The sequence below is a fragment of the Mercenaria mercenaria genome, chromosome 15 (genome assembly GCF_021730395.1).
Source record: "Mercenaria mercenaria strain notata chromosome 15, MADL_Memer_1, whole genome shotgun sequence".
Lineage (NCBI taxonomy): Eukaryota > Metazoa > Mollusca > Bivalvia > Venerida > Veneridae > Mercenaria > Mercenaria mercenaria.
Genome location: NC_069375.1, coordinates 59,378,260 through 59,450,348, shown reverse-complemented (window position 1 = coordinate 59,450,348; position 72,089 = coordinate 59,378,260). Strand labels below are relative to the sequence as shown.

Below are 72,089 nucleotides of genomic sequence, written 5' to 3'. Positions count from 1 at the left end.
TTCTGAAATACGTGGTTAAGTTTGCACACTCGGAGTTTCTTGCGGAGAACAGGTTTGTACTCCTTACATACTGAAATACTGTTGAAAAACGGCAATCAAATTGAATCAAATAACGTAGCGGGATTTTTTTAATAGTTTTTGTATGATTTATTTCCCTTGAACTTATGAAAAAAAAACTACATAAAAAGACTGATGCCATTAGCACCAATGTGTCCGTTATAACAAGATGACACAAGTCTGGATAAAAGAGACATGGCTTTTACTTTTCCTTATTTATGACAATGGCCTCTGCTATATTTACATATGAACTTAAACTGTGGAGTGGGGGGATCCCGATATTTCATATGGGACGCGACGTAAATAACGCAAAAATGATGACGTGTGTCATCACGTCGTTTATAAGACGTCGTTACCATATCATCAACAACGTCAGTTTCAACGAAATCAGCTGACAGCAAGTACGAATTTTCACAGAGCTCAAATTACGCAGTATTTCTCGAGGAGATTACTCAATGTAAGAAATCCTACATAGTTGGTAAGTTATGATGTTGATAAGACGTATATAAGATAAATTAACATTTTACATTAACATCTAGAATCGAACATATTTGACGAAAGTTATCTCCCTTGCCGCTTCGCTCATTGAGCGGTAAGGGAGATCACTACGTTGGAGTTTGAGACAAAACACGTTTTTCCATATTGTATATTTAACCTGTAGGCAGCTTCATCCTCTCTACAACGACCAAGTGTCAGACATTCCAGAGGTGTTGCTCTATAAAGGTCTTAATACATCTCTTTAATATTTTCTTGAAATCTAAATACGGTGCAACCTCTGTAGAGCGACATCCTTTGGGAGATACTAATACTGACTGTTATGTAGTGTTTGTTGTTTTGGAGAGAGAGGTAAATTTGATAGTATATTTCAGCTTTGGGAAATTTTGATGACGTTGTTACAGAGAGGTTTTTGCTTAAGAGAGGGCTGTACCGTAAATTACGAGCGAGGGCTTTTATCTGGGTGTTAAACCTGATTTCACTGACCATTAAAATGTTTTTTTTTGTCTGACCCTTGTGTGTAAGAAACATATATATCAGAGGTCGCAGCTCATTTTGACTGTCTCCAGTCTTACAAATTATCTCATGAAGCAAGGTAGATATATTTGCTATGTTTAAACACAAACTTTTTTAGCAAATATTATTTTCATATCATTTTATTTTCAGTAAATGTCCTTTGTAACAGTGATAGTAAAAAAATTACCCCAAACTTTTACTCACTGTAACAAGGACATATATCATAAAAAGCAATCTATGGTTCCCGAGATTTAGTTTTTTCTGATAATACCCCATTTAAAGGGCAGCTTTTATTTGAACAAGAGCACGCGGGGAGTATCTGTGTTTCGTTTTAAAGATTGCTATGTTTCTGTGTACTTTCGTTTTAATTGGTCCCGACTGTAACAGTGATAGAAATTAGGCAGCAATTTGTACACATTTTTTTTAGAAATCTACTTGCACTTTAAGTGCGAGTTTATTTTTGTTCATTTTTTTGTTAGAAAATGATGTACATGGTCTATGGCAGCACCTTCTAAGCTATATCTATGGGGTAAACAAATAACACTGCTGCGTTACAGAAAAGAATTCGGACATCGGGCAACAGTTTTTACTATTTAACTGGCAACCCGAGAAAAGGTATGTTCCACTTGTCATATGAAGTTGTACTTGTCATATCATTATATCATGTTGTAGAGTGTGTTTTTGGTTAACCGTTATGTACCTTAATAAAAAGCAATAAAAATACCATTGTGTCGCAAGTTATAAAACTGTGTGCCTGTAACTATGATAAATTCCTTCATGAATTACGCATTTTCAGTTTAAGTTAAATGAGCCGGGCCATGAGAAAACCAACATAGTGCGTTTGCGACCAGCATGGATCCAGACCAGCCTGCGCATCCGCGCAGTCTGGTCAGGATCCTTGCTGCTCGCTTTCAACACCCTTGTTATCCGGATAATACGAAATGATGTGATAATTCCAAAATGCTACAAAATGACAGATGAACGCTTCTGAAAATTTCAGGTTTTTCGGTAAGTTGCTGTGGCTTGATAAAAGATTTTAACCAACAGATGTTGCAGAAAGAACGAATGGTGATTTGTTTCCATGGAATTCAAAGTATTTTACTTTATTTTTGTGAATACAATACACAATATGTTAAATAGTTTACAAAATCCATGTAAGTTTAGTTTGAAAATTCATAAAAAATATTTAGAATTGTTTTTAAGCTTGTAAGTCACTGTATATACAGCTCTACCATTTCACTATCTAATATAGTTTAGAGTAAGTTGTTTACGTTTGCAGATTTTATGTCAAAACCATTTATATTAATCCTTGTGTGAAAAATGGATAATAGCCGAAAATGACCATGGATAATGCCCTAGATGTGTTGTCTTTGAAAGTCGATAATAGCCGTCATTGACTTCTTTCATTTACATACCATTACACATTGACCAGTTTTGTGTGTGTGGACATGTTTTGGTGAATGAGTTTGTAACAACATGATGATATGAACTTGTTACCGATTTTTAGCTCGACTATTCAAAGAATAGTAGAGCTACTGGACTCACCCATGCGCTGGCATCGGCGTCGAAGTCTGCGTGCCGGTTTGGTTAAGGTTTTGTATGTAAGCTGGTATCTCAGTAACCACTTGTGGGAATGGATTAAAACTTCACACACTTAATCAATGTGATAAACTGACCTACATTGCGTAGGTTCCACCATAACTCTATTTTGCTTTTTTTTACAAAATTATATTTCTTTTTCGACTTAGAAATTCTTGGTTAAGGTTTTTGTATGTAAGCTGGTATCTCAGTTCTCACTAATGGGAATGGATTGAAACTTCACACACTTGTTCACTGTCATGTTTTGACATGCACTTTGCAGGTCCCATAACTCTATTTTGCATTTTTTCAAAATTATGCCCCTTTTTCAACTTAGCAGTTTTTGGTTTAAGTTTTTGTATGTAAGCTGGTAATTCAGAATCCACTAATGGGAAAGGATTGAAACTTCACACACTCAGTCATGAGTATCAGTCATGAGCTGATAAGGACTGTGAAGGTTCCATAACCTTTTTCCTATTTTTGCAAAATTATGCCCCTTTTTCGACTTTTGTATTCATTCAGTTGGCAAGGCTGTTGAATAGTCGAGCGTTGCTGTCCTCCAACAGCAACTTAATAAGCAGAGCATATGAAACCCATCGAGGATTAAGAGTTTTTGCCTCATATGATATCGGAAAGAAATTTTAACACTCTTCTTTCCATGAATGTTATTCTTACAATTACAGAGATAGTCCGAATGATGACTTTGGATAAAGACCTGATAAAGAATGCCGAAAAGATATGGCCATATATTGGCGCTTGTTTCAGTGCTGGTGGTGGTGGTGGGGGGGGGGGGGGGGGGGGGGGGGGGGGGGGGGGATACCCGGCAGTCAACCTATACAGATCTTTGGCTCCTTAAGAAGTGGCTTTTGGAGTTTGGCTGGAGGTTATTTTCAACCTACCAAGATCTACGAGACGTATAATACTGTCTTCGAAAATGCCAAGGATTTTCAATACCCCAAAACATACCACAGATTTTGAACAGCAGTCAAAATACCATGGTTATTATAGCCAAAGGAACAAAGCAAAAACAAAAATGATCTCAATTACAATTCATAACACCAACTTAATGTATTGAACTTACAGAAGAAGAGGGAAGGGCATATTGAACAAATATTAAGTTAATGAACGTAGATCTTATCCTATACACTGGGACCAACTCTTTATATTTTAGTATAGAAATGCATGCAAGTCTTGTATTGCGGATGAAATTTTGGTAGACATTCTAAGGGGGACAACTTCTTATGGAAAAGTTAACAAGTGTACTAAATTATCAAGTACAATATCAAACTTTTATCAGTTAATGGATTAAGGGGATGTACTTTCATGAATTCACAGCAGTATTGAACAGATTCCAGCAAAACTAACCTGTTAAAAGTGCCATTATTTGCAAACTCTTAAAATGCTAACAGACCCCTAGCATACTCAGTTTCTAAATATGGGTGTACCCCCTCCCCCTGTGGAATCTCAGCACATTTAGGTTCAGGTGTTAAATTTACCTGTTCTGGCTTGTTTAATTTTTTACCAAAATCTAGCAGAAAAGATACAGGCGTGTAAGCTTTAGAACCTTCTGACAGCGGACTTGAGTTCTAAAACAGAATTTTACAAAGATAAAGACATTTACCCTTTTGATAAAATGTTTCAGGAACATCTGGTACTTACCATGTGTATAAAACATTACCTTGGCCATGCTACAGCCATTAGTTACCACATTTTATGAGTATACTTCTTCGATATACAGCAATCGGTACCGTTAGAACAGCATATGCAAAACTCAAACTACAATATTGGCTATTATCCTCCTAGCATTTTGGGCTTTATCTTCGAAATTTCTATGAACACTTGGGTCAGTATACATCGACTACTACATATGCTTATATATTTGTAAATTTCGGTTATTTGATCTAAAATAAAAACTTTTGAACATGTTCATATCATTGTTTATATAATAACTGAATAAAACAAAATAATATTCATTACCGAAAGTCCATTAAATGAGGTTGACAACGCGTTGAATCGCCAAACTCATTCTCAAAAGCAAAATGTACACATTGTTTGGAATTCTCCATACTGAACAATCTGTTCCATATTCAAATTGTTTAGTGCAAATGGTACAGCTTCTAAACCATGTTGAATCAGTTATAATACTTTAAACAATCAGAATGAGTAATAAGAAAATATTGACCAAAACAATGTCCATACCAAGTTTGATATTTACTCCAGTTTGTAGCATTTTGGAATTATCACATCATTTCTTATTATCCGGATAACAAGGGTGTTCAAAGCCTATTGCAATTAGAGAAACCATTAGCGAACAGCATGGATCCTAACCAGACTGCGCAGGCTGGTCTGGATCCATGCTGGTCGCAAATGCATTATGTTGGTTTTCTCATGGCGCGGTTCAAATATTATTTTGCTCCTACACGCGCCCCCTTTGAGGACAAAAAGTATATTGTTTCGTCCATGTTATTTCAGATGCCAAATCAAAGAAACGAACTGGTTAGGATAGATCTTAGAGTACATAAATCCCTGTCAGAATACTCTAGCAGGGCAGCTGATTATTTTGTTGCCGTGACCGGGCCAGGACTTCAGCTAGGATACGACGACTTCAGCAAAGCACCACGATGTAAACGTGTTAAGCACGACCTTTGGGTGAAAAAAATCTGGTAAGTGGGCTGTTTTCAAGTAAAATTATTTTACTTTCTTTTTCATAAAATGTAAACACTGGGACGATGATGAATTTCTGGGATCTTAACAGTAATTTTTCGTTATTATAAAAGATTTAAAGAAGAACTATGATCACCTTTCAAAGAAACAGTTTATTAAGACAGTGATTGAAATTTAAAAGATTCTTATGGATTTACTGTATATATAGACCTGCAAGCACATTTAAATGTCATATACTTACAGTAACATTGTTAAAATACCTCAAGTCTTTTTAATGACATCGCATACATTTATACTGCGTTTTCTTATAGATTCATTAATGTACTGTATTTCTAATCTAACATACGGTACTGTTTATAAACCCAAGCATGTTTATTTTGTGTCAGTATGGATACCGTGTATAGTAATTACTCAAATTCCATTACAATAAATTTAAGCATTCTATATCTTTAAAAAGATCGGTTTACTGATTTCTGATTATCCCGGGGTAAATTTTCAAGGAAAGTATGTTTTGTTACATTACATAATTGCTGAGAGATATCTATATCTTAAAGTGTACAAGCGATATTTAAAGAATAGTCCGAATATGAAATCCATATTGCATAATTATCTAGTTTCATACTGGAGCCGTAAATGTCATAGTTTTTGGGGTTTTTTTTAATATATTAATTATTACTTTTTCTCTTAAACATTCAGGCTGCCTAAAAACAGCAGCATCCAGTTCAAGTTCCTAGTAGTGAAGGCATCGAATAATAATACAGTTGACGTAGAGAATGTAGAGCCCCGTCGCCTCTTTGTTGGCCAGCGAGCAATCCAGGCCGATACGACATATAACCAACAGGGACTTATAATTAAAGAAGGTATGCTCATTTTACATCTTCATGTTATTAAGGCGTGTTAAAACTATTGCGTATAATGCTTGAAATGATGAAATTGAAACTCGACTTGGTCGGATTTAGCCTGTTCACGAGAGGTTATATTGAGGTAGACAAAAATGCAACTATACCAAGTCACTTTTATCTGTTACAAAATAAACCTAATAAAGAATATGACGTCAGCGTCAAACAACGTTAGTGACGAAGACGTCAAATATGTAATGCCCTGTGTACGCCCTTCTAGTATAAACTAAAGCGAAACTCTGTTTCAAAGTGACATTAGATAGACGCTGTAACCTCAAAGAGAGAAAAATAATAACACCAAGTCTGAACTCCACTCTCTTTTTCTTTAAGATGGACCAAAACTTCGCAAACCAGCAGAGCGGGGTATAAACAAAGGGTCAAAGATGCTGAAGTTAAAAGACGAAAATAGTAAAATAAAGAAGATGAAGAAGATGAAAGACGAATGTCCTAATACACAGGCGGAAGGCGAAACCCTCGGGATTAATAATCTAGGTGACGAAAGCCTCTCCAAGTTGACAAAGCTGGTAAAGGAAGACATTAACACGGAAAAGTTAAAAGAAAAAATTATTAAGACTGAAAAAATAGGTATTGATTTTTTCTGAAATAAAAACATAATATAATAAAATCCAAAAAAGTCAAAGTCTTATCTGCAGATACTTGACACATGTTGATTGTGGACGACTTATGTGCACGACATTTGTTATTTTGCCAATATTTTAATAAAACTTACTGAAAGTACGTTTTCAGGAAATTTGCGGCAAAAGTGTGTTGTTTATAATATTCCAAAATTTCTACAAGTCAAACTATGCCATCAAATGAAATTTAATTACTCAGTTTCCGACTTTATTCCATTTTTTTAAGTCAAATTAAATACTCAGGCCGAGGGCTCAACGCGAAACTAGTCTATCTGCTTCTATTTCTGTATATACTTAGACTAGTTTCGCGTTGAGCCCTCGACTGGCATTTTCTTAACAATATATTGATCTAAATATTTGCTTGATTAAAAATAAACGTTCAGCAATTTTAATATATTGGCAAAAAAAATGGAGGGTCAGCTGTTTTGTTCAACAGGTATTCTGAGTACCTAATTTATTCCTGTAACATAGAATATAGTCATGATTTATACATAAAAAATGAATATATAAACTATTGTTACAAGTAAATGTCAAGCAACGGCATTGCGTTCAACGTTTATCAAACGAAAGCAGCATCAGTTATCATTCTTATGTTTCAGGAAGTCCATGGAAGTTTACTATAAATTCTTGGCTCATATCACGTATATTTTTGTTTACTTTCAGAATCTGTGACGGATCATCAGAACACTAATATCACAGGAGGCGTTGATAACAAAGCTACAACTAGCACGGGTTTTCCTTCAAATGGAAAGCGATTCCTTCTTGCCACAGCTGGCATTGTTGTGGTGTCTTGTGTCGGATACTTTGCCTTCTGTAGGCGATAAGTACCCTTACACAACCCTTGCCATCACGGTTATTCTTGTGCATGATTATTCTATATTTCTCAATAGATTTTTAATAAATAAAGAAAATTTCACGACGAGTTACATCTGGTGTTTGTTTGTTTTTTACCCCTTTAAACGGGAATATATACGAGTCAGAAAATTGAGAAAATGAAGTAAAAACGTCGAGGAAATACGCAAAACGTACGCCATTATATTAAGCTAAATGCATTCAATTAATATTGTTTGATCTGAAATCGTTTTTTTTTCTAATGTGCTATATATGGCCACGCGAATTTCTTCTTTAGAAGGCATTATAGATACATCTAACCCTGATATAACTGTTTTCAAGAAACAGATCAACAATTTAAATGTTTTCAAGATTTTGATTTTGAAAAGTTTCAAACGGCTCTTGAAAGTCCACTGATTTCTAAATATATTCATAGCTCTGTTTGTAAATACCGTGTTATTGTTGTGGCTGGATTCAAGTAAAACCGTTTGCCTTTTGGCAGACTAAATAATACACCCCGTAAAACTTCCTTCCTAAAACGAAACTAAGACCTAATGAAAAGGGGCCATAACTCCCCCAAAATATTGCTGGATTGTTACCGATACCGAAATCAGTCTGATAAATGAATCAGAGATTTATTATAATTTAATCCTTTCATCCTTTGAAAAAATTATCGACTTGCAAAATTTTTAGTCTGCAAAAGGCCATAATTTTGCCCAGAAAAATCGGTGGATTGAAACTAAAAGTGGACTTGAGAATTGGGCCGACATGGAAAGCTTTTATGGAACTTCTGGAATAACAAGAGGGCCATGATGGCCCTATATATCGCTCACCAGAGTTAATCTGGCCTACTGACCTTCTTTTTTACCCCACATGAGCCAGTTTCGAATTTAACCTAGAGATCATCAAGACAAACATTCTGGCCAATTTTCATAAAGATTGAGTCACAACTGTAGCCGTTAGTGTGTTCACAAACTTTTCCTTTGATTTGACCATGTGACCTAGTCTTTGACCCTAAATGACCCAGATTAAAACTTGACCTAGAGATCATCAAGACAAACATTCTGACCAAGTTTCATAAAGATTGAGTCAAAACTGTGGCCTATAGTGCGTTCACAAACTTTTCCTTTGATCTGGCCAACTGACCTACTTTGTGACCCAGCATAATCCAGTTTCAAAACTGACCTAGAGATCATCAAGGCAAACATTCTGACAAAGTTTCATAAATATTGGGTCACAACTGTGACCTCAATTACTAGCTTTTCCTTTGACCTGGTCTACTGACCTAGTTTTTGACCCCACATGACCCAAATTCAACCTTGACCTAGAGATCAACAAGACAAATATTCTGATCAAATTTCATAAACACTGAGTCAAAACATTGGCCTCTAGAGTGTTCACAAGCTCTTCCTTTGATCTGGTCTACTGACCTACTTTTTGATTCAAAAAGACACAGATTCGAATCTGGCCTAGAGATCATCAAGACAAACATTCTGACCAAGTTTCATAAAGATTGGGTCACAAATTTGGCATCTAGAATGTTCACAAGCTTTTCCTTTGATCTTGCCTACTGACCTAGTTTTTGACCCCACATGACCAAGTTTCAAACCTGACCTAGTTTCATAAAGATTGGGTCACAAATGTGGTCTCTAGAGCGTTCAGAAGGTTTTCCTTTGATTTGCCCGGGTGACCTAGTTTTTTACCCCACATGACCCGGATTCAAACTTGATTTATAGATAATCATGACAAACATTCTGACTAATTCTAATGCGTTTCAAACTTGAACTGTGGTCTCTAGAGTGTTGACAAGATTTTCCTTTTATCTGGCCTAGTGACCTAGTTTCTGACCTCACATGACCCAGATTCAAATTTGACCTAGAAATCATTAATGCAAACATTCTGACCCAGTTTCAAAAAGATTGAGTCACAACTGTGGCCTCTAAAGTATTCACAAGCTTTTCCTTTGATTTGACCGGGTGACCTAGTTTTTGACCCCACATGACCCAGATTCAAACTTGACCTAGAGATCATTGAGAAAAACATTCTAACCAAGTTCCATAAAGATTGGGTCACAAATGTGGCCTATAGTGTGTTTACAAGCTTTTCCTTTGATCTGGCCTACTGACCTAGTTTTTGACCCAACATGACCCAGTTTCAAACTTGACCTAGAGATCATCAAGACAAACATTCTGCCCAAGTTTCATAAAGATTGGGTCACAAATGTGGCCTCTACAGTGTTCACAATCTTTTCTTTTGATCTGGCCAACTGACCTAGTTTTTGACCCAACATGACCCAGTTTCGAACTTGACCTAGAGATCATCAAGACAAACATTCTGACAAAGTTTCATAAAGATTAGGTCACAAATGTGGCCTCTAGAGTGTTCACAAACTTTTCCTTTGATCTGGCCTACTGACCTAGTTTTTGACCCCACTTGACCCAAATTCAACCTTGACCTAGAGATCATCAAGACAAATATTCTGATCAAATTTCATAAACACTGAGTCAAAACATTGGCCTCTAGAGTGTTCACAAGCTCTTCCTTTGATCTGGTCTACTGACCTACTTTTTTATTCAACAAGACACAGATTCGAATCTGGCCTAGAGATCATCAAGACAAACATTCTGACCAAGTTTCATAAAGATTGGGTCACAAATTTGGCATCTAGAATGTTCACAAGCTTTTCTTTTGATCTTGCCTACTGACCTAGTTCTTGACCCCACATGACAAAGTTTCAAACTTGACCTTGTTTCATAAAGATTGGGTCACAAATGTGGTCTCTAGAGCGTTCAGAAGGTTTTCCTTTGATTTGCCTGGTAGACCTAGTTTTTTACCCCACATGACCCAGATTAAAACTTGATTTATAGATAATCAAGTCAAACATTCTGACTAATTCTAATGCGTTTCAAACTTGAACTGTGGTCTCTAGAGTGTTGACAAGATTTTCCTTTTATCTGGCCTAGTGTCCTAGTTTTTGACCCCACATAACCAAGATTCAAATTTGACCTAAAAATCATTAATGCAAACATTCTGAGCTAGTTTCAGATTGAGTCACAACTGTGGCCTCTAAAGTATTCACAAGCTTTTCCTTTGATTTGACCGGGTGACCTAGTTTTTGACCCCACATGACCCAGATTCCAACTTGACCTAGAAATCATTGAGAAAAACATTCTAACCAAGTTCCACTAAGATTGGGTCACAATGTGGCCTATAGTGTTCACAAGCTTTTCCTTTGATCTGGCCTACTGACCTAGTTTTTGACCCAACATGACCCAGTTTCAAACTTGACCTAGAGATCATCAAGACTAACATTCTGACCAAGTTTCATAAAGATTAGGTCACAAATGTGGCCTCTATTGTTCATAATCTTTTCTTTTGATCTGGCCTACTGACCTAGTTTTTGACCCAACATGACCCAGTTTCGAACTTGACATTGAGATCATCAAGACAAACATTCTGACAAAGTTTCATAAAGATTGGGTCACAAATGTGGCCTCTAGAGTGTTCACAAGCTTTTCCATTGATCTGGCCTACTGATCTAGTTTTTGACCCAACATGACCCAGTTTCGAACTTGACCTAGAGATCATCAAGACTAATATTCTGACCAAGTTGCGTAAAGATTGGGTCACAAATGTGGCCTCTAGAGTGTTCACAAGGCAAATGTTGACGGATGACGCACAACGCACCAGACGCACGCCGAACAATGACTGGTCACAATAGCTCACCTTGAGCACTTTGTGCTCTGGTGAGCTAAACAAGAGGACCATGATGGTCCTGAATCGCTCACCTCTTCCCACATGACCCAGTTTTGAGTATGACATCGTTTTTGACCAACTTTCATGAAGATCCCATGAAAAATGTGACCTCTAGAGTGGTCACAAGGTTTTTCTATTTTTAGACCTACTGACCTAGTTTTTGAAGGCACGTGACCCAGTTTCGAACTTGACCTAGATATCATCAAGATGAACATTCTGACCAACTTTCATAAAGATCCCATGAAAAAAGTGACCTCTAGAGTGGTCACAAGGTTTTTCTATTTTTAGACCTACTGACCTAGTTTTTGACCGCACGTGACCCAGTTTCGAACTTGACCTAGAAATCATCAAGATGAACATTCTGACCAACTTTCATGAAGATCCCAAGAAAAATGTGACCTCTAGAGTGGTCACAAGGTTTTTCTATTTTAGACCTACTGACCTAGTTTTTGACCGCACGTGACCCAGTTTCGAACTTGACCTAGATATCATCAAGATGAACATTCTGACCAACTTTCATGAAGATCCCATGAAAAATGTGACCTCTAGAGTGGTCACAAGGTTTTTGTATTTTTAGACCTACTGACCTAGTTTCTGAAGCACGTGACCCAGTTTCGAATTTGACCTAGATATCATCAAGATGAACATTCTGACCAACTTTCATAAAGATCCCATGAAAAATGTGACCTCTAGAGTGGTCACAAGGTTTTTCTATTTTTAGACCTACTGACCTAGTTTTTGAACTCCACGTGACCCAGTTTCGAACTTGACCTAGATATCATCAAGATGAACATTCTGACCAACTTTCATGAAGATCCCATGAAAAATGTGACCTCTAGAGTGGTCACAAGGTTTTTCTATTTTAGACCTACTGACCTAGTTTTTGACCACACGTGACCCAGTTTCGAACCTGACCTAGATATCATCAAGATGAACAATCTGACCAACTTTCATGAAGATCCCATGAAAAATGTGACCTCTAGAGTGGTCACAAGGTTTTTCTATTTTAGACCTACTGACCTAGTTTTTGAACGCACGTGACCCAGTTCGAACTTGACCTAGATATCATCAAGATGAACATTCTGACCAACTTTCATGAAGATCCCATGAAAAATGTGACCTCTAGAGTGGTCACAAGGTTTTTCTATTTTTAGACCTACTGACCTAGTTTTTGACTGCACGTGACCCAGTTTCGAACTTGACCTAGATATCATCAAGATGAACATTCTGACCAACTTTCATGAAGATCCCATGAAAAATGTGACCTCTAGAGTGGTCACAAGGTTTTTCTATTTTTAGACCTACTGACCTAGTTTTTGACTTCACGTGACCCAGTTTCGAACTTGACCTAGATATCATCAAGATGAACATTCTGACCAATTTTCATGAAGATCACATGAAAAATGTGACCTCTAGAGTGGTCACAAGGTTTTTCTATTTTTAGACCTACTGACCTAGTTTTTGACCGCACGTGACCCAGTTTCGAACTTGACCTAGATATCATCAAGATGAACATTCTGACCAATTTTCATAAAGATCCCATGAAAAATGTGACCTCTAGAGTGGTCACAAGCAAAAAGTTTACGGACGCACGGACGCACGGACGCACGGACGCACGACGGACGACGGACACTGCGCGATCACAAAAGCTCACCTTGTCACTTTGTGACAGGTGAGCTAAAAAGCAACATAATTTTGACAAAATATAAGCCAGAGTTATAAGGCCTGCTCTAGGAGATCTTTTCATGAAGACAAAAAGCTGTGGTGTTTAAAAGCATTCAGTCATGTTTCCGAGAGAAAAGCCTACATGCAATACTTCCATGAAGGATCAAAAGTGGGCCTAACTGTCAAAATATATCCACCAATCACAGCAAACTGCTGACTTCAAAATTCTCTTACTTACTGTGGAGAGTTTTCTTTGGCACGATCTTACTTTGACCTCAGATGATGCAGTATCAAACATGTCCAAGATTTCACTGAAGGCAAAATTCTGAGCATGTCTAATTTCATTGTGGGTAACATTCTAAGCAAGTTTCATAACAACTGGCCAAATATTGGCACCTGTAGCGTTAACAGTAAAACTGTTGATGACAGAGAACAACAGACACAGGGTGGACTCAATAACTCTCACCTTATGCAAAGGTGGGCTAAACACAATATTTTGATAGGTTTGCTAAATGACACTACGAAGCATCCTACAAAATTTCATGGACAAATATAACAAGTACGTTCAAGTTTTGAAACATTTTATTCCATAATCTGACCTTATACTTTATCTTGAAAAGTTAAAGAGCAAGTTCAGTTTATCTCCAACACTGATGATATACATGTACATTAATCAGCAATTACCAGCAGTAGACAATGAACACTAAACAGTGCGATATAAAATAACAATTTCTGAAACATTGGTGCAGGAATACTTTTCAAAGTCGAGGATGCAGGCTGGGCCTAACTGCAAATACACTTTATTATTTCAAGAGCGCCCTTCCAGAGTTCAAATTTAGCCAGACTTTCTACTTATTGCAAGTAGGATGTTCCTCTATGTGTGTAACAGAATTTTTTTTTAAAAAAAAAACATGCATTCTCGATCTGCAATGCACAACTTACTGAGCCTTGAGAATCTAAAAATCCAGTTCAAAAACTTTAGCAACTTGTATTTGCCTGATCAAAGTTTGTGATTAAAGATTACCAAAAAAGTCGGTACATGCCATAAAAGTTGTCGGGTAGAAGGTATTTGTCGAATGTTTAATGTCAAATGTGCACGAGACATGTATCAAACTATAAAGTCATACTCATAACCCAAAGCATTTCGAAAAAGTCAAAATACATTGAAATGACCAAAATTTGTCACAGAAAGAACAATGATACAGATGGCAAATTAAAAATGTGGATCATTTGATCAAAAAATTTTACTAGCAAAAAAGTGCAAGTTCATATAATCTGGACTGTAATTTGAAATTTTCACTGGTATTTCGTGAGTATGTAAGCTTAAATTAGAACCCCACATTTTGTCCTTGGGCTGTCCCAGCTCAGACGCCTATGAAACATGATTCACAGTGAAAAATGTCATGAATAAAGAGAAACAATTATAAAAAAAAATGTTGTTGAATAACAAAACCTCTATCTTAAAATATCACTTGATGTTAGATAAAATATTTATTACAATTTATGAAAACTTCCCAAATTGCTTTTATATTCCACAGTCAATACCGTTACAACTAGAAAAATATTTGATTTCATAATTATAGCAAAAAAATTAAATGATTGAAACTGTAACACAAATTATTTTCCAAAAATATAATATCAATTCTCAAGTGCATTTTGATAAAACTCAAAACATGATCCTATATCAGCTTAATAAAACAATAAAAATTCAACAAATCATTAAAACGTTGATTTAGATGCAACTTCCTCTTTCCTATCTCAAGGCAGTGACTTACATCCAGCAATGTCTTACCTATATTCAATTTTCCTTAAAATTTGCTGAAATTTTGCAGTTTCCTTCAAACCAAGTTTCATTAAAATCTGATCTAAATGGGAGAAGACAGAGAAAAATTTATAAAATATTTAGCATTTTAAGGTATCTGAACCAGAAATAGGTTAAATTTCGATGCCTGGTGACCCCATGTTTATGGTATCATTTGAAAGAGTTGTGTCTGCTAAAAAGAATTAGCAAGTATTTATTTATTTTGTTGGGTTTAACATCGCACCAACACAATTATAGGTCAAATGGCAACTTTCCAGCTTTGATGGGGGAGGAAGACCCCAGGTGCCACTCTGTACATTATTTCACCACAAGCAGGCACCCGAGTAGAACCACCGACCTTCTGTAAGCCAGCTGGATGGCTTCCTCTCGTGAAGAATTCAATGCCTAGTTATAATTAGTAAGTAAGAGGACAATAAATAATATGCAAGAGTCATTACAGTGACTGTCATGTTTTTTGACTACAAAATGATAAATCTTACACTGTTATACCCTGATTTCTGTTGAAGTATCATTGAAGACTATAAAGTAAAAAATAAAAGTTCTGTAACATATTTTTGCCATGTAATTTTTTTTCAGTAGCCATTACATTTTCAAATGATACCAAAATTATATGAGCTTACCAGGCATCAATATTTAATATATATTATAATAGCACTGTTATACAGAACTTCCTTATTTGTGGACCAGATACCTTAAGTAAATGTTTAAATTATGCAGCACAGATGGTTCTGATTTCCAACTTATATTTTCATTTGCACCAAAATATCTTATTAACACACATAATATCTGACCTGCTTATAACAAGCACTCAACACAGTGAAAGAAACTGTTTTTATTAAACAGCTGACACATTGTATACATGCATACAAATTTTATTTTCCAATACATCATGTGCAAAATTCAACCAAAATACACAGTTTTTTTTCCTTTGAAAATGAAGTTATTTAAGAGATAAACAAGTCAGCATGTTAAAACTTTTAAAAGAGCTTGGAATCATAAAACTGATCTAGAGTTAACATTTACAATATTCCTCTATTATAAAATTAAAGGAACTGAAAATTACCATTTCCAGTATGGGTCATGAAATCTTGGTTTGGGCAGAGCCATTATTTCGTTGGGATAAAAACTGGTGGATTTCAACTTTTGGAAATTAAAATGATTAAATGAATACATGTACATGATAATTAGTCCCCTAAATTTAAATGATTTCACAGTATTGCCTATAACTCATGCTCTGCAGTATTAACACCATAATAAAAACAGAGCACGACACACTTCCCAACAAATCTGCCTTTTGTCAAACACTTAAACTCCCATAAACTTTGATATGCATAAACTTAATCAAGTACATGCGCATTTATACTGTGATGACAAGGCAGTCTGAAAGACAGCTAAATCCCCCGCCACTGCTATGGATAGTGATAGGGTAAAACCTTTGATTTTAGTTGTGACCTTGACCTTGAACTGACATGGCTGACTCATGAATTCTGCACAACGTCTTGATGAGGTGATCATTTGACCAAAGTTTCATGAAAATCCTTCAAGGGGTTTAGGAGATACAGAGCTGAAACCTTTGATCTTCAGTTGTGACCTTGACCTTGAGCTAGCATGGTTGACTCATAATTTCTGCACATCGTTCTGATGAGGTAATCATTTGACCCAAGTTTTATAAAATTCCTTCAAGGGGTTTAGGAGATATAGAGCGGACACGAAATGGAAGGCTCAAACCTTTGACCTTCAGTTGTGACCTTGACCTTGAGCCGACATGGCTGACTTATAAGTTCTGCACATCGCCTTGATGAGGTGATCGTTTGACCCAAGTTTGATGAAAATCCTTCAAGGGGTTTAGGAGATATAGAGTGGACACAAAATGGAAGGTTCAACCTTTGACCCTAAGTTGTGACCTTGACCTTGAGCTGGAATGACTGACTCATGGGTTCTGCACATCGTCTTGATGAGGTGATCATTTGACCCAAGTTTTATAAAATTCCTTCAAGGGGTTTAAGAGATATAGAGCGGACACAAAATGGAAGGCTCAAACCTTTGACCTTGAGTTGTGACCTTGATCTTGAGCTGGCATGGCTGACTCATGGGTTCTGCACATCGTCTTGATGAGGTGACCATTTGACCCAAGTTTTATAAAATTCCTTCAAGGGGTTTAGGAGATATAGAGCGGACACAAAATGGCAGGCTCAAACCTTTGACCTTGAGTTGTGACCTTGACCTTGAATCGACAAGGCTGTCTCATGGGTTCTGCACATCGTCTTGATGAGGTGATCATTTGACCCAAGTTTCAGGAAAATCCTTCAAGGGGTTTAGAAGATATGGACCGGACACGATTTTGTTACAGACGGAAGGACGGACGGAAAGACGGACGGACAGACAGACGGAAGGACGGACGCAGACCATTCCTATAATCCCTCTGCCACGGCGGGGGATTAAAAACGTCATGAAATGTATCACCTAGACTGACAGGTGTCACTGTTCTGTTGGGAAATAATTATGGAGACATCTATTTGCACAATTATAGCTAAACCTCATCCACACTCAATATTTGAGCCAAAACATGAGAAAACCAACATAGTGGCTTTGCGACCAGCATGGATCCAGACCAGCCTGCGCATCCGCGCAGGCTGGTCAGGATCCATGCTGTTTGCTTTCAAAGCCTATAGCAATTAGAGAAACTGTTAGTGAGCAGCATGGATTCTGACCAGACTACGCGGATGCGCAGGTTGGTCTGGATCCATGCTGGTCGCAAAGCCGCTATGTTGGTTTTCTCATGGCACGGCTCATTTAGTTAATAAAATTCTTCTTTTTTTTCCCCTTACATTCTGTTTCCAAAATTCTTTTACTAAGCAACAATTAACAGATCTATGGTATAGATACAAGTACCATTAAATGTTAAATTTAAGCTCACATAACAATTTTTCCCTTATTCTTCTACAGACATGTACTTCAAGAAATTTCGTACACACTATAGAAATTTTACCAGCATATATAATTCTATCCATACAGTTATTATTTTCTGTTATAAAGTATTCTTGCAGAATAATATTTATTTGTTATTATCTGTGAAGAGAATAAGTAAGAAATTTCAGCTGATACGCTTTCAGACATAAGTTATAAACCGACTGAAAAAATAATGAAATTCTTCAACTAGTTTATAATGCTAACTAGTCACTATTTAGTATGATCCCCTTTGTGATCCAGCTATACACATACTGCTTCTTCCAAATTATGCAAAACATGTTGGTACAACTCATTGTCTGCCAGTTATCAAAAACAACAGTTTACTATGCATCATGTACAAATATACAACAGATTCCAATTTAAGTGTTCTCCACTTATTCCCAACAGAAACTAAATCTAACACGAGCTATACACACTGTTTCTCAGGTTACCAGCTAAAAACCCAACATTCAACACCATATTCAAATGTCACCAAAAATTTTGTCAATACCAAGTCACACCTGACTTCTTAACACAATGTAAAATTTTCCAAAGTGATCTCTTGTTTGTCACCTAATTGTTTTAAAAAGTTATACTATTTGCCCGAAATGTACTAAATTTAATTTCTTCCACGTCGTGCACATGAAGATCCCCGTGCAGCTCCACCCCCGCGTCTAGCTCTCTGCTCCTTTACTACAACTCCTGAGCCATTTTTGTCATCTTCTTCTTCATCCTCATTGATAGTGCTTTCCTCTTCATCATCTTCAATAGTTATACTTTCATCCTTGTCCTTTGAGAGATCAATGACGTCTTTTGAAACCTCTCCAGCATCAACTGAAATCATTAACATATTGTTGCAAATATAATCCAAGATATAGGAAATTATTCAATTCAACTGGACAAATGACCTTAAACATATTGCCTTCAGACAATTGCCATGATAAGAACATACAGTGCCTGCCCACTTAGCTCAACCGGAAGAGCGCAGATCTACGGATCGCAGGGTCATTAGTTCTATCATCAGGCGAGCCACATGTTCTCTGTGACAATCTGATAACAAGAGGACCATGATGGTCCTGAATCGCTCACCTGTCCCCACATGACCCAGTTTTGAACTAAGTATACCGTTGTTTTTTCTATTATTTGACATAGTGAGCTAGTTTTTGAGCTCATGTGACCCAGTTTTGAACTTGACCTAGATAACATCAAGATAAAAATTCTGACCAATTTTCATGAAGATCCATTGAAAAATATGGCCTCTAAAGAGGTCACAAGGTTTTTATATTATTTGACCTAGTTTTTGAAGGCATGTGACCCAGTTTTAAACTTGACCTAGATATCATCAAGGTGAACATTCTCACCAATTTTCATGAAGATCTCATGAAAAATATGGCCTCTAGAGAGGTCACAAGGTTTTTCTATTTTTAGACCTACTGACCTAGTTTTTGACCACACGTGACCCGGTTTCAAATTTTATCTAGATATCATCAAGGTGAACATTCTGACCAATTTTCATGAAGATCCATTGAAAAATATGGCCTCTAGAGAGGTCAAAAGGTTTTTCTATTTTTAGACCTACTGACCTAGATTTGGACCGCAGTTGACCCAGTTTCGAACTTGACCTGGACATCATCAAGATGAACATTCAGACCAAACTTTATACAGATCCCATGAAAAATATGGCCTCTAGAGAGGTCACAAGGTTTTTTTATTATTTGACTTACTGTCCTAGTTTTTGAGGGCACATGACCCAGTTTTGAACCTGACCTAGGTATCATCAAGGTGAACATTCTGACCAATTGTCATGAAGATCCATTGAAAAGTATGGCCCCTAGAGAGGTCACAAGGTTTTTCTACTTTTAAACCTACTGACCTAGTTTTTGACCGCAGTTGACCCAGTTTTGAACTTGACCTAGATATCATCAAGGTGAACATTCAGACCAACTTTCATACAGATCCCATGAAAAATATGGCCTCTAGAGAGGTCACAAGGTTTTTTTTATTATTTGACCTACTGACCTAGTTTTTGAAAACACATGACCAAGTTTCGAACTTGGCCTAGATATCATCAAGGTGAACATTCTAACTAATTTTCATGAAGATCCATTGAAAAGTATGGCCTTTAGAGAGGTTACAAGGTTTTTCTATTTTTAGACCTACTGACCTAGTTTTGGATCGCACGTGACCCAGTTTCGAACTTGACCTAGTTATCATCAAGATGAACATTCTGACCAATTTTTATAAAGATCCCATGAAAAATGTGACCTCTAGAGTGGTCACAAGCAAAAGTTTAAGGATGCACGGACGACGGACGCCACACGATCACAAAAGCTCACCTTGTCACTTTGAGACATGTGACCTAAAAACATTGTTTCTGAAATCAATCCTCAAACTCTGTTTCCTGTCGGGAAGTTCGCAGTTGCTTGTGGAGAACAGAACTGAAATACTGTTGACCTTGACACTGACCTACTGACCTAAAAATCAACAGGGGTCATCTGCTGGTCATGATCAACCTTCCTATTAAGCTTCATGATCCTAGGCCCAAGCCTTCTAAAGTTATCATGCGGAAACTGTTTAACTGTTCCGGGTCATTGTGACCTTCGACCCTTAAGTTGAACTTGACCTGTATTTTATGACGTTACACCTATGTACCAAATATCATTATAATTTGTCAAGCCTTTCAGGAGTTTTTGTCCGGAAACCAAAGGACCGACTGACAGACCGACCAACAAGCTCACTCCTATATAACCCCCAACTTCTGTTGTAGAAAAGCATTAAATCTATCAAACAAAAACCTGGAATAACACTTGTTACTCTGAAGATAAATTGTTGACAAATGCCATAAAGCTATCAAATATACTGCTGACAAATGACAAAAAATCTATAGATTAAATGAACTTAACATTGTAAAACAGCATTTAACCTACAACAAAGGCCACAGTTCTTACCAGTGCTATCCTGATGTTCATCTGCAGTTTCATACGCCGACTGCTCCTCCATGTTTGCTCCATCATCACTAGACTGGCTACCATTCTCAACTGGACTCTTCTGACTGGTATCCATATTTTTCTCCTCAGACTGTGTCCCAGCCTCAAACTGAGGCTGACTTATTTCCATCTTCTTTGCTTTCTCTTCTGCTTTTGCACGTTTTGCAACTATTGCTTTCTGAAACAGGTGTGTAAAGATTTTTAATTTGCTGTATTAGGTTTAACACTACTATCTTTCTTCAGTTTATTCAACAGAATATTTATTTTGTTGGTAACAATATCACATCAATACAATTATAGGTCATAAGGCCACTTTCAGGTTTTCCATGACGGAAGAAGACTCTAGGTGCCCTTCTTGGCATTATTTGCATAGGTGGTTATCAGGGCAGAACTAATCAGCTATTGTCAGCCAAACTAATGGCTTTCTCACATGAAAGAATTCTACAACCGAAAGGTCTGACCAATACCATTTGTTAGAGTCAAAAGGTAAGTCTAAACTGTCTAAAAAACTTAAAAGAACCGAGAATAATTGTTGGAAAATTTACACATTATAGGCAGGGCAACACTTTACACATACAGTATCTCTAAAACGGCACCTTCTGTAATACAGGATGAAACTTCAGTAGCCTTTGGAAAGCAAATACTCCACAACAACAGCAGGTATTTTTACTCTGATAAGACTGTTTTTACAGCATCTTTATACATCAACTGCACTGTATGATTCATTTATACAGCAACTACACTATATATATAATTATATATATACACACTGTCAGACTGTATGTTCACAGGATCACAATGTACAATAAATTCACATACTAGTAAATGCACAGTATGATATACATGAATTTACACAGTAAAAAGTAAACACTAACCTTCAGTTTATCAAAGTGAGTTTCGGACTGACAGTGGGTAACTTTGGCTGCTACCTCGTTATTGTAGAATTTATGGCAAAGTTTACAGAAGAAGCCGGACACTGGAACAACATATTTCTGACCTGAAAATGAACAAGTAGTAGTATCAGAAAATATTTATCTCTTGCCAAAGAACACTTTTATTATCATGCAGAGAACTCTGTTCTCTCCTTTTAAAACTGCACGCTTTTTACTCCTTTTATCTAACAGAGAAAAAAATTTAGTAAGATGCTAGTGTAAGACTTCTCCGTCATTATTTGAAAATAAAACTTAACAAATATTGAAAAGTTTTTACTTGCTTTTGTGAGTCATACCCTACAAATATGTTTTGCTTTTTCCATTTTAAGAAATATTCTCATCCGGACTGAAAATGCCATCCTAGTTCCCTACGTAAGAATATTGGTTTTTTTTTTTACAATTTACACAAATTTTCCTTAATAAACCTGTACACTGCAAGTCAGATCATCACAGTGAACAAGTGAGTGAACAGAAATAGTTACTTAGATACTAACTTACATTACAACAAAAACTTGATCGAAATATGCCAAGGCCAAAAATGGGCCTAACTTTGTACAAATGCAAGAAAGAGTAATGGAACCTGTGCAATGCATACCAGATTATCACAGTAAGCAAATGTGTACTGTTTCAATCTATTCCAACAAGCGGTTTCTGAGATACCACCTTATATACAATACCTAAACCAAAATGGGAACTGTGTGAATGGGTGAGTGCTATACTTATTTCTGAACAGTCCAGTTAAATATGGCATTATTGTGAAGAAATGAACAGACAGGTTTTGTATATACAACAGGAAATTTATCTGGCATTTTGTCTCACTATCTGACTCAACAAGACAGCAAGACAGTTTGTTTGTTCTGGGTTTAATGCCATTTTCAACAGTATTTCAGTTATGTAACGGTGGGCAGTGAACCTTACCAGTGTTCCTGGATTCTGTACCAGTACAAACCTGTTCACTGCAAGTAACTGCCAACTTCCCAAAATGTATTACAGGTGGAAGATGAATAATTCCAGACACAATGTCTTTTATCAAATCGTCACGGAGAACATACGCCTTGCCCAGGGCTCAAACTCACGACCCCAGAATCAGTAGATCTGCGCTCTCCCTACTGAGTTAAGCAGGCAGGCTGACAGCAAGAAAGAGAAATGAAGATAAAATCATTACTAAACTGAAAAACACATTCTGTCAACATAACTCACCAACAGTCAAACTAGGATCATACGTTTCTGGTACAAATGTGTCTTCTTCTTCACTTTTCACTGGCGTAATCACATCAGCCTTCGCAGAAGGTTTTGGAGTTGAGGTACTCACAGGCAATGGCTTCACAAAGAGGGAAGACTGAAAGATGAATTTAGTATACTTTTCCTAAAATTCTCAGGATGAAATTTCTAATTTTCTTTCACTTCAGTTATTTTTAACTGTAATTTTTTTATTCAAAGAGGTTCATTTCACCAGTCCTGTATTAACATGTTTTGTTTTTAAAAGACAGCAAACAAAAGCTACACAGTTTACTTATGTCTTTTTTTTAGTTTGGTCTCATTGTACACAGCATGTTTTTACATCTGCATTTTGTTCTAACTCACCTCTGCATCTGTATCTTTCTCTTTTCTCTCAGCATTCTGAAATAAGTATTTAATCAAATTAAGACTTTCACTAACTACAACATAATTATTAGAGGTAGTGTAAATCATTAATCTATCTATTTGTCTTTCTAAACTGAAATCAGCAACAAGGCCACGTTTGTTTGCTCCCCCACCCATCAAGTTAAAATAAGTGTTGTCGCCAATATATCACCTGTTAATATGAACATGTTTAACTGGATTTTATGAAGTGTTTACACAACCTTATTTATGGGTAGTGACTGTAGCAGTAGCAGAGATGGTAAACTGTTCAGATTTGTCATTACTAAGGGCTGTTGCCATGTGTATATAGGTTTGAATCCTCGTTCTGTCCCGTTTAGTTGAAATGGAGAACAAGCCTTCAACACATAACACAGCCCTTGCAAAACATCACGTGAATGCACTTCACTTCAAACCAGAAACATATGCCAGTGCCTATGGCACATTCTTGCTTTTTTTCAAAATGGGTCAATTGCAACAGTTAAGTAAACAACATTCTTAATAACATATTAAAGTACTAGTAACTGCACACCATTCAATAGTGTCAATATCAGTTACTGTACTGCTTTTCAGGTGATTCACCTTAATAGCACCTAAAAGTTGGGTAAATATGGTTACACAGCAATATGGTAATAGCATCTTATACTTGGGTAAATATGGTAAAAATGCCTAATAGTTGGGTAAATATGGTAGTACTGCCCTATAGTTGGGTAAATTTGGTAATACCATCTGATAGTTGAGTAAATATGGTAATAACACCTTTTAGTTGGGTAAATATGGTAATACTGCCCTATAGTTGGGTAAATACTGTACTATCGCATCACAGTTGGGTAAATACGGTATTACTGCCTTACAGTTGGGTAAACCTTATAGTTTAGGTTGGGTAAATATGGTAATACCACCTTATAGATGGGTAAATATGGTAATACTGCCTTACAGTTGGGTAAATACCATAAGACTTACCGCATCGTCCTCAAATCCTACAGCATCCAAGGTAACCAGTTCTGTCAGATCTTCCTCGTCATCCTCGGAGTTTAGTTTCTTCCTGTTCTGTATTTATAAATCACATTATATCCCATTTGTATAAAAGAAATCAGTGTAAATAACTGGGATATTAGGAAAGACTTACAGATCTTTGACAAAATGTTTGCACGATTATATTTCTGAAAACTGGCGAAACATAGAAAATGATAGATTCCATCTTTCATTACTTTAATAAACAAGAAATAGTAAATTATTTTCAACTAAGACAGATGCTAAAGAATGAAAAGAACTTAGAATTTTAAAGTATCACAGTGTATCTGAACAAGTGCATGATGATGTATTGAAGGCAAAATTGGTAGGATTTAAAAACATAAAGTCGGTAAGTTAAGTGCTAATGCACTCCCTGCAAGAAGACATTTTTTAATAGGCATGCAATAGTACAAGCTTCTAAGATGAGCCTAAAGCTCAGGGGAAACAGACCAGTGAATAAGGTTTTGCTTGCTAAACACAGAGGTTGCTGGTTCAAACCTAACGTAAGTCATCACTACTGACTTTTCTACAAAGAAGTCAGAAGTGTAATTTCTTCACCATTGACTGAAAGTAAATTAGTACAAAATAAAAGCCAAACCTTAAAGGAATAACGATACTCAGTTTTTCTTCATCAAGTGGTTCTGGTAAAAGAACCTATTCCAAGTTACATACAGTATGTATTTTTTCCAATCTAATTCCAAAAAGTTCTGCCAGAAAAAAATTCTGAGCAAAATAGTAGCTGCCTTTGGGTGTTCAAGCAGAACAATCAAAAGATAGTGCAAGTACCATTTAACTGACAAGATGACAAACTTCAGAATATAGAGTTTTTCCCAGTACTTATTTTTGTTTGACCGATATCGTCATATTTTTCCCGCATTACCCTGACGCAGACCCATTCCCAATTTTGGAGGAAAAAGTGGTATGGACAGTCTTTTGTTTTAATGTAAGTTTACAATATACATGTATTTGCAAGTGCCCACCTGAATATGATGGTCAGTTTTACAATGCTGTACAAACTTCCTTGGAGATTTAAACTTCTGATCACATAATTTACACTCAGGCCATGAGTCTTGCTTCATTTTCTGGCAACCATATGAAATGAAACAAAGAAATTAAATTTTAAAATTGAAAAAAAAACAAGAGCTGTCCGTAAGACAGCCAAGCTCGACTATTCGAAATATTGTCACAGAAGCTGGAAATTATTACCCAAAATGTTTAATATCAAAAGAGTTTTAAGTTCAAAAGGGGACATATCAGAGTTATGGGACTTGATGCTATCAACTAGTTTTATAACCCCGAAGAAACATGTTAAGTTTCAATTCAATATCTCCATTAGTTTTGGGGATAGTAACTTGCATGTAAAACTTTAACCAGAATTTTCTAAGTCCAAAAGGGGGCATAATTTGCTCAAAATACATGTTAAGAGTTATGGAACTTGACCCAGTGAGGTTGGTCATTGACCTAGAAAAAGAATAAATAAGTTTCAAAGCTATATGCCTTTTGGTAATAGCTGTATGTACTTGCACGCAAAACTTTAACCAGGATTTTCTAAGTCCAAAAGGGGGCATAATTTGCCCAAAATACAAGTCAGAGTTATGGGACTTGGTGCTATCAACTAGTTTTATAACCCCGAAGACACATGTGAAGTTTTAATTTAATATCTGTAGTAGTTTTGGAGATAGTTAATTGCATGTAAAACTTTAACCAGGATTTTCTAAGTCCAAAAGGGGGCATAATTTGGCCAAAATACATGTCAGAGTTATGGGACTTGACCCAGTGAGGTAGGTAATTGATCTAGAAAAAGAAAAAATAAGTTTCAAATCTATATGCCTTTTAGTAATAGCTGTATGTACTTGCACGCAAAACTTTAACCAGAATTTTCTAAGTCCAAAAGGGGGCATAATTTGGCCAAAATACATGCCAGAGTTATGGGACTTGACCCAGTGAGGTAGGTAATTGATATAGAAAAAGAAAAAATAAGTTTCAAATCTATATGCCTTTTAGTAATAGCTGTATGTACTTGCACTCAAAACTTTAACCAGAATTTTCTAAGTCCAAAAGGGGGCATAATTTGGCCAAAATGAAGGTCAGAGTTATGGGACTTGGTGCTATCAACTAGTTTTATAACCCCGAAGACACATGTGAAGTTTCAATTCAATATCTGCATTAGTTTTGGAGATAGTAACTTGCATGTAAAACTTTAACCAGAATTTTCTAAGTCCAAAAGGGGGCATAATTTGCTCAAAATACATGTTAGAGTTATGGAACTTGACCCAGTGAGGTTGGTTATTGACCTAGAAAAAGAATAAATAAGTTTCAAAGCTATATGCCTTTAAATGATAGCTGTATGTACTTGCATGCAAAAACTTAACCAAGGTGTGACGCCGACGCCGACGCCAGGGTGAGTAGAATAGCTAGACTATTCTTCGAATAGTCGAGCTAAAAAACATTAAAAATTTTCCCATGTTATGTTTGCAGACTAAGAACAACAATTTAGATTCTCATTATGAATTGGGAAACTTTTGCTAATAGATCTGAATTATCATGTCTTAATGATTAATGATGTCAGCAAAAATATTCTCAATATCACAGAATGTGTTTAAATTCTCCCAAAGAAGTTTGAACAAACTACTGGACATTAAAAGGAGGAGCAATAAAGTTAAGACTGTAGAAGAGGTTAATTCATAATTATTCAAGATGTTGCTCATCCCTACTTCGTTTTCTTTTTGTTTGATCTAGTGTTACATTGAAATAATTTAGGTCAAAATTGTGGCAACTTCTGATGATAGAGGAAGACTCCAGGTGTCCCTTCAGGCTGGGTAAAACCACAGATCTTCAGTAAGCTGGCCAGGTGGCTCCCTCACAGAAAAGAAATGTACATGCTAAGCCAGATTTCGAACCAACAATGGTGAAGGGATAGTGGGCTTAAGTCCCTTTCTTCATCTTGAACATCCTGCTCTATGTGAAGTAAGCTTCTACAAATTGTTGGAATACAAATTTCAAAAGCAATTATCTTTCACTGATCAAGTTTACAAGAGTAGAAGAGATTTATAAGTGCTTTAAGACATTATACGAGCAGTTTCTGCTCAAAGCATGAGAATGAAAGAAGTTGGTTACTAGACAGTATATGATACTGGTATAACAAAACAGGGAATAAAATGGAACCTTGAAGCACAGATGGACCTGTTGTGAATGTTTTACAGGTTTTTCAAAGATAAAGATTAAACAGAATGCGACTATTTACTGATTTTTTTATACAAAATGAAAGCATACTTGACAACAAAGGAGACAGAAATGTTGTATTGGTATACAAAGTAATACATGTATTTGCTTTATATGTATATTTTCTGAGTGATTTCTTAGGGAAAAAGCAAAACATACATGTACTCTCCTTTTTAAGAGTTAGTTGTAAAGTTTTGAGGAAGAAAGTTGCTTAAAAGAACTTTCTAAATGCATGGAAGAAATAAGAAATAATCTGGACTGAAACACATCCCTGTTTAACATGCCAATCAGGGTACATTGTGTAATTCTTGAGGATGAAATAAAAAACCTATAGGGTGAAAATCCCAAGGGACCAAAATACACAGAGACAAAGACATAATTATACCTTGAGGTGCCATGCACTCCGGAGATGTTTCACATAGTCCTGATAGGTATTGAAAGTGGACACCTTACAGGTTTTACAGCCAGCCTTGCTGCGATCCTCTCGAGCCTGGTGCGCCAAAGAAAATAGAACATCCGGCAAAGATTAGTTGTAGAACAGTTTGATAATCATGATACATAGAAATTATGATTATAGTGAATTGAAGATTTCGGTTTGATAAAACTTTTCTTCAAGATATTAAAAGGTCCAATCGGTAAGTATGCAAGTGGTTGATACTGTATCAATTTTGTCACTTACACAAAAGCATATCCATAAAGAAGGTAAAGATGTAAAAGTAAAAAGACACAAGGAATGCTGACAATATGACACAATGTGAACATTATAATACTACATTTAGCAGTAGTACAGGGTGTAACACAAGGAAATCCTGTTAAATACATCTTATTGCACTACAAGAGTGAAAATAATAAAAGTATCATCAATTGCATATTTATGGAAGAGCATATCTGAATAGAATGATTGCCAACCATAAGACAAAATATCTACAAAGAGTGAGACAACAGTATCTTGAACAACATATCTCATTTTACTGACAGGGTAAATTGCTATACTTTTCAGATTTGTCTATCAAAGTGTTCATCTGAATAGAAGCACCGTCTATTGAGTAAAAATAACCATTATCTTCTTAATACTGTGTAAGACAAAGAAATTCTGTTAAACATATCTTTTCCACTAGAAGTGTATTTACAGAAGAGTATATCTGAACAGAAACAGCATCAAATGCTTTTCAGATGCTTACAGTGTAAGACAAAGAAATCTTCTAAGGCATATTTTATTCTACTACAAAGATGGACTGACAGAGCTTTCAGATGAAAATATGACAACGTGTTTGCAAAAGTGTTTATCTAGACAGAAACTTCAACTGCTGTAAAAGTAAATAAAATTATATCTATTTACAGCAGGTAATTCAAGCCAGTGTAAAAGGGTTTACCATTCCCACATAATCTATACATTGGATACAGGTATGTATATACTGAATACTGTTACCATTAAATGTGATTTCAAAAGACTTATCGCTTATTAAATAATGTACATAGAAAAGAAGTGAATGCTGAAATTGTCAGACACAAGTCCACTTGATGTTGCTGAGGTAAAGTCTAAAACAAACTTTCTCACTAATTGGACGAAAATCTGGTAGGAGTAGAGTACTTAAGAAAATGAAGAATGGACAAAGAGTTCAAACACTTCTTGCCTCCAAGGTCATCAACACCCTGGTCCTAAAACACCAACCACAGGAAGGATCAAAGAAACTATACCATCAGTATGTTTCCTTTACAGAAAGTACACAACACTGTACAGGCTTTTTTCTGACATAAAATTAAGAACTACCTATAACAAGATATATCTCAGCTGTGGACAATAAATACTTCTGAATGAGTGTCATTTACACTATCTTGTTTCTTTCACACTAACCTGAAATAAACATACATGTCAGAATGCTTAAGACTAACACATAGATTGACACATTAAAAGCATAATTTTCAGACAACCCTGACGTATACCTTATGATCTGGTGACTCCTTGTGATCCTTGTATGCTCCAGTGAAAGTCTTCTCACACACCTTACACTGGCTCTCCCTGCAGTATACATGTACATAAATGTAAATTTAGTTCTGGCAATCATTTCAAATATGTCTACCAAACAGTTAAGACTCCACTTCTAATACTCTTCATAGCAGTTCTATCTGATTTCTTTCCAAACCTACATTCCACATTATCATTGCAAACCACGTCTTTGTACACTGTTAAAACTACTGCAATTTCCACTACAATGTATTAAAACAAGATCACCGCCTTGCAGATGCTCATAGATCTAATTTTTTTTGCCTCTGTATAATATTTTGTAAGGCCAAAAGGGGCCATAATTCTTGCAAAAAGCAAAATGGAGTTATGTTTCTTGCTGTACTGAGTCAGCTTTTGATGGTGAACAAGTTTTACAAGTTTTAAAGCAACAGCTTACTTGTTTAGGAGAGAAGCTGACATAAACACAAAACTCAACCAAGAAATCTGATATATTCCAAGTCCAAAAGGGGCCATAATTCTTGCAAAAAGCAATGTAGTGTTATGGTACTTGCTGTGCGGAGTCAGCTTTTAATGGTGAATTAGTGCTCCATGTTTTAAAGCAATAGCTTTGACCGTTAAGGTGAAAAAAGTTGACCTAAACACAAAACTTAACCAAGAAATCTTATATTTTCTAAGTCCAAAAGAGGACATAATTCTTGCAAAAAGAGCAGGATGGAGCTATGTTTCTTGCTGTACAGAGTCAGCTATTGATTGTGAACATGAGTTGCATGTAAGTTTTAAAGCAATAGCTTTGATAGTTCAGTAGACAAGAGGGCCATGATGGCCCTATATCGCTCACCTGTTATCATTGCACTTAAGGACAAGTCTTCAAGGTCAAAAGATCATCATAAAAATCAATCAAAAGAATTATGAGAAAATATAGTTGAAATTTTCTTAAAGTAACTTTAAAAACAAGATTTGAAAACTTTTTGTAGAGGTCCACTAGGCAATGCTACATGTCAAATATCTAAGCTCTAGGCCTTCTGGTTTATTTTTAGAAAATTTTGAAGATTTTTCTATGTACAATCAAGTAGCCCCATGGGCAGAGTTCTGCCGAGGATTTCAGCATGATGGGCCCATGGCCCATCTACCCTGAAAACATGGGGCCATTCTGAAACTTTTGGGGCCATTCAAAAAGAACCAATTTTATATTAAAAAGACTTTACATTTCTTATGCATTTAAGAAGTGTATTTCTTTTTTTTAAATGTAAAATTATACACAAAGTTCATGCCATTTATTCTCTTTTCCTTATAACTTTACCATGTATACTCAACCAATAACTTCTTCTGAAAGCTCTGTTTGTCAGATGTTTTACTCTTACTTTTTCGCTCTACTCAAATTACTTGACTGGGTGGGGGTCGGATCACTCTATGATTCTGGGGTTGTTGTTTAATGTTCAGCGACATATGTAGTTGAATCGTTGCTTTTGTTCAATGTATCATTTCTATTTGTATCTTTCCCCAGTGTAACTGAAGTCTGGTTCATTTTCTTAGGGGCAGGAGGACTGAAAAATTTGTGCAAAATCGCTTTTCCTTTCGGTGCGGCCGCCATTTTGATACAATCATAGTGCAATTATCACAACACATTATTTTTTCAAATCCATCACAGTGATCTCCCCAGGAGGTATGTCTATCTACCGTGCAAAAACGGCAAACTAGCGATTGTTATCGGGTTCGAATTTCAGATTTTCTGGCGCGCCAAAGGCCCACCGATGCGAAATTTGCTGCGCCATTCATATTTTTTTCGCGCCAATGGCACAAAAACGCAGCCTCAGCAGAACTCTGCATGGGGTGGGGTCAATTTGACCCCAGGGGTCATGATTTGAATAAACTTTGTAAAAGTCTACGAGGCAATGCTACAAATATCTAAGATCTAGGCCTTCTGGTTTATTTTTAGAAATTTTTTTAAGATTTTCCTATGTAAAATCAAGTGACCCCTAGGGCTGAGTCAATTTTGACCCAGGGGGACATGATTTGAACAAATTTTGTAGAGGTCCACTAGGCAATGCTACATGTCAAATATCTAGGCTCTAGGCATTCTAGTTTATTTTTAGAAATTGTTTGAAGATTTTCCTATGTAAAATCAAGTGACCCCTGGGGCAGGGTCAATTTTGTCCCAGGGGGTCATGATATGAACAAATTTTGTAGAAGTCCACTCGGTAATGCTACATGTGAAATATCTAAGATCTAGGCCTTGTGGTTTATTTTTAGAAATTTTTTGAAGATTTTCCTATGTAAAATCAAGTGACCCCTGTGGCGGGGTCAATTTTGACCCCGGGGTCATGATTTGAACAATTTTCGTAGAGGTCCACTTGGCAATGCTACAGGTCAAATATCTAAGCTCTAGGGCTTCTGGTTTTTGAGAAGATTTTTTAATATTTTCCTATGTAAAATCAAGTGACCCCTGTGGCGGGGTCAATTTTGACCCCGGGGGTCATGATTTGATCAAATTTTGTAGAGGTCCACTAGGCAATGCTACATGTCAAATATCTAAGCTCTAGGCCTTCTGGTTTATTTTTAGAAATTTTTTGAAGATTTTCCTATGTAAAATCAAGTGACCCCTGTGGCGGGGTCAATTTTGACCCCGGGGTCATGATTTGAACAATTTTCATAGAGGTCCACTAGGCAATGCTACATGTCAAATATCTAAGCTCTAAGTCTTCTGGTTTTTGAGAAGAAGATTTTTAAAGATTTTCTTATGTAAAATCTAGTGACCCCTGGGTCATGATTTGAACAAACTTGGTAGAGGTCCACTAGGCAACGCTTCACACCAAATATCTAAGCTCTAGGCTTCTGGTTTTTGAGAAGAAGATTTTTAAAGTTTTTCCTTTCGGTTGCCATGGCAACCAGAGTTCTGCATGGAATTCAATTCTTTGAACAATTTTGAAAGGGGGCCATCCAAGGAACATCCCTGTGAAGTTTCATCAAAATTGGCCTGTTGGTTTAGGAGATGTTGTTTAAAGGAAAGTTTGGACGGACGACGGATGGACGTACAACGGCCGGACGCCGGACGGTGAGCAATCACAATACCTCACCCTGAGCACTTTGTGCTCAGGTGAGCTAAAAAGCTGACCTAAACACAAAACTTAACCAGGCAACGTCAAAGCCAACATCAACACCAGTCAAGTGATGACAAAAATCTTTTCTTTTTTTTTTCAAAAAATCAGATGAACTAAAAACAAAAACAATCCAAATTCAACAACCCCAATTTAGTAACCTATATGCTACTTTACTGAAAACAATATATAGTTATCCTTCAAAATTTGAACTGCACCAGTTACTCTTAACATTTACAACTACCTTCAATGCTTCTTAAAGAATATAATAATAGGTTTATTCTATGAAGAAATTCCCTAAATTTCACTCAAATATCATTATCCATCAGTTTATTGGCTACACCTAATACAAACACTACACATTTAAAACAATCATTCTGTGTTATCTATTATGTGAAACAGTTTCTTTACAGCAAGGTTTCAAATAATGTGTCAGTTATGAATATCTAGAGTCTGCATATTCATTAATGAGCTGTGCCATGAGAAATCCAACACCGTACTTTTGCAACCAGCATGGATCCGGACCAGCCTGCGCATCCACGCAGTCGGGTCATGATCCATGCTGTTCACTAACAGTTTCCCTAATTGCAATAGACTTTCAGACAGGCTGGTCTGGATCCATGCTGGTAGCAATGTTGGTTTTCTCATGGCACGGCCCAAAGGATGTTACAACATTTTCGAAGTTTTATATATATATATATATACTCACAAAGCCTTCCCCTTCGGTCCAGCACTTCCCATTGGTCCTGTGGAAGACGATCTACCAGATCGTTTCTGGCCCTCAATTTGTCTTAGATGTTCCTCCGCCTGTAGTCGTGACTTGATCAACACCTGTTGCTGACTCGTAGAGGACATTACAATCTTCATCTTCTCACTATGTTTCTTCCCATTCATGTGACGGGCAAAACTCTGCAAAAAACACATTCAACATTTACTATGTACTGTGATATCAAATACAACTCAAAATGCCTAATTCTGTTACATAAAAATCCATTAATTTATGTCAAAGACAACAACTAGCAAGCAAGACTTTAACCGTATTTTTTATGTAAAACAAGAGCTGTCGGAGGACAGCAACGCTCGACTATTTAACAGCCTTGTCGCTTGAATGAATAAGAAAGTCGAAAAAGGGGCATAATTTAGTAAAAACGTAAAATAGGGTTATGGAACCTGCATAGTGCTTATCAGCTCATGACAGTGGACAAGTGTATGAAGTTTCAATCCATTCCCATTAGTGGGTACTGAGATACCAGCTTACATATAAGAATTTAACCCAAAAACTCCTAAGTTCAAAAAGGGGCATAATTTTGTAAAATGCAAAGTTGAGTTATTGACCCTTTGCACTGCATGTCATATCATGACATTGAACTAGTGTGTGAAGTTTCAATCCTTTCCCATTAGTGGATACTGAGATACCAGCTTACATACAAAAACTTAACCAAAATTTCTATGCTGAAAAAGGGGCATAATTTTGTAAAAAAGCAAAATAAAGTTATGGGACCTGCTTTGTGCATGTCAGATCATGACAGTGAACAAGTGTGTGAAGTTTCAATCCATTCCCATTAGTGAGTACTGAGATACCAGCTTACATACAAAACCTTAACCAAAACATTCTAAGTCGAAAAAGGGGCATAATTTTGTAAAAAAGCAAAATAGAGTTATGGAACCTGTGCAATGTAAGTCAGTTTATCACAGTAAATAAGTGTGTGAAGTTTCAATCCATTCCCACAAGTGGTTACTGAGATACCAGCTTACATACAAAACCTTAACCAAAAATTTTTAAGTCGAAAAAGGGGCATAATTTTGTAAAAAAGCAAAACAGAGTTATGGAACCTGTGCAATGTAAGTCAGTTTATCACAGTGAATAAGTGTGTGAAGTTTCAATCCATTCCCACAAGTGGTTGCTGAGATACCAGCTTACATACAAAAACTTAACCAAATCGGGACGCGGACGCCGACGCGGACGCCGACGCATGGGCGAGTCCAATAGCTCTACTATTCTATGAACAGCCGAGCTAAAAAAGACAGCCATAATTTGAATTAATTTCAATCAAGAGTTACATGTTTAAAATAAACTTGATAGACGAGTAGGGTGCCCTTATACAGCTTAAAATTTACCTGCATCCAAAATTTTTAACAGAACTTTCTAAACAGTTTAAAGCTGGAAAAAGACCATAATTTGCATAAATTTGTTCCAAGTTATCTAACTTGGATTTTGTCAGTAAGTCTGAAGACCGACAAGCCTTGCCAATACTTTCTACTGATATTAAAGATATGACTATGCATGTAAAACTTTAATTAAAGTGTGCTGCTGATGCCACATACACGGACGAGTGGAATACCCAGCCTTCGACACTAACTTTTTTGCCAGGTATCCTGAAGGAATACCTGCTGGGAAATTTAGGAATCCCTGCTGAAAATTAGGAGTCCCTGATAACAAAATGTGGTAAGAACATGAAAAAACTAAAATCTAACAAACACAACTGTTTACAGTACTACATGTATTTTATGTCCACTTTATTTCCATTTTACATCAATGACAACAATAGCTTGTATGACTTTTGCTGTAAAAGAATAATGTCATTTCTGTCCAAGTCCTCTTCCCCCTCATCTTCACTACCATCACACTCCTCTGCCATTTGTTGTAGTTCGTCTAAATGTATGCCGCCTAGTTCATTCCCCCTTATAACCCCCTTATTTGTAATCATGTTTTTAATATAAAAAAGAAATTCCGAAAAGTCTCCCTTAAATAAAAAAAATTCAAAAAAAAATGTTCCGACCTACCTACCCTAATTTTTTCAGCATGTTACCAGATACAAAGATTTTTTAGGCCTTATTAATGCAACTCCCACAGACTTTATCTAAAACTAGTACATTGGTCATAACAGATTTTCTTAAACATTTCATATTTTAGTTGTTTTATTTTGCACATTGCCTAAAAGTGGGTGGGGTTTAGTGTTTGCATGCTTTTATTATCAGCAAATTCTTCTAAATAAGAGCTGCTTTGGCAACAGTGATCATATTTTTCGTAAATGCAGACGTTTTATTGGCTTTTTATTTTAGTTTGTACTTGAAAAATCTTGTAAGAAATAATAAAAATGTTCGAAAATGTCGGTCTAGAAAACGAGTGACAAATACGAAAAACAAAAGTAACAGTTAAAGTTCTTGAAAAGATAACTGTTTTAACTTTATTTTCTCATCATACCACGTATAATTTCTACTTATTTAATTTGTTTTGCCCAAACAAAGCCTCGGCAATTATGATAATAAATTTGTTATAGACCGTAACGGCCGACCGGCTCATGTAATCGTATCGAGCACACAAAATAATGGTACCAACACGATAATCTAAGGCTGCATTGTTTATCAATTAACTTGTAAACATTGATCAATAAACACCTTTGATAATGACAAGGCAAATTGTACTAAATACAAACCGCGAGATAAGCACGTGTCATTTGGCGCGTGGCGTGACTGACATCTGTCGGTAGCTAATTAACATACGACGCTCCGCCTACTGCCATATTTCCGCTTGTGCCGGCGAACAATATTGAAATTCACTGGGATTTTGATTGACAGGGGGCAGAACTATCGAACTTGGAACGCATCTAAGTAAATTTCCGCGAGTCAAGCCGACGCACGTGCCGTAATTTATGCGGGTAAAATACGAGTTTTTCGCGGGTCAAAACCCGGGAGCTCGGGTCAACTGAACGCCCTGGAAGCCTTAGCAAAAGACCGATGTTTGAGCGAACAAGACTGGGGAATTTCATTGTTTAGAATCATATTTTATCTGAAAATCAAGAGTCCCGACGGAACACCGAAATTGTGAACTTTAGGATCCCTTGCGGATTTTTGGTGTCCTCGGGATCCCGGGACACCGTTAGTGTCGAACGCTGAATACCTGTTAAATATATTCTCCAAGTAGTCAAGCTAAAATTTTACCTCTTCATTATAGCATTCCACAGAACAGACATTACATTTGTACATTTTCTCTTTACTCAGCTTCTTCTCATCTTTCTACAATTAAGAAAAATCGTATTCATTATATTTCACAATTTTCACTCATTTAAATACTTCATTTGAACCCTCCCTAAATATATACATGTCATAAAATTAATTTACTCTACTGCAAAATCATTTAATTTTATGGGCATGAAAATTTGTGGTTTTGGCCAAACCCCCAATTTCATTTTGTTCTCATGGAAACAAACAGCTTCCATGTAAATTTCATAACTTCATAACTTTTAAGCCAATTCTTAAAACTTTTTTACTGCCCTAAATCATCTACAATGTTTAAGACGGAATTAACAATGAAACAATGCTGCATTTTCCTTTAAATAGCACGTTCTTATATAATGCTATTAGTAAGCAAGCTATACTGGTATATGAAAAGCTATACCGGTATATGAAGACAGAGTATTTTTATAACAGTTACTTTATCTGCATCATTGACTGAGCGTCCCTTCTTGTTCACCGTAACTGTAAGACTGATTTCCTTCTGTTTCTCTCCATCCTTCTCTCCCTCCTTCTGTTTATCCTCTTTCTTCTCATCTGTCTCTCCAACATCCATCTTTTCTGCCGCTGAGCTGTCTTCCTTTTTATCCTCTTCCTTAATCTGTAGAAATATACAATTTGTTGTTTGTTTTGGGTTTTACACAGTCTTTCAACAGTATTTCAGTAAACAGAACAATTAACTTACAGTTAACTTTGATACACATGTATATGTGCTTGTATTATACATGTATTAACAAGTTACCTTTAGACCGAACTTTATCCGTCTGTAATTACAATGTCCTTTGTTAGTTTAACTTAGTTATACCTTGACCATTTTCTTCCCCACCTCCTTAGTTTCTGTTAAATTCAACTCACCGTACTTTTTATGTGTGGTCACAGAGAGGCAAGTTAAAGCAAGGGGTAAATACCATAGTTCACCTGTATAATTGTTTAACCAGTCATTCTCAGAAGACATAGTAAAAACAGCATCTGCGTCTGACCATTCTCCCTTATTTAACCCAAATATGGTAACTTAGCTCTACAATTATAATTAAAGAGTAAATATGGTAACTTGCCACTGTAACTACAATAAATTATCATATTAAAGGAGTAAATATGATCACTTTCCTTTGTAACTACAATTAAGAGTAAATACGGTAAGTTACCTCTACATCCTCCGTTGGTTCAGCAGGATCGTACTCCTCAGCCATAGTAACAGTAACTTCAGTCTTTGGTAGGTCTTTAGACTTGTCTTTCTCCTCCTTTGCTTTCTTCTCCTTTTCATTTTTGTCCTTTCCTCTGTCATTCTTTCTTTCTTTCCCTCTGTCCCCCCTGTCCTTACTCGGTGTTGTCTTCTTGCTGCTGGAACTTCTAGAGCCTGAAAGGTTTAAATGGTCCATAGTGCTTTATTACTTGGATAATGCGTATTTTTAAAACCAAACCCCTTCTAAAAACTGCAACTGTAGTTTACTTTCATTTACTATTTTCGGCATACAATAGATTTTCTAATTTTTCCCAATAACTTACACTTTTGTAGAATTCCACGGCATATGTTTATGGACAAAATGCAAATCACTTAAGAAATTACTTCAGAAATTTATTTCAAGTCTTCAAGTTTCAAAACTATATCTCAAGAATGTCCTTAACATTTAAAATCGCAAATTTGAACTTATTTTTTTTCATTTAACTGAATTCTAGCCAACAAGGAAAGTTTTAATGACCCCATTAAGCAACGTTTATCTGCCTTACTTACTTACAATTTCTGCACTGAAGAAAAAATATTAAGACATATATATTGTGCTAATACACCAATGTTCTATGGTAAAACATTACACTACAAAGTGTATGGCAGCTTTAGAGCAATGTTATTCCTAACAACCCAAGTTTTGGCCAGAGAAGCCAGAAACATATATGGTGAATGAGGTGGGTGTGTCCTCCTGTCTGAACAAAGACTTAGATGGAAGGAACTGAGTCAAGGAAATGATGTGGTTCATGCACAAATCAGAGATCTGCACAATATATAAGAGCAACAGTACTGATCAATGGATTCATACATCAGTCAGACTATTACATCCTGAAACTGCACCACCGTACGAGGCATCTAGGAGCATGGGAGCATGGGTTATCTGCATTGCTGGTTGAAACACCTACCAAATACACAACACTTCTATCCAAGTCCGAGATCAGTTCTACTGTGAAACGTCTTCTTAATATGGGTGGTTTTCAAAATAATGAAGCAAAAGTGTGACATAGGGGTTGAAAATTCAAACTTATTTCTTATGGTGGTCACCTATTTTTTATTATAGCAAATACTTCAAATTTAAAGGAAATAACTTTGGGGAAGTGTTGAGAAATGCCAATCAGAAAATATTTCAGCCTTTAATTCGAAAGTTCAGTGAATTTCCAGTAAGGTGGGTGATAAATGTTGCATGGTTTTATGACGAGGAAATATGTATAACAGTATTTTTTTCAACATAAATGATAAGTAATGGGTGTATGTGTATGGTTTGAAACTTATTTAATCATATGTTTGTGGACATTGGTTTTTAAAATCACCCTTTCTGCACAAATTTGACATGAAAATAAAACTTTACCTAGAAAAGTTGTTGCTGAATGCAAAATAACTATCATATAATTATAAAACCAACTTTTTTCTGACATGTTGCATGTTTATAAACCACATGCCAAATTTCAAGAATGTCCAGTAATTCTAATTTCTAGAATTGTCTACTCAAAATTGAGTTATTTTAAAGATGCACAGGGGGCACATACTGAAGATCAGTGTAATATTCATCCATTATTAGTTTTCTATTCATAAAAAGACTATTGGTAATAAACTTTAGACAAATACTATCAAAAAATAGTTTATTCCACAAAATAACTACAAAATTGAAAATTTTCACTTCAAAAACATGAAAATTCAACAAAATGTAATGCTTTAAATGAAAAATAAGTGACTTTATACATAACTAAGAAATTGAAATCATTTAATTTACATGAACTGCTTATTCATATTAGAAAAATGACAAAATACCATGCATGATAAAATGGAATAGTAAAGTTCATACATACTTTATAATGTTACTAAAAAGGGTGCACAGGGGACAAATTGTATCAAAATATTTATTCATAGAATATGTTCATGGTAAGTAAAATTCTTTTAAGTACATAATATTTACTAGTGAACATTTACATATTTAGGTAAACTTAAGAGCTTAAGAAGCAATAAAATTGATATTTCCACTTTTAAACTTGAAAATTGGCAACTTCGGAAAAAAAATGCAAACAATGAATTTTTAATTGTCCAGGGTTTCTTATATAATGCTAAATTATCAAGTAATGCCTAAATTTTGCATACACACTGCTAAGAATATAGAAATGCCACCACAAATTACAGTACTGCTATGATAATTGATATATGTCAAAAAAAGGGTGCACAGGGGACATCACTTTTGGCCTTGTGAATGTTTAACAGTCAGTAATATGTGAAGTTGAAGGCTGCTTTTGTATCTGTTGTAACTCCCTTTCAAGGAAAATAAAGTAAAGTCCCATTTTATTTAAAGAATAAAAGAAATCTGACACTTAACAACTGAAAAGGTGCACAGGGGACATTTTTAGGTGTATAGACATTCATCAAGTATCTGAGAAAGTCGATTTATTAAAGAAAAAAATCATACTGTGTCTTCACAGCTGAAGGGATAAGGATCTTAGAAAAACATTAAGACTTTAGAAAAGTAATAGGGTTATGAAATTGTAGTGTTCAACATTTAAATTTAGTATTTTTTTCACTATTTTTCGTGAAAAGGGTTCCATCACAAGATGTGAAATATTGGTAACAATAAGATGTAGGTAATGAAAAGAAGTATTTTATTTAAATGTGCAGAGTTTAAGTTACATTAAAAAGCCAAAGCTGTAACAATAAATCATGGTTTTAAAAAGTAAACCTCAGTTGAAAACTATACTTCATGTAAAATGTCACACTTTTTTGGGTGCACAGGGGACAAAATTAGCTATATAATTTAATATAACTTTAAAACTGCTTGAGCCATCAAGATAAAATTGCACACATTTATTGAGTAAATTGATTTGGATATATTTTGCTCCAAAACACATTCTAAAACTGAACTGAATTAAAGTAAGGTGAGAGAGAAGAAAAAGCTTCATTATTTTGAAAACCACCCATATATTCATTCATGAAGAATTAGAGATTTCTCAGAGATATTATGAACTACCAGTAATTTTAAGCAAAACATGTCTGAAGACCAGAATCGTCGCCACGAGCTAAAGCTATTGACTGCACTGGGGCAAATATCATATAAGATCGAAATTGATTTTCATGAAATAGAGTTTTCAGTGATGCTTCTAGTGGTTCAATATTAAACAATCAGCATTCAACAAAAGACCTCGGAAGCACTTGCTCATTCTCCTCTCCTTCCGTGCATACTGGATAATATATGAATCCAAATTGTTTGGATTAATAGGTACAAGGTTATTCTTTTGACCTAAATATCATACTAAAGATACGATGATAGTATGTTACCCCTATTGAATAAGCCATAGCCAATAAAAGACTAGTTCTGATTCATGTGAGGCAGTAACGACAGTCTTTCAACTGATCTCCACTTGAAAAAGTTTACTTATAGATTTCTTGTAAAAACAAACACGTACATAGAAAATATAGCAGGTTTGTAGATTTACACTACCGCTTAACGTTACCTAATCTAAAAGCAATACCACTGTAGCACACTTTCTAAAATATCACAACGGTCTCTTATTTTTCACTTTATACCTTGTAAATAAAGTGACCTAGTCAGTGTGTCATGTAGATTATGTCAGAAAGATCAGGTTTTACAGTGCCATGGCATCAATTTGTGTATTTTGACTAAACAGATAACAAAACAAATCGACGCCACCTCCCAATCTCAACACTTGTTCTATCTTTCAAGAACTTTTACCAAAGAACTACAGGAAAGTTGTACCTCTGTTATTACTGTTCAAGTCTGTAACAAGCTTTCTGCACTAGTGTTATGTGAGAAATCAAGGGAGACAACACTTATTGTTCTCTTATTTGAAATCTATGAGCTCATTTTTGTACTTAAGAGCTGAAATGTGACAGCAAGTGAAAGAACAGGGGAGGTTATTTGCAATAACTTTGTCATTTCTTGATCAAAATTGATGAAATGTGCTGCAAAATGCTTCTAATGATTCTTAATATAGTTTCAATCAAAAGCTTTGAAGCTGTTTTACAAAAAAAAAATTCTTTTGATATCACTAAACTGATACCAAGTAATTTCAACTACATAATTATGTTAACAGATCTGCAAAATGACCTTTATGAGTGGGTTACATGGAACACTGTCATTAGAAATACCATCTGAGCGCAAGTAAAGAACAAATGAGAACTTTCTAAAGTACTACATTGAAGGCTGGTATTTTTAAATATGTTGAGGATGTTTGACTGAATGTCGCAACATCTATTCATTAGTTTATTATGATAAATAAAGTGAGGTCTTAAATAAGGACTGACTCGATAATTTCATACTTGCCCATGAAGTTAACAAGAGGTGTCAGGGTGTAAATTTCATGCCACAATTTGATGGACCATTCATGGCAATAAAAAACCAATCACACCAAACTGTCTGTATATGGCAGCTCACAGCGTGTGACAATTTCTTTCGTTTACTATCATGACCATCATCAACACCAACATTTATGGGCACAACTGCTGCAGTTAGCAAACTTTTCAAATTACATCATTCTACAGTTACCATAGTGAAGTAAAGTAACACTTCTAGATACTTCAATGGTTAATGATACAGCCTTGATATAAAGCCATGTTCTATAATGGGCAATATGTACATAGGTCATTCAAGCTTTTGTGACAATGGACTCAAATTTCCTATCTGAATATAATTTTGCAAGTGTCAGTGGCTTTTTCACCAAGATGGGACAGGGCCCCAACTGTTATTTGGCAAATATGTATTTGGGCAAAGAGTAAAAAACTAAAAATCTCTTAATGTAAAGTCAATTTTATAGAAAATCTGAATGATTAGAAAGAAGATTTCCTAGGGGAAGGCTCTAGTAAATGACGTGTTATGGGAGGAAAAAAAGCCCTGGGTTAGATCAGCAGCATTTCTTTCTTTTACTCTGGTACATTTTTTTAATTTTTGCATGGATATCGGTGATACCTTCTTCAAAAGGTGTACAGTATATGTGATGGGCATTGAGAAAGTAACTAGCTTCAATGAAACCTAGAAAGAAACTGCTGTAGCTTTGACAGATTGTGACATTAAGAAAACAAAAACTCTGACATTCTGTGTGTGCCTTGCATGTGAAAACGTGCCTACCAATATATATAAAAGAAAGACTAAAACCAGATGGAAGTACGCAAAAAGGTAGCCTTCTGTGTCAGAATCAGTTCTGGCTCTACAGTCAAGATAGTGACAACTTTCTTGGAATGGAAAAACCAGACACCTAATACTGAACTCAAAACTATGAAAATTGTACGACAAAGAATGTGGGACTTTGCCTTGCAGTAAATGTGATTTGTTTAAGATCATATGAGAGAGAATTTAGGAACAAGAAATCCAAACGGTTAACAGTCGACACTAAGAATCAAGGCCAGATCCAGAAATTTTTGACTGGGAGGGGGCACCAGTCTTGAACGAAAACGTCCCCACCGAGGCGCAAAGCAAGGTATTGAAAGGGGGTTCCCATGTTAGGGATTTAGGGTTGCATTTATTGGTGGATGTACTTCCCTCATCTTAGGGTGGTCAGAGGGCTCTGCCACTGGAAACTTTTGAAATACAGGCATTAAATGGTGGCCTCTGGTGCATTTTCAGGTCTAAATTTTGGGGTATTGTAGGGGTATGTTACTCACCTCCTGATTGGATGGTCAGGGGGGCTCTCCCCCTGGAAAATTCTGAAATACAGGTATGAAATGGTGGTCTCTGGTGCATTTCTGGGTCTAAATTTTGAGAAAAAATATTCCTTTGCCAAAATAGTAGGGTCAATCTTTGATGAGAATAGGTCACTTCTCAGCCAATGGGGGGGGGGGGGGGGGGGGGGCACAGGCCCCCTTGGCCTGGCCCGGCCCTGGTCTGGGCCTGAGAATTGAAGTCTGCACTAAGAAAAACACAAAATGGAATTATTTTCCTATGACAAAAAGCGCAGATAGTGCTGCATCCTGTAGCTGATTCTTAGATCAGAAAATTTTCAGATCAACAATTTGTGGTTGCAAGAGCCTGGACTGGCTATTCTTCGCACCAATGCTATGTCATGAAGAACAAAATAAAATCCAAGTGTTGGAGGTGGAGTTTTTTTTTGGTGGTGGTCGTGGGGGTGGGGGATGGGAGAAACAGAGGGGTTAGCATCATAATGGTAACTATATCTCAGATGGCGATTTTCCAGCTTTGATGGTGCAGGAAGGCACCAGATGTATTTAAGGCACGAGAGAGCACCTTGTGGTAGAACTACTAACTTCTATGAGTCAGCTACATTTCTACACCCTAAAGGAAGTACCGGTAGTGGTCGGTCGGGGGCAAGTAATTTGAAGTCAGCAATTTTATTACCGATAATTATGATTCACTTGGCACTGAGGTAGAGGATATGACATTGCAAAATCTTCAGATTTAAATGCAACATGGATTTCTACAAAACTGGATGGGTATCAGTGCCATTGTTCTATAATTGAGAAAAAAGCGCCATTGCTACCCATGTCATAGTAAAGAACTTTAGTTTCCTGATAATAAGCTCGGAACACAGAGGCATTCCCAAGAACGCTTGTTATACCCACAGTAGGGAGATGCTATATTGAAGGATTCTAGAAGAAGTTTTATTTCATATTAACACAAAAAGTCCATTGTCACAGGTTCTTGACTGACCCTTGTACAAGATATTACAAGACCACTCTAAAAGGACGTTTCTGAACAATGTGTGAAGTTTGTTGCAAGACTGTATGAAAAATTGCACTGTTCATTAACAAGGAAGGTCATTTTCTTACAAAAAGAAATCGTTGATACAGTACCTGTTGAAAATATTCATATTTGGACAAATATCGGTTTTCTGTTTGATACTTTTTAGGGGTTAAAATAGAGGGCAGTATGAGGAGTAGACGAACATCAAAAGCCTGGAAATGTTGGCCAGGGTAGGTGAGATACCTGAATCTTTTCTGTCTCGTTTCTTATTATCAGGGGAAGAGTTCCTGGATAGTTTTCTTCCCCGTCTGTTTCTATCGTTTCGACGACCACCTGAGCGGTCTCTCGGCGTGTCTTTTCTCCCCGGTTGTGACGACCGTCTGTCTCTCCGATCTGCAGGCTGAAATTTGGTACAGACACAGTTCTGGGGTTAGAACATTGACAAGAAATCATTTATCTGATGTGATGTTCAGCAATCATCTGGGATATGGTTTCAGTGACAATATTATTTACAACAGTTTCTATACAGTTTCTGAGTGGCTGAAATATACAACATAAATATATAAAGTAACAGTAGATCTTTGAAAGATCACTAAAGAATGTAAAATGGCAAAACCGGCGAGCAAAAAAGCAGAATGTGAATATGCGAGTGTGGCTTTTATATTCAGATTCACAATCAAAAACGTAAATTTTTGAAGCCCCATGTCTGATTATCTTGTCTGCCTGGAAAATCACCTGCACTTGACATGGTTTCTTCTGGTCTAGCATGTATTATAATTAAGCAATTGCTTTCTATAGGTCACACATGAGCTGTAATGATTTAACTATGGTCTTGACAAACGAGTCAATATGTATGTTATCTTTGGTCTTAGACATTGAACAGAGGCAAGTTTGAGGGCCAAGGTAGGTAGGAATTACACTACTCAACTTTCATATTCGATCAGTTTTCAATTTGTGATAACTCTTGTTCAAACCACATTTTAATTCGTCATTTAAAGACAAACGCCTTACCGATTTATGATATTCATGTGAAACATTAAAAGGTAGTACATTAGGTAGGATATAATATTGCTCATTTTGCATGTGCATTAACAGGGATGGCGGAAATGTTCACACATTTGCACAGTATTACATGTACTGTCTATGAGTTAATGCACATAGAAAACAAATTTAATTTGGTGCACAAGTCAACCAAAGAACGCTGTAGAGCTGTTGGAATGCTAACTACTGGCACCACCTTCTGAAAAGCATCAATTTGATGTTTTCTGGACAAAAAATTTAATGTGCATCTGAAATTCCATTTGTTTAAAATACAGCCACAGGTAATGTTATTCACTGAGATTTCAAGCCGTCTGGCAATTTTAGATGAAGACTTTGGAACATCTTAGTGCTTCGCAGGAAAGTACAGCACAATGGTACAAATAACAGGCTTATAGCAAATGACAAGATGTCAGGATAGGTTCATGGTCATTTTCCACCTCAGGAATCAGTTTCTCTCGCTTCTTACACAGGTTAGGCTCCCATGGATGGCTTATCTCCAGTCAGATTGTGTTGTGGCATCTTGCAGAAGCTGGTTTGTGATCAAAGTAATCAAGGAGACTGTAAAGGCTGTTTTTATCCAGCATTCCTTGTGTGGCCTGGCTTAAATTTCATCTGCTCATGACCTGGGCTAATTTGGTTTATATGCTCTTTGTAGATCAAATGTTGGCAAAACAGCAAAATCGTGTGAACGTCGTTGGGAACAAGATAAAGTACAAAAACTCCATGGTAAAGGCTACCTGGTGGTGGCTTAATCATGTTTTAGAGCTGTGTTTCTATGCACATGAGGACATTTTTTATAGTTGTGTTCCTATACACATGAGGACATTTTAGAGTTGAGTTCCAATACACATGAGGACATTTTAGAGTAACTGTTGTGTTCCTATACACGTGAGGATGTTTCAGAGTTGTGTTTCTATGCACATGAGGACATAATTTGCTGTTGTACACACAAAAAACTTCAAGAAATGTTCTTCCTGTTATTGTTCTTCATACTGCAGCAACAGCATCGTGACACTGGCTAAAGACAATGCACCAAGCAGATCAAGGAAGCAGCAGCAAGTTGATGCACTACATTGTTCGAAGAATCGATTAGCCCAGTAAAGTCCAGATTCGGGACTTGTAGAAACAACAAATACAGCACCTGTGCCATCCTGTTAGTGTTAACCTTCATTATCTGGATCCTGACACTGTAAGCATCTGGCATAATATTGCTTCTAATGACTGGCTTTGTGGTACGCCACTGCCTGTGAACAGTGGGCATATGCAATATCAAAGGGGCATAATTCTATAGCGACACTGGCTGAAATGGATTTGTTGTTCAAACTGTCGCTCTTCTGTGATATTCTTATTGAATGAAATACATTTTTTAACACATTAATAAGTAAATTTTGAAATTAAGATAATACAATTGGTGTTTACATTTGTTTTTTTTTTACTGATTGTTTGAAAACCTTAAATGACCATTTATGAAAGTTGAGTAGCGTATACAACACTTCACAAAGGCAACCACTCAGTTGTGTGGATAAATGTAAGTTTTTGAGTGAAGTCAATCCTGTTTTAAAGGCAATCTGAAATGGAAACTTAAGGACCATAAGGCCACTAATTGCAAGATGTAAACATTTTGTAGTGTATTTAAACCTTTGAATTAAGGCCACCTGTATGCTTAAGACCATTTCTGGTTCACCCTGATGTATTCCTGCCTCAAATTTTTACGAGGTCAATTACACACAAATCTTACCTATACAAAAACAGGGATAGGGCCAATATTGAACACCTGTAACTTGAGTCATGTTATGGAGCTAACACTCCTGTTGCCTTCAAAGATTTTTGTTATTAATTAACCATTGTTGGTTACTAGCTAAACTGTATGAAAACAAAACAATGAAGTTAAATAACATGCCATTTTTATGAAATTGCATTTAATTGGCACATAATTTTGTGGTTAAACTAGTCAGTATGGCTATTTTGAAGGGATACAAATTTGATGATTTCAAATTTGGACGACAAAGTGATCTGAATATTATGCTCCTTTGTAAGGATTTAGTTTCATGGAAAATGAGTATAACATGAAAATTCATGATTTCACACTGTATATAGATGTTTTAATATTGTAACAAAAAGAGCGGCAAACTGTCAAAATATATGCTTGTGACAGCAGATCACCTTTGACTTAAATATAAAATACCCTAGCAACTGAGCACACTAGTCATACATTCTGACTATGAACACTGGATCAGAACTAATTATCTGGGTATAGACCAGATCACAATTTTTAATATTTCAAGGACCATAACTCCACAGCCTCTATGACACACTTACAATTATCAAACTTGGCAAAGATATTATGCCCCCAAAAAATACTGTAACCCAGTTTGGTAAAGATTGGACATGATCTGCTCAAGTTAGAGAACACAGAGTTTAGTGGATGCTGTCCACCCACGTGATATGTTTGGTAAAGATTGGACAGGAACTGCTCAAGCTAGAGAACATAGAGTTTAGTGGATGCTGTCCATCCACCAACTGCAGGAGAAACACGTGATATGTTGTTTCATGGGGGTATAAAATGCCCAGAAAGCATAGCCTCCACTGGGCCTCAGAAAGTTGTAGTTGCTTAAAATTGAGAGAAACTGCCAAACTGAAGCTGAATTGATGAAATTTGGCAACATTTAAATAAAATTCTTGCAGCCACTTTCAAAAATCTGTAGCCAGTTCTTTGAATTTGTAGCATTTGGCTACATTGGCAAATGGCAGATGAGGCCCTGAGTAAGTCACAGAGATACCAGTGTTTATGCTCAGGCCTTTTTTCCATCAATTTGGGAAAGCCACCGACACCGGTGGCATTGGGAAAATGCTCTCGGAAATTGTCTTAATTGGGACAATTTGCAAATTACCAAAATCTACATAAATGTGTTTTTGTGTGAAATATTAATGAACTGCATTTCAGTAATTGTTCAACAGTTTTATAATTTACCTAAACATACATACAAGTTAACAAAATTATCTTAAAACAGCAAAAACCTTAAAAGGTATAAACATTTGGGAATTTTAAACTCAACTTTGGGAAAAAAACATACTTTTTTGCATTGGGATTACCTCCTTTTACCGGAGGTAGATTTATAGGGGAAAAAAGCCCTGATGCTTTAATGCTTACCCTCTACCAACATTACACTGAAAAGATAAGTGTCGTAGTACATTACAGACAAGAAAAGTGCAAAAAAACTATTTTTTCTAGGGTTTTTTTTTTCTTATGTGTGAAGAAAGTTCTGTGAGCAGGACAGTAATTTTTCTGCTATCAAATCTGCTAACAATAATCAAGCAGAGATGTTTACATAGTCATAAAGTTTCATGTACATGTTCATTTTGATCTTACAAACTTCTGTTTTATTTTTATCTTGAAAATGAGAAAAGCATGGGTATAAATATACTTTGACCTTCAAAAATGACCTTTGGGTGAGTTCATATACATGTACTTAGGTTGATCTGATATTCAGATCATCTCGGCTGATGATTTACATAAGAAATTGGCATCTAATGTAAGAAATTAGCCTAGTTGCAAACAAAGACTGCACAGTGTACTGGTAAGAGCAATGGTGTTCGGCGTTCACTCTAACCTACTGTGCCAATACATCAGATTGATTGGTGTACTTCTATGTATGAAACATGTATTCAGTAAACTATAGCACCCCTTTACCTGGATTATTTCAATATCAAAAGTACATTTACGCCCGAATTATATTTATTTTTTTCCTCTTTACATAGGAAAAACTTAAACCTCTCGTACTTTGACAGGTCAACAAAACTGCTCCTTGCTAAAGTCTTTAGTAAAGGACAAGAGAAATAGATGAAGCTTTAATGCTAAGATGAAGGAAGTATCCATTCCGGCTTGTATTTTTTATAATCAGCATAATTATGTACTGTGTTACACTTAAAAAGAGTACGGTACATGTATCTTTTGCTCCACAATGTTTCCTGTTAATTCTGGTTGCTAAAAAGTGATATACCTTGAAGAAAACAAGAGATCACAGAGTGATCTTGGCGCCCACCAATGTGTCATTTTTGTGTGTTCCAAATTTCAAGACTTACTGACTAGCTCAAGGTCAAATTTCATTTCCATACACAACACTGTGCATGTGGTCTAAATTCGAAAGCTGTAACTTGAGAAATGTGAAAGTAGGTCACTAGATCAATTTCAAGGACAAAGTTCTTTGTACACAAAACTATGCATGTGCATCAATTTTGAAGACTGTAGTTTGAGAAATTTGAAAGTAGGTCACTAGGTCAATCTTAAGGTCAAAGTTTATTTCGGTACATAAAACTATGCAAGTGGTCCAAATTTGAAGGCTGTAGCTTGAGAAATGAGAAAGTAGGTCACTAGGTCAAAATCAAGGTCAAATTTCACTTCACAACACAAATCTATGCATGTGGTCCAAATTTGAAGCCTGTTCCTTCAAAAATGTGAACGTAGGTCACTAGGTCAATATCAAGGTCAAAGTTTGTTTCGGTACACAATCCTAATTATGTGGTCTAAATTTGATACCTATAGCTACAGAAATCTGAAAGTAGGTCACTAGGTCAATCTTAAGGTCAAAGTTCATTTTGGTACACAAAACTATGCAAGTGGTCCAAATTTGAAGGCTGTAGCTTGAGAAATGTGAAAGTAGGTCACTAGGTCAAAATCAAGGTCAAATTTTATTTCGGAATACAAAACTATGCATGTGGTCCAAATTTGAAGCCTGTACCTTCAAAAATGTGAAAGTAGGTCACTAGGTCAATGTAAAGGTCAAAGTTTGTTTCGGTACACAAAACCATGCATGTGGTCCAAATTTGAAGGCTATAGCTTGAGAAATGTGAAAGTAGGTCACTAGGTCAAAATCAAGGTCAAATTTTATTTCAGAATACAGAACTATGCATGTGGTCCAAATCTGAAGCCTGTACCTTCAAAAATGTGAAAGTAGGTCACTAGGTCAATGTCAAGGTCAAAGTTTATTTCAGTGCACAAAACTATGCATGTGGTCCAAATTTGAAGGTTGTAGCTACAGAAATGTGAAAGTAGGTCACTAGGTCAAAATCAAGGTCAACTCATGTCAAGGTTCATCTTGCCACTCAAAACCATACATGTGGTCCAAATTTGAATGTTGTAGGTTATTGACAAGAAGTTTTTATAAGCTTTTCCCTATATAAGTCTATATGAACCATGTGACCCCCAGGGCGGGGCCATATTTGACCCTAGGGGGATAATTTTAACAAACTTGGTAGAGAACCACTAGACGATGCTACATTACAAATATCAAAGCCCTAGGCTTTGTGGTTTGGACAAGAAGATTTTCAAAGTTTTTCCCTATATAAGTCTATGTAAACCATGTGACTCCCGGGGGGGCCATATTTGACCCTAGGGGGATAATTTGAACAATCTTAGTTGAAGACCACTAGATGATGTCACATACAAAATATCAAAGCCCTAGGCCCTGTGGTTTTGGACAAGAGGTTTTTCAAAGTTTTTCCCTAAATAAGTCTATATAAACCATGTGACCCCCGGGCGGGCCATATTACACCCCAGGGAAATAATTTGAATCATATTGGTAGAGGACCACTAGATGATGCTTCATACCAAATATCAAAGCCCTAGGCTCTGTGGTTTGGGGCAAGAAGATTTTCAAAGTTTTTCCCTATATAAATCTATGTAAATTATAGAAATAAACAAAGGGCCATAACTTATTAAAAATTTGTTGAACCAGTCTGATTTTCAGGGGGACACAACTAGGGTACCAATACATCATTCTGACAAAGTCTGGTCAAAATCCCCCTGGTAGTTTCTGAGGAGATGCGATAACGAGAAATTGTTAACGGAAGGACGGACGGAATGACGGACGGACGGACGGACGGAAGGACGACGGACCACGGACGCAGAGTGATTTGAATAGCCCACCATCTGATGATGGTGGGCTAATAACTGAAGACATAAAAGTTAGGACAAATTGCAAATGTAATAATGTAGAAACGTGTGTTTTGTGTTGCCTTTCTTCTTGTGTGACAAGTGACAAACACACGTCAACTTAAGAATCAGACTGGCACTGCTGCAGGGTAAGTAATATTTTGAAATGATCCACTTCAGGTTAGTACATGGCAATTCAAAGAACTTTAGAAAGCCCCATGATCAAAATTATGTGTATTCAATTCTGGAAAATTAATTGTTTTCTAAATAAACGCATCTTTTTCTTAGATCATCTGATCAAACAGTCTAGGGAATGATATGTGAATAGTTATTGTTAATGTACTTACCCCTATTCTCGCTCTTTTATTATCAGATGCTCGGACTGGGGAGCGGACTGGGGCATTTGGTCGTTTCCCTAGGGTGGTTTTCCCCCTGGTTGGCATGTCAAGCAGTGACGGTATACTTCCACTTCTTGGCTGACCCTTGTTTGCATTCATGATCATTTCTGCCTGCTGCATCTGTTGTTTAATCTGCAACTGTTGCTGTATCTCTTGCTGTTGCTGCATCTGATGCAGATGTTGCTGCTGATGCTGCATCAGCAAGGCCTGTTGTTGCTGCTTCAACAATTCCATCTGTTCCATTTCTCTAATCTTCTCTTGTTGCAGCAACTTCATCTGTAGATCCGCTTTCTCCATCAACTCGCTCTGCTTCGTCCTCGGTCTGTTCATTCCCTTTTGCTGTTTTGGAGACACCTGGCCCCTCTGCTCCCTCGGAAAGTCAAGCAAGCCCCTCTGATCCCTTGCTCCTCTGTTTTCTCTTGGAGGATCCATCAGGCCTCTCTGACTCATGGGATTGTCCATGAGACTTTTGGGCTCTCTACCAATGTCCATCAGTCCCCTTGGCTCTACTGGTGTGTCCATCAAACCTCTAGGTTCATTCCGGACGTCCATTAAAGATATCGGAGGCCTTGGGGGCTCAGACATTTCTATAAGACTTGGCGGCTCCATCAGACCCCGTTGCCTATCTCTTGGATAATCTAGCATACCATGTTGCTCGGCATGTGTATCAAACCGTGGTCTTTCCATGTGACCGTGTTGTTCACGTGCTGAGTCAAAACCAAGATCCCCTGGCAGATCAAGAAGTCCATGTTGCTCTCTTGGCTGGTCCAGAAGACCACGATGCCTATTTGCCTGACCCTGCTGATCCCTTGTCTGCTGCATAATACTTCGCTGCTCATCAGGCCTCCTTAACAAACCTCTCTGTTCTGCAGGTGCCTCTAACAGACCTCTGTCCTCATACCCTCCAGTCTGCCTTTGCCTTATTCCATGGTCCTGTTGCCTCAAACCCCGTTCCTCATGCCTTATACCTCTTTCCTCATGTATCATACCTCGTTCCTCATGCCTAAAAGCTGGCTCCTCGTGCAATCTTTGCGGCTGACCCATCAAACTTCCTCTAACACGAGGTTCTTCTAACAGCCCTCTCTGATTAGTGGCTTGATTCTGATACAAATCAGGTGCCTGCTGGTTGTTGTTGTAGTTATATCCATAGCCCCCGTCCTGACTATCATATTGTTCTTGGCCATACTGGTCTTGGCTGCCTTGGTCATATACACCAGCATTAGGGTCCTCATATTCCTGTCCATATGCTGCCTGCTGTTCCATGTATCCCCCTCTTGTCTCATCATAGTAACCTGGATCAGCCTGCTGTTCCATTCTACCCCCTTGGTTGTATCCTTGTCTCTCCCTTATATCTGGCCGTTCTAAAAGCCCCCCTCGCATATTTTGTTGTTCCCTCATGCCACCGCCTAGGTCAGGTCTGTCCAGCAGTGCCCTTGGTTGTTGTACTCTGTTACTGTTTGGAGCATTACCAAGCAAGCCACCAGTGCCTACTCCTGTAAAATATACACAGAATTATTAAGTGTTTCATATCTTAACATACCATTATTTTCATTTTCACAAGTCATTTATCTTATATACAATTCAGTTCACAAGAAATGCATTTTATCATGAACCATTCTATAAATGTATTTTATTATTCTATCACTGACATTCAGCTTATTATAAACAATTCCAAGAAAAACAAAAATATGTAGGGAAAAATAAATCTCCAGGTTAAGTCTACAACTAATTAACCCTTAAATCATGCTGGACACGGTTGATTCTGCCCTTGTGACCAATGTAGATCATGATCAGCCTGCACATCTGTCATCTGTGCAGTCTGATCAAGATCTGCACAGTTTGCCATTCAGACAGTATCTTTTTGGATAAGCACCACTTTTAACAGTTATAAAATGGTACTGTCCAAATTGAAAGATGGACAAGTTCATTATAGAAATCTAGCAAGGTAAGGGTTATAATATACCTGCCATCATCCTCTTCATGCCAGCACCCATTCCTGGCCCCTCACCCAGCAGACCAGAACCTGCATTCATTGCAGCAACACGTGCACCACGATTTCTCATCATCTTTCACCTGATTTCAATAGATAATTTAGACAAAGTTTAAATAAACAGAACAAGAGCTGTCGGTAAGACAGCATGCTTGACTTTTCTCAGTGCTCGACTCTGAATATCAATTAGAGTAAAATTTATACAAGAGGGCCATAATGACCCTATATCGCTCACCTGTTATCATTGCACTTCAGGACAGGAAGGTCAAAAAATCATAATCAAGATCAATCAAAAGAATCATGAGTAAATATAGTTGAAATTTTCTTAAAGGTACAGATATGTCAAAATACACATAAAAATTGGAGGTACCATCCATGTTGTACCACAGAAAAGTGGTCTCGGTTTTTCCCTACGGCCAATAATAAAGAAGTTACTAAATAAGCTATTTATAGTAACATAAAATAAAGTAACCCCTGGGGCTGGGTCAATTTGACCCTGGGGGGGTCAAGATTTGAAATTTTTTTGTAGAGGTCCACTAGGCAATGCTACATGTCAAATATCTAAGCTCTTCTGGTTTATTTTTAGAAAATTTTGAAGATTTTTCAATATAGAATCAAATAACCACATGGGGCGGGGTCAGTTTGACCCCGGGGTCATGATTTGAACAAATTTGTAGAAGTCTACTAGGCAATGCTACATATCAAATATCTAAGACCTAGGCCTTCTGGTTTATTTTTAGAAATTTTTGTTGAGATTTTCCTATGTAAACTCAAGTGACCCCTGGGGCGGGGTCAATTTTAACCCCGGAGGACATGATTTGAACAAATTTCATACAGGTCCACTAGGCAATGCTACAAGTGAAATATCTAAGTTTCAGTTATATTTTAAGAAAATTTTTGAAGATTTTCCTATGTATAATCAAGTGAAACCTGGGGAGGGGTCAATTTTGACCCCAAAGGTCATGATTTGAACCAATGTTGTAGAGGTCTACTAGGCAATGCTACATGTGAAATATCTAAGCTCTAGGCCCTCTGGTTTATTTTTAGAAAATTTTTGAAGATTTTCCTATCTAAAATCAAGTGACCCCTTGGGCGGGGTCCATTTTGACCCCCGGGTCATGATCTGAATAAACTTTGTACAGGTCCACTAGGCAATGCTTCATACCAAATATCTAAGCTCTAGGGCTTCTGGTTTTTGAGAAGAAGATTTTTTAAGATTTTCCTATGTAAAATCAAGTGACCCCTGGGCCGGGGTCATGATTTGAACAAACTTAGTAGAGGTTCACTAGACAATGCTTCACACCAAATATCTAAGCTCTAGGGCTTCTGGTTTTTGAGGAGAAGATTTTAAAAGTTTTTCCTTTCGGTTGCCATTGCAACCAGAGTTCTGCATGGAATTCAATCTTTGAACAATTTTGAAGGATCATTCCTGTGAAGTTTGGTGAAATTCTGCCCAGTGGTTTTCAAGAAGAAGATTTTTTTACAAATTGTTGACGGACGACGCACGACGGACATCAAGCGGTCACAATAGCTCACCTTGTCACTTTGTGACAGGTGAGCTAAAAACTTTAACCAAAAACTTCTAAGTTAAAAAGGGGCATACCTCTGTCAAAATTCAAATCAAGAGTTATGGGGATTGTTTCTCCTAGTGTAAATTTTGATAGTAATAACTACTTTAAAAATCTTTGATAGTAACAGAGATATTTGACTTTATCAAAACTTTAACCAACTGAGACAGCTGGGTCGAGTGCAATAACTCTACTTTTTCTTCGAAGTCAAGCTAAAAATATTATATTTCCTTTGTCCTTAAAAAGTTTTTGTGTCTTTTTTTTTATTTTGAGGTTTGAAAAAAAAATCTGGTTCTTGTGGCTAATCAATGAACTATGAATTGAATCCTTACTAAAGACTAAGAAAGCAAAATACAATAGAGTTATAACAGAAATGTAGATACTTGACCTGCAATGTTGTATTCGGCTGGGGTGGATTTTGCCTGACATGCAATTGCACCCCACGAGGCACTTGCAACCAGAAAGATCCAGTCTGGCAAAATGCATGACAATTGAATGCATCACTGCAGATAAGGTAAAATTTTAGACAAATTTATAAGAATGAAATCATCTGAAACAGTATGATGTTTTAATGGAATGTTGCAAATAAAAAAAATTGTCCACATGTGTAAAAAAATGTTGTTATTTCAGGATGAAAAATACTATTTTAGTACATAAAATTTAGTAACCTGGGCTGGTCAATTGACTGGTATAGATTTGAAATTTTTTTGTAGAGGTACCATAGGCATGCTACATGTCAAATATCTAGTCTTTGGTTATTTAGAAATTTGAAGATTTTAAAAGAATCAATTAACCACATGGCGGGGTCATTTGACCCGGGTCTATTTGAAAAATTGTAAAGTCTACTAGGCAATGCTACATAGCATTAAGACCTAGGCCTTCTGGTTATTTTAGAAATTTTGTTGAGATTCTATTAACTCAAGTACCTGGGGGGTAAATTTTATCCCGAGGACAGTTTTGAACAAATTTCATACAGTCCCTAGGCAATGCACTCAGTAATTTAATTTCAGTTATATTTAAGAAATTTTAGATTTTCCTAGTATAATCAAGTGAAACCGGGGCATTTTGACCCCAAGTCATGATTTTAACCAATGTTGATGAGGCTCTAGCAATCACTGTAATATCTAAGGCTCTAGCCTACTGGTTTATTTTTAAGAAATTTTTGAAGAATTTTCTATGAAAATCAGGACCCTGGCGGTCCATTTTGACCCCCGGGTCATGTCTGAATAACTTGTACAGGTCCACTAGGCAATCTTCACCAAATATCAAAGCTCTAGGGCTTTGGTTTTGAGAAGAAATTTTTTAAATTTTCCTATGAAAATCAATTTGACCTGGCCGGTCATATTTGAACAAAATGAAGAGTCATAACAATGTTCACACAAAATCAAGCTCTAGGCTTCTGGTTTTAGAGAAGATTTTAAAGTTTCCTTCCCAGTTGCCATTAACCAGAGTTTGCATGAATTCAATCTTTGACAATTTTGAAGGATCATTCCTGTGAAGTTGGTGAAATATTCTGCCCAGTGTTTTTCAAGAAGAAGTATTTTTACAAACTGTTGAGGACGAGCACGACGACATCAAGCGGTCACTAGCTCACCTTGTCACTTTTGTGACAGTGAGCTAAAAATTTAACCAAAACTTTCTAAGTTAAAAAGGGCATACTCTGTCAAAATTCAAATCAGAGTTATGGATGTTTTCCTATGTAAATTGTAGTATAACTACTTAAAATCTTTGATAGTAACAAGATATTTGACTTTATCAAAACTTTAACCAACTGAGACAGCTGGTCGATGCAATACTCTATTTCTCGAAAGTCAGCTAAAAATATATATTTCCTTGCCTTAAAAAGTTTTGTTCTTTTTTTTTTATTAGTTCAAAAAAAACTGGTTCTGTGCAATAAATAATATGAATGAATCCTACTAAAGACAAAGAAGCAAAATCATGAGTTATACGAAATGTGTACTTGCCCTGCAATTGATCGGCTGGGTGGATTGCTGACATGCAATTGGCACCACAGCACATGCTACCAGAAAGATCCATTCAAAGCATGACAATTAATGCATCACTAGATTAAGAGTACAAATTTAGACAAATTATAAGATGGAAACTCACTAACAGAGATGTTGATAATGATGTTGCTATTAAAACAAGAGTCCACTGTAAAAAAATTTAATCTGTCAGGAGTGAAATACTTGTTTCAGACTGAAATTTGTGCGGTACATTATATAACTATATTCTGCACCTTCATATCAAAGCACTACACTGACAATATTGCTAATTTATTGATTTAAAAGTCTTTGGACCTGGTCATAATTCCACGGCTCTTTTCATAATCTAATGAGGGCAATTAAAGCTTGACAGCTGAATATTGGATCACTTTCATATTCATATTCAAATTCAAGTCATCTATCATGGCTACAAATCACCCCATAATTAGATCTGACAGTGTATAGAGCATTTAATGTCACTAGATATTTGGAAACCTTAACCCTTAGCCTGCAAATTCTAAAATGGATTAGCCATCATCAATATGGCACTACTATTTTTTATTCTAGGGTTTTCACTAAAATACTGACTGAATACGAACAGTGCAGACATATAACTGCACAGATGGCAGCTGATCTTGTCTGCACTGCCAAGGCAGATCACTTTGCCGCACGGCTAAAGTAAGTCATAAAAGTTATAGTACATTAATAGCCATCAAATTATTTTGGAGCCTCTTATTGAAAAAAAAGAAATTTAAAAACTTTCTTAAAGAAAGTTAAACTCAACAGATTGCAAACGATAACACAATTGTTACATCTTATCCCATGTATAAACGCATTTCGTAGTGACGATCTCAAATATTTTCTTTTCAATTCATTTTAGATACATGTATCTTTAAAAAATGAGTTATGATAATTGCTATTTAAGAGAACAAAATCTGTAACAAAATGTGTGTAAGTGAAAATTATGAAACCCTATTTTAATTTTGCATTCCATCCAAATGTAGTATACATTACTATACAAGCATTTAGTAAATAAACCAAAATGGTCATTGCCAAGTAAACTTAAATATTAGGGCTACCAGAAAAAAATATTGGTAGCTACCAATAAATTTGCATATTTCTGAAAACCTGTGTGATATATCCTAGACTTTATCAAGGTTTTTCTGTAGATTAGTGGCGATACGGACATAATCCTGGCATCGTCCCACATCTGAATGAATGGCAATACCTAAAGGGACATGAAAAATATGCAAATTTATCATCCCTCCTGAATATTATATAAGCTGTGTTAGGCGTAAAAAAAACAATTGTTTCCGGTATCCCGACCTACCCTAAATTTTTGGCCGGACCCTGAATGTTTTTATGGCCTTTGAGAATATTTTTTTCAACTTTTTGACAAAAAGTTGAGAAACTACACTTGTTATGCTTTAAACATGGTCGCTGATGTTAGAAATCAACTTCCTGATGCTCTAAAGGCCTAACCCCCTTATTTGTATTCAATTTTTGCCATTTTTTAAACATTACTATTAGGGGCCTAATACCTTAAGTTTCAAATCAAAATCTTTGATAGTAACAGAGATATTTGACTTTATCAAAACTTTAACCAACTGCGACAGCTGGGTCGAATGCAATAGCTCTACTCTTTCTTCGAAGTCAAGCTAAAAATATTATATTTCCTTTGTCCTTAAAAAGTTTTTGTGTCTTTTTTTTTATTTTGAGGTTTGAAAAAAAAAAATCTGGTTCTTGTGGCTAATCAATGAACTATGATCAAGGTACAAATTTTAGACAAATTTATAAGAATGGAAACTCATCTGAAACAGTATGATGTTTGATAAGTGGAATGTTGCATTAAAAACAAGTAGTCCCACTGTAAAAAAAATTTTTAATCTGTCAGGAGTGAAATACTTTGTTTCAGACTGAAAATTTGTGCGTGTACATGTATAATAAACTATTTTACCTGCACCTTCATATCAAAAGGCAGCTTACACTGATCAAATCAGTTTGCTTAATTTATTGATTTATAAAAGTCTTTGTGACCTGGTCATCATTTCACGGCTCTTTTCATAAATTTAAGTCTGATTGGGCAATTAAAGCTTGACCAGCCTTGATCACTATTGGATCACTTTCAATATCTCATATTTTCCTAAAATTCAAAGTCATCTATCATGGCTACAAATCACCCTCATAATTTAGATCTGACAGTGTATAGGAGCATTTAAATGTCACTAGATATTTGAGAAACCTTTTAACCCTTAGCCTGCTAAATTTCTAAAATGGATTAAGCCATCATTCAATATGGGCACTACAATTTATTATTCTAAGGGGTTTTCACTAAAAATTTACTGACTGAATAGCGAACAGTGCAGACCATGATCAGACTGCACAGATGTGCAGGCTGATCTTGGTCTGCACTGGTCGCAAAGGCAGAATCACTTGCCGCCAGCAGGCTAAAGGTTAAGTTCAGTAGAAAGTTATATGTACATTAATAGCCATCAAAAATTATTTTGGAGCCTCTTATTGAAAAAAAAAAGAAATATTTAAAAACTTTCTTAAAGAAAGTTGAAACTCAACAGATTGCCAAAACGATAACACAATTTGTTAAATCTTATCCCATGTATATAAACGCATTTTCGTAGTGACGATCTCAAAATATTTTACTTTTCAACTTCATTTTAGATACATGTATTTTTAAAATGAAAAAGGAGAAAAATGAGTAATGATAATTGCTATTTAAGAGAACAAAATCTGTAACAAAATGTGTGTAAGCGAAAATTATGAAACCCTATATTAATTTAGCATTCCATCCAACTGTAGTGTACATTACTATACAAGCATTTAGTAAATAAACCAAAATGGTCATTGCCAAGTAAACTTAATATTAGGGCTACCAGAAAACAAGAGCTGTCACAGGAGACAGCGCGCTCGACTATTTCGATGCTGGATAGTGAAACTGGGCACATCTGAGGAAACTAGAGCTGTCACTGGAGTGTTTAATGACTCCAATTGTGGATGAAGATATTGCACAATAGCCTGAGTCTATGTCAAAAATATCAACTTAAAGTAATAAGAGAGGTAAAGATAAAATGTATCAAAACACTATATATTTAAAGTATATCCTAAGCAAAAAGGGGCATAATTCAAATCATTAAATATTGGTGCCAGAGTTATGCAGCTTGTGTCATATAGTGTGGGTGATGATGTTGAACAACTATTTTAAGTTTGAATCAAATCCATTCAGTAATAACAGAGACAGAGTGAAAGTGCATCAAAACTTTAACCTAAAATTCTAAGTAAAAAGGGGGAATAATTAATGAAAAATTGGTGCCAGAGTTATGTACCTTGCGTCATATGGTGTGGGTGATGATGTTGAACAACTATTTTAAGTTTGAATCAAATCCATTCAGTAATAACAGAGACAGAGTGAAAGTGCATCAAAACTTTAACCTAGAATTCTAAGTAAAAAGGGGAAATAATTCATGAAAAATTGGTCCCAGAGTTATGCACCTTGTGTCATATGATAAGGGTAATGATGCTGAACAATTGTTTAAGTTTGAATCAGATCCATTCAGTAATAACAGAGATAGAGTTAAAGTGCATAAAACTTAACCTGAAACTCTAAGTAAAAAGGGGAATAATTCATGAAAAATTGTGCCAGAGTTACGCATCTTGTGTCATATGATGTGGGTGATGATGCTGAACAGCTGTTTCAAGTTTGAATCAAATCCATTCAGTAATAACAGAGGTAGAGTGAAAGTGCACCAAAACTTTAACCTGAAATTCTAAGTAAAAAGGGGGAATAATTCATGAAAAAATGGTGCCAGAGTTATGGCCCTTATGTCAGATGATGTGGATGATGATGAGGAATAAGTATTTCAAGTCTGAATCAAATCCATCAAGTAATTACAGAGATAAGTTGAAAAAAGAGAAAGTGCACCAAAACTTTAACCAAGGTGGGGACGTGGAAAGACGCCGACGCCGGGGTGAGTAGGATAGCTCTCCTTATACTTCGTATAGTCGAGCTAAAAATATTGGTAGCTACCAATAAACTTGTATATTTCTGAAACCCAGTGTGATATATCCTAGACTTTATCAAGGTTTTTCTGTAGATAAGTGGCAATATGGACATAATCCTGGCATCTTCCCACATCTGAATAAATGGCAACACCTAAAGGGACATGAAAAATATGCAAATTTATCATCCCTCTTGAATATTATATATGCCGTGTTACCATATATTCGTGCCCTTTAGTGGTTAATTACATGTTACTCCTTTATGAAATAGACATAAACTTAACAGTTTTCTGTTTTTTGCAACAACTGCACTTCTATCTTTGTTTGAACTACAAAAAATTGAAAGAATCCAAAACGTTTCTAAAAATAAACACATCTGTATTAGTCAGCCTTGACAGTCTGGATCACTGAAACGCTTTCCTTCAAAATTTACTCCTGCCATCATTAGGCAAATAAGGAAATGGGACCGTCTGTTTTCCAAAATACAAAGGTCAAATTCCCACTCCCACTCTGAAAAACTGGTCAAAGATTATAAATGCTTAAAGGGAACAAGAGGGCCATTATGGCCCTGTGTCGCTCACCTGAGTACCATTGTTCAAAATGATATGATCGTTTCAAACCAATCTCATTAGAAGCTGCTAAGGTGTATTCATTTAGATAAATAATAAAGGAGGTAATTTGTTATAAATTCAGTCAATATGTATCTTCACTGATTGTCCAAGTCCATCTGTTGACATAAATGAAATAAAAATTCAGATCAGTATCTTCATTAGTTACGGAGATATATAATACCCATTTTAATTTGAAATAAAGGGGGGTAATTTGACATAAAATCAGTCCATAGTTATCTACCCTGATTGTCTCAGTCCAACTAATGACAACAATGAAATTCTAAATAAGTCCTATAAGTACTTACTGATACAAATCCATTTTGATTACAATCAGGGGAGGTAATAAGATATAAAATAACTCTGGAACCTACAATTGGATCTGACAGGTTCGTCATGGAATCCAAGATTTATTGTTGTTGAAGATATTTTGGAAGTTTGTATCAAATCAAACTATAAATGAAGTCTCTATATGGCTGCAAAAGCCAAAATAGCCAATTTTGGACCTTTAAGGGGCTATAACTCTGGAACCCATGATGGAATCTGGCCAGTTCAAGAAAGGAACAAAGATCTTGTGGTGATACAAGTTGTGTGCAAGTTTGGTTAAAATCAAATCATAAATAAAGCTGTTATTGTGCAGACAAGGTCAAAATAGCTAATTTTGGCCCTTTCAGGGGCCATAACTCTGGAACCCATAATGGGATCTGGCCAGTTCAAGAAAGGAACTGAGATCTTATGGTGATACAAGTTGTGTGCAAGTTTGGTTTAAATAAAATCATAAATGAAAACACTATCGTGCAGACAAGAAATTGTTGACGGACGGACGCACGCACAGACGACGGACGAAGGGTGATCACAAAAGCTCACCTTGTCACTATGTGACAGGTGAGCTAAAAATACAAAAAGATATTAGGACTAGCTACTGGCAGTATTTAGACACAATAATCTTCACTGCCGACTCCAAACCAGGTCAAAACAAAAAGTTCTACTCATTTGTCAAATCGAATAGGACAGAAAATAGTGGTGTTGCTCCTCTCAAAAGTGAAGGTCAAACATTTGTCGATCCGACAGCAAAAGCAAACATACTCAATCGACAATTTGAGTCAGTTTTCTCACGGCCTCAGCCCCTAAGCCTTGCCCAGTCATGCAAACAACTGCTAACCCCTGTAAATAAACCAGTCATGCCCAAGGTCAACATATCTCAGGAAGGTGTAGAAAAGCTCCTTAAAAGCCTGGATCCAAGTAAAGCCTCTGGCCCAGATGAACTGCCACCTAGGTTATTGAAGGAACTGTACTTAGAAATAGCCCCTGTCCTTACCTACATATTCCAAATCTCCTCAATACTGGTATTGTCCCCAATGACTGGAAGCATGCAGTCATTGCCCCTGCATATAAAAAAGGCCCTAAGTGTAAACCCTCAAATTACCGCCCCATATCCCTCACATGTATTGCCTCTAAGTTAATGGAACACATTCTTGTTTCCAACATATGTCCTTCTATGATCAGTTTAACATTCTCAGTCCCTACCTACATGGTTTCAGGTCAAAACACAGCTTGCCTGCTGCACAGTAAATGGGCCAATTTTTTCAAAAAACATGTAATTGCATTTTATTTATAGAGGAACATCTGTTTCAAGTTTTGTTAAAACTGTTTTCAATGTGTCTTATTAGTATTCAAATGCTGCAGTAAAAAAAAAAATCATATAATCAACCAAAAAAAAATTTGAAAGCCATTTTATGGCTGAAAATAGGCCGTTTTTTCATGTAATGCGTTAGCATTGGATTTTTACACTTTTTAAAAAAATGCTACAGTATGTTCAAATAACAAAATATAAGTTTGATTTGAAAACCTTTAAGCAGATAATTTTATTAGCTTCAAAATGATGTATAACATTGATGATCACTGAAGTCGTTACATTTTTATGAATATGATAATAAAGAGTGACTCATGTAACACCACTGTTTTTAACAAAAATGCTAAATTTTGAATTGAACACAAAATGTCTTAATTTTACATATTCAAAATAATTTTCTTGCTCACTGTCTTACTATGTATTTGTAGAAGATGAAAAAAAAATGCTTGCAGCACTTATCAATGGACATTTTAGTAAAAAAGTCCATTTAAGCACCCAAAAAACCATTTGCGTGAAAAAAAGTGTAACGTCCGTCCCCCACTATTATTTTAATATGGAATATGAATATATTGATATTAATTACTTTCATATATGCTTAATGACATACCTATCATGAAAAAATGAAAAATAAATAGATCTGCAGCCTTGCTGGGAAAAAAATGACGAAATATCAAAAGTTATGTGTAACGTCCGTCCCTGTAACGTCCGTCCCCCTATATATGCTTTTCTTAATCATGTACAAAATGTAGTGTTTTCATGTTTTGATGGTAATATCTGATACTATTATTTCACAAGAGTATGTAAAAAGTATGAAAATATCAAAAACAATGTTGAAAAATTTTTTTCTTTCATACTTTGGAGGATTTTAAATTGAAAACTAGAAAAACAAGAGCTGTCCGTAAGACAGCCAAGCTCGACTATTCGAAATATTGTCACAGAAGCAGGAAATTATTACCCAAAATGTTAAATATCAAAAAGTTTTAAGTCGAAAGGGACATAATTTGACAAAATACATATCAGAGTTATGGACTTGATGTTATCAACTAGTTATAACCGAAACATGTTAGTTCATTCAATCTGCATTACTTTTGGGATAGTAATGCATTAAACTTAACCAGATTTTCTAAGTCCAAAAGGGGCATAATTTGCTCAAAATACGTTAAGATTATGGAACTTGACCAGTGAGTTGGTAATTGACCTATGAAAAGAATAAATAGTTCAAAGCTATATCCTTTGGTAATAGCTGTATGTACTTGCACCAAAACTTAACCAGGATTTTCTAAGTCCAAAAGGGGGCATAATTTGCCAAAATACATGTCAGAGTTATGGACTTGGTGCTATCACTAGTTTATAACCCGAAGACATATGTAAGTTCAATTTAATACTGTAGTAGTTTTGGAGATAGTTACTTCATGTAAACTTTAACAGATTTTCAAGTCCAAAGGGGTATATTTGCCAAATACGTGTCAGAGTATGGACTTGACCCGTGAGGTAGGTAATTGACAGAAAAAGAAAAATAAGTTCAATCTATATCCTTTTAGTAATACTGTAGTACTTGCACGCAAAACTTAACCAGAATTTTCTAAGTCCAAAAGGGGCATAATTTGGCAAAATACATGTCAGAGTTATGGGGCTTGACCCATGAGAAGGTAATTGATCTAGAAAAAGAAAATAAGTTTCAAACTATTGCCTTTTAGTAAATAGCTGTATGTACTCAACGCAAAACTTAACCAGAAATTTTTCTAAGTCCAAAAGGGGCATAATTTTGGCCAAAGAAGCAAGTTATGGACTTGTGCTATCAACTAGTTTATAACCCCAAAGACCATGTAAGTTTCAATCAATATCTGCATTAGTTTTGGAGATAGTAACTTGCATGTAAAACTTTAACCGAATTTTCTAAGTCCAAGGGCATAATTGCTCAAAATACATGTCAAGTTATGGACTTGCCATGAGGTAGGTAATTATCAGAAAAAGAAAAATAGTTGTCAATCTAATATGCTTAGTAATAGCTTATTACTCACGCAAAACTTACCAGAATTTTCTAAGTCCAAAGGGATAATCCAAAATGAGGTCAGGTTATGGGACTGGTGCTATCAACTAGTTATAACCCGAAGGCACATGTTGAAGTTTCAATTCAAATCTGCATTAGTTTTGGAGTAGTAACTTGCATGTAAAACTTAACCAAAATTTTCTAAGTCCAAAAGGGGGCATAATTTGCTCAAAATACATGTCGGTTATGGACTGACCCAGAGAGGTAGGTATTGACCATAAAACAGAATAAATAAGTTTCAAAGCTAATGCCTTTAAATGATAGCTGTATGTACTTGCATGCAAAAACTTAACCAAGGTGTGACGCCGACGCCGACGCCAGGGTGAGTAGAATAGCTAGACTATTCTTCGAATAGTCGAGCTAAAAACTGAAACTTAGAGCAAAAATCTTTGTTTTTATGCTATGTGAGGAAATTTAAATGAAATTAACTCCTGTTTGATAGGACATGCATCAATAAGTAATAAATATATAAAAAGATTCATTTAGATTTATATGATGTTGTATCATCTTCATCTGAAACATAGGGGGACGGACGTTACAGAAAAGGGACGAATGTTACAAAATTGTGATAATTGAATACTTCATATGTTCTGATTTTGTTATCCATCAGTAACTTTTTGAAGGTTATATATTGATAAATAAAGATGCTGTGTGTTAAATCATTCCCAATGAAGCATTTATTTACAAATATGAGGCCATTATTCAAAAGAATAATATGTCACATGTAACGAGACCCCTGCTGAAACAACAGTTGGCTATAAAAACAACATGAGAAAAATATACAAAACTGATAAAATGGATCCACTTAACTCTGCCCAGTTTATACATGTATATATCTCTGGATCCTTGTAAGATTCTAAAAACAACACTTACCCTCTTAACGAGTCTTGTATAAACACATACTTTGGGAAAACTTAAGCGTTATACAAGGTGCAATAAAACTGGACCCTGTATATACATTTCTGGATCCATACCTTGTCCTTGTAAAAACACTGACTCGTTAATGAACCTTGTATATACAAAGTGATTTCTTTTGAAAAACTGTCAGAAAGGGGAGGAGCTTGCTGTCATATGCAGATTAGGAGTGGGACTAAATGTGTGAAATTCTTTTAAGTTGAACTAATTTTATGATCCAGGCTCATGCCAGTGATGATGGCCACATGGTTGTGTAGACCCTTAAATTGAATATTTTTTTTCTCTCTATATTATGATCATTTCATAAACAAAATCTGATACATGTGTCATGGCAATGAACCACAGATATTTTAAGTAAATGTACCAACTGTTGTACAGGGTCCAGGGTATTTTTTTTTCAAACTCATATTAAGGACCCAAATAGTATTTGTCATTACAACATATTTTCCCCTCCTAATGGATCCTTCCTTCAATCCCCAAAACTGGGGAATAGAAAATACTGTCTATCTAATTAGTTTCAGATTACATACTTAAGGGATTTTTCTTAATCTATGTATATCAATATGATTTATAGTGGTATCTGTGAAATTCAAAGTGAAACAAAATGATCCTCCTCACCTCGGTTAAAAAAGTGTTTGATGTCAGAGCTCTTATCCCCTTCTTGTGCTGAGATGATGATTGCTGTCACTTTCTTAAAAGTGTATGATAGTATATGATACATATCATTTACATGTTCATGAAAAGAAATACATTTGTATTTTAATACATTTTCTCATTTTGTTCTGTTTCGTTTTGTTTTATTCTTCAACATGGTTTTTGCAAAAAAAAATTGTTAGAAATTATGGTGAATTTGTAACGTCCATCCTAATTTACTTAACTATAGCAGTAAGATGTACCATTACCACACACATATCTTTTATTGAATGACATAGTAGCATATAATGAAAATTTAGAAACACTTTTCATTAAGTCAGTGAATACATAAGACGAACACTATCAATTTCCTGATTAAAAAATATTACTGTTTTCTTTTTCCCTCCGTATTTTAAGACTCTAATTCAGCATATTCTTTTTATTTTATTACTTTGTATCATTTTTCATTCATCTAGATAGGTTTAACATTAACAGAATCTGTTTTTATTCAGTAGAGCCACATTAAAGCTTGAAAAACAAATGTATATAATTAGTGTAACGTCCGTCCCCTCATAATGTAACGTCCGTCCCCCTTTGCCATCAGTTTCTCTTTACTAGTTTTGAAGCCTAAATAAAAAAGAAATATACAAAAAAATAAATATTTAATAACTTATGTTCTTGTGTTTTCATTTAAAAGGTTGTTATCCAATTAAGTATAATATTAAAAATGGTAACAGGAAAAATATGAGTATGGCTATTTTTTTCCTTCTCTGCTTCGACAGGTAAAATAACAAAAAAAATTTTTTTTCCAATTTTTGGCAAATTTTTTTATAAGTTTCTTGTAAAGATATACTGGTTTATTGATTTGGTGAATTTTCTCATCTGAATGACAGTAAACAGCTTCAGAAACAAGCTTTTTACATTCCCATGTAACGTCCGTCCCCTTGCCCAACCACTGATAGAAAATGATGTATAAAAACAAAAATTAGCAAAAAGTTATCTATTATTTTACTTTTTCATGAAGTTAAAACATATAACTTCATGAAAAAGGCTTAAAACAGGTAAGAAACCTTTAACTTTAATTTTTGACTTTGATGCTGACACATTTGGCCCATTTACTGTGCAACAGGCAAGCTGTGAAACCCAGCTAATAAGTTTTTCCCAAAGAAGTCAGTGACACTTTAGAACAAGGTCAACAAACAGATATCATAGTCATGGACTTCAGCAAAGCTTTCGATAAGGTAGATCATCACAAACTAGTCAACAAGTTACAAAGACTAGGTGTCAATCCACAGGTCACTTTTTGGGTCAAGTCCTTCCTTCAGGGTCGCACTCAGCAGGTTGTCGTCGAAGGTCACAATTCAGACAATCTCCCCGTCCTCTCTGGTGTCCCACAAGGCTCGGTCCTCAGACCTTGCCTCTTCCTCTCGTACATAAATGATCTGCCTGAAAGTGTTAAAGGCAAGGTGAGGCTGTTCGCAGATGATACAATAGTCTATGTTACGGTCAAATCAAACAGTGATGCCCAAGCCCTACAGCAAGACCTTTTCAGTCTCGAAACCTGGGAGTCTGATTGGTCCATGGAATTCAATCCAGATAAGTGCAAAGTCCTAAGAATCAGTCGCAAAAGAAACCCTGTAATATTCCCTTATAAGCTGCATGACATCAAGTTAAAATCGGCTGATTCTGCCAAATATTTACACGTAACCATTAGTAAAGACCTATCATGGACCAATCATATCAATAATATAACATCAAAAGCAAAAAATTTCCTAAGATTCCTCAAACGTAATGTCAAAACCCCAAATAAGAGAGTCAAAGAGGTTGCATATAAAACCTATGTTAGACCCCAGTTAGAGTACTGTTCCACCATATGGCATCCATGGCAAAAATACCTAACCCATAAAATTGAGCAAGTTCAAAGATCTACAGCAAGATATGTCTATAACGACTACAATTACACCAGTAGTGTCTCCAAAATGATAAATGAATTAAACTGGCAAACCCTAGAACAACGCTGTAAGATCAGCTCAGTTACTATGTTATACAAGATCCAACAACACCTTGTTTTTGTTGACCACAGTAACCTTAAACCTACCAGAAACTTGGAACTACTTGATACCGTATTCAAAGACACATTATCATTCAAACTCCCTTTTTCCCAGAAGCATACGTCTGTCGAACAGTCTCCCCGTGTCTTTGCAAGCTAGTCCCAACTTAGAAGTATTTGTTGGGCAGCTACCACCCTTCTATCAGTTCTAATACAACTTCCTGCTTTTACTTTTTAACCTGACCTGTAAATAGTTCTTTTACTTTATCTTTGAGATGCACATAATCTCTATATTCTTATTCTTTTTAACAGCTATCCCTGACAAAGCGCCTGCTAGTTATAATCGATAATGACTGTTAAGCAGTATAACATAGACATAGACAAATTCGTGCCCCTTGGTTCCCAGCTTTCTACAGACAGTCTCTATAATCGGGGAAACCAGTTCTATACTTCACAACAAAAGTTTCTACATATCACTGTTGATTAATGTTAATTTCATAAAGTTTTGAAAGGCATTGTGGTAATTAATTAATGCAAATAACCAAGAACACTGCCCAACTACTTACAAAATTTTAAAGGCAATGTTTTAAATCTGAACTATGAACATCAATATTAAATTAAATTTTTTTTGTCTTATTTTTTTGTAGATTTTTTTTACAATTTTGATATTTTAATGCTAGTTTGACATTACTGCTGGTCAGCTTCGGCAAAGGAACTCTGCCTCATAATTTAATGACGAGATGCATATAAGCACTTACTTTGAACAGACTTCAATCCATAACTGGATTTTAATTGGCATTTTGTATATTAATAGCGAGCGCAGCTCGCGAGCAATTGCGAGAAGCGCAATTGCGAGCGCGTAGCTCGCCTTACGGCAATGTGTAGGCGAATATAACAAAGGTGTGCCGAATGGGGCAAAGTGATGTAGCTGAAAAATTTTCCTCTCGTCTGGGCGCCGCCATTTTGGGTGCCGCCATTTTGTTCTACTTCCGTCAAAGTCGGGAAAATTGTTTGTTTTTTTTTTTTAAATTTTATATTTGAGTTACAATCTCTATGTTCATTAGGTGTCTTTATTTTTAAAAAAGTTATGTTATGGAAATAATTTCAATTTTGCTTTTGATTTACAAAGTGCGTGTCCCTAGACAACAGGTGCTCACAGGAAATGCTTTGTTGGCAGTGAATACAGAACTTCATTTGATTGCTGAATATTATCCATCACTCAAAAATAATGCAAGAAAGATTTCCAGTTGGTAGAAAAAAATATGATTTTCTTTTAAAAGATCAAGCATTGGCCAGAAAATGGGATAGAATATCATAAAAAAGCATAAAGCAATAAGAACGCCACAAACAGGTAATGATGTAACCGTGACACCGGTTTTCCATAATTTTTGCAACGTATGATATTCGCTGTTACAGGTATAATGACACTAAATTTTTGTTTCTTTTCAAGTGAATAGGTTCTCGGAATTGTTTTAAGCAGTGAATAGTTTCTTTGCCGTTTAAGCTACGCTCGCTCAGAGGCTTTGCCTTTTTCATATTACGTAGCGCAATTTATTCAGTGTAAGTACAGGTAATTTTCCATGAACAGTATCACGTGACTCCAGACTGTCAAGCATCTCCATGTTGTTAGAATGCATAAGATTGTAAACTACACAAAAGTAAGGATTTATGGGCTGTTTAAGGCAGAATTAAACACTTTAAAGGCTTGAGGTATTAGGGTATTGTGGTAATGGTACTACTTTTACCTGTTTCTTGCACATTTTGACTGCTGAAGTGATGAATAAAAAACTTGTTACGAAAGTTGATAGGTACTCAGACACGCCCAGTGGTCACGCGAGGTGCCATTCCTTCCGTTTTTTTGGGGCACAAATTTAATGTTACGGCATGAATCAGTGGTAACTGGCCAAACAGGGGATGATGCCAAGATTTTACTGTGATATGCCGCATTTTGCTAACAATATCAGCATAATATGCCAAAAGTTCAACACGCAATTCATTCGGGAGCTAGGACCATTTACACGCGGTAGAAACTAAGTATACACCGCAGTATGAAAATTTCTAATAGTTTGTTATTTAAAAAAGCAATTTAGACAACTTCAGTTCATTATTTAATTACAGTTAAATGTTTTTACCCTTTAAATGCAATTTCGTTTCATAAATTTCATCAAATTTCTGGTAAGAATACAAAATATTCAACGCCGCACGATTTGGGTGGAGATTTTGACTAGATCACCGGTGAAGCTAAAAAATACCAATCTACCTTAGACGAATTTATTTTTCAAAATATCTGAATTATAGGTTAAAGGTCAGTAATTCAAACCCTTCTTTCTTTCATATATATAAAAAAAGAAAACTTCAGGTTGTCTTTACGTATCTTTAGAGAACATCACTTTTTCCTACACCTATTTTTCATGAAAGTTCTATCACAAATTAACGAAAAAATGAAAAGAAAATAATGGGTTAAAGAGTTCCTAGTGAAATGCCAGTCAGTTGTGGTCTGCTACCCTAAAAATGGCGCATATTTGCTCTCGTCCGCGCAATAAACACCTGCTTCTGGTTTCGATCTGCAAAACTTGCCATGTGGGGTGTATGGACATGAAAACCGTCTCATTTCATGCAGAATGTATTATAGTAGTGAAAAATGGTGATTAAACACTCGTTCT

General features: G+C 36.0%; 2 protein-coding genes across 8 annotated transcripts; one reads left to right on the top strand and one right to left on the bottom strand.

Moving 5' to 3' along the window:
* Nucleotides 1-381: 381 nt before the first annotated feature.
* On the top strand, nt 382-7,770 carry LOC123562177 (uncharacterized). 4 transcript variants are annotated; one of them, XM_053524364.1, is made up of 6 exons: nt 382-514; nt 1,548-1,683; nt 5,119-5,309; nt 6,007-6,170; nt 6,540-6,794; nt 7,508-7,770. In XM_053524364.1, exons 3-6 carry the CDS (start codon nt 5,119-5,121, stop codon nt 7,666-7,668), a joined length of 771 nt encoding a protein of 256 aa, XP_053380339.1. In that variant the 5' UTR covers nt 382-514; nt 1,548-1,683; the 3' UTR covers nt 7,669-7,770. The 4 variants fall into 4 exon arrangements, with proteins under 4 accessions (XP_053380339.1, XP_053380338.1, XP_045210772.2 ...); XM_053524363.1 differs by having other exon boundaries at nt 422-535; XM_045354837.2 differs by lacking the exon at nt 1,548-1,683 and having other exon boundaries at nt 422-535.
* A 9,951-nt stretch (nt 7,771-17,721) lies between these two features.
* Nucleotides 17,722-71,669, bottom strand: LOC123555829 (myb-like protein X). Of its 4 annotated transcripts, XM_053525344.1 has the most exons (17): nt 71,559-71,669; nt 53,947-54,056; nt 51,933-53,476; nt 44,856-45,012; nt 37,863-38,074; nt 37,139-37,318; nt 36,646-36,720; nt 33,413-33,612; nt 29,587-29,662; nt 28,028-28,132; nt 25,401-25,502; nt 24,370-24,456; nt 23,371-23,406; nt 22,987-23,125; nt 21,730-21,851; nt 20,816-21,032; nt 17,722-18,701 (listed from the first exon to the last, which is right to left on the bottom strand). In XM_053525344.1, exons 2-17 carry the CDS (start codon nt 54,047-54,049, stop codon nt 18,487-18,489), a joined length of 3,570 nt encoding a protein of 1,189 aa, XP_053381319.1. In that variant the 5' UTR covers nt 54,050-54,056; nt 71,559-71,669; the 3' UTR covers nt 17,722-18,486. The 4 variants fall into 4 exon arrangements, with proteins under 4 accessions (XP_053381319.1, XP_053381320.1, XP_053381321.1 ...); XM_053525345.1 differs by lacking the exon at nt 25,401-25,502; XM_053525346.1 differs by lacking the exon at nt 28,028-28,132.
* Nucleotides 71,670-72,089: the final 420 nt, after the last annotated feature.

What these genes read in the sequence shown, in the direction of transcription:
- LOC123562177 (XM_053524364.1), top strand. Translation starts at nt 5,119, where the DNA reads ATGCCAAATCAAAGAAACGAACTGGTTAGGATAGATCTTAGAGTACAT. An exon ending in GGGACTTATAATTAAAGAAG is followed by an intron (nt 6,171 to 6,539) that starts GTATGCTCATTT and finishes TTTTTCTTTAAG; the next exon opens with ATGGACCAAAACTTCGCAAA. An exon ending in TATTAAGACTGAAAAAATAG is followed by an intron (nt 6,795 to 7,507) that starts GTATTGATTTTT and finishes GTTTACTTTCAG; the next exon opens with AATCTGTGACGGATCATCAG.
- LOC123555829 (XM_053525344.1), bottom strand. Translation starts at nt 54,049, where the DNA reads ATGATGAGAAATCGTGGTGCACGTGTTGCTGCAATGAATGCAGGTTCT. An exon ending in GGACCGAAGGGGAAGGCTTT is followed by an intron (nt 29,663 to 33,412) that starts GTGAGTATATAT and finishes TGTATACTGCAG; the next exon opens with GGAGAGCCAGTGTAAGGTGT. An exon ending in CTCACTTTGATAAACTGAAG is followed by an intron (nt 21,033 to 21,729) that starts GTTAGTGTTTAC and finishes CACCTGTTTCAG; the next exon opens with AAAGCAATAGTTGCAAAACG.